We start from the raw sequence: 60,948 nt of genomic DNA on the forward strand, positions 1-60,948 counted from the left end.
TGCCTCCTTCAGTCAAATCATGTCCTAGGAGATGGACCTTCTTTTTTGAAAATCAGAGAGTTTCCTTGGACGCCTTATGGCCTTTACAAGTCTAATAGCTATAATAGATAAATCACATCTACTTCTGAGTCCTGCCCTGGAGGGGAACATAGAAATCAGTCACCTACATATTGAATGAATATAGAGTCCTTAGGGAACTATAAGTTTCCCAAGTCTTGATGTAAAGAATCTGTGGAAATAGGATAGGGCTTCAGTGAACCCTTGTGGCATTGGAGTCCAGGTATATTATTGGTTTTTTCAAGTGAAAGCAAATAAATACTGATTTTCCTTGTCAACTGGAATGCTATAGAAAGCAAAGATCCACTGCTGTGAGTTGTTTTGAGTGTGTAGATGCATCAGATAGCCAAGTATTGGGATTTGGACCTACATAAACTTAGTATCACAATTTTCTTTTTTTTACTTTTATTTTCTTTGGCCCCACCGCATGGCTTGTAGGATCTTTGTTCCCCAATCAAGGATCGAACTTCTGCCCCCTGCAGTGGAAAAGCAGTCTTAACAGCAGTGCTGGGAAAGTCCCAGTATCACAATTTTCTTTTCTTTTTTTTTTTTTTAGGTCTGTTATGATTTTTATTTCCCAACAATGACCAGGCTAATATAACATAATTTGCAAATATATTAGTTACAATTATAACTTCTAATATTCTGGGTATAACCTTTTTACATTTTATTTAACATTGCTCCACTTATTAGCTTTTTTCCTTGTTTTTTTTTAATTATCAAAGATTATAACTGTACAATATTGAGAAGAATTCTTAATTGCCCTTAGATCATGAACAAATCGACAACCTTATCCATTTGGTTTGATCATGGGTAAGATCAGAGTGTTACCGGGACTAGTGCATGGAATTTCAAGTCCTTGTTTGTTAAGTCTTCTGCACTTGGCAGCCTCTGGATAGCTGAATTGGTAACTTCTGGTGCAGCTTCTCAGAGAAGGCAATGGCACCCCACTCTGGTACTCTTGCCTGGCAACTCCCGTGGACAGAGGAGCTTGGTAGGCTGCAGTCCATGGGGTCAGGAAGAGTCAGACACGACTGAGCGACTTCACTTTCACTTTTCACTTTCACGCATTGGAGAAGGAAATGGCAACCCACTCCAGTGTTCTTGCCTGGAGAATCCCAGGGACAGGGGAGCCTGGTAGGCTGCCGTCTATGGCGTTGCACAGAGTCGGACACGACCGAAGCGACTTAGCAGAAGCAGCCGCAGCAGTGCAGCTTCTGGCTTTAGCGGATGCTGAGGCCATTAGGCTAGTGTTTGAAATGATCTATTTGAATTCTTATGCATTCAGCACTCTTAATTCTGCCCATATCTGTTGAGGAAGAAATCCATAGGCATTCAGGAACCTTGGAAAGATTGAGCTTTCATGCATTAGAGCCTCAATTTCATCCATTCCTGCTTGCAGAGAGCAGAGCAGCTCAGGTTCAGGAAGGTCAGGAAATTCTACGACCATTTTCCCTCTGAGCTAAATTTTATATGACTCCTCAATTTAGAAAGCAAATCTCATCCTCACAGGTTTACTGGTGCAGAACCACATAGAGGGAAAGTATAGTTTTCCCAAAAATGGCCCTTGTGTTGTCCTGACTGGTTTAGACATGAATACACTAAATTTCATTAGAAACTCCCACTATAGAAAACCCCCATTCTCCGAACTCTGAGAGATCTGCCATTTTATGAAAATGGGGTTTAACATAGATAAAGTGGCTCCAATATTCATAGTATTGTATAGGATTCCCCTTTTATTTTAAATCTTATTTTCCCTTTGCTATTTTAGAGATATCATGAGGAGGATCCCTCAGAGTCCAATCAATGTTACTTTTATTTCAGTAATCAAAATTTTTAAGACTCCCCCCAGGGAAAACCAGTCTGGATTAGTAGGTGGAGGTCTATTAAAGGGTGAGTTCAGTGGGGGAAATTCCCTTTCCCAGGACTCTGGTTGTTTACAGTGAAGGCAGACACTTCAGGCTACACGTTTTCTGAATGGAAGACCTCTGGGTCCTGGCTTGAAAAGTGTAGTGAAGGTCTCTCAGCCCTTGCAGCTGGTATAACTGCAGGATCATTTATGTTTATCAGCTTTTTGAATTTTACCTTGCTCCAGAGTTTTTTCAACATTCTCAGCTAGGATTATTCGTTCAGAAAGAGGGAGGGCTTCCCAGTCCAGCTCGTGTCTCTTTATAAGGCTCCCTAGTGTATTTTGGACAGGAGCCCACTCATGAATAAGGACATCAGGGCATTTGCTGTGCCTGCATTTAATAAAGAAAGCTTAGAATATTTCACACAAAAAAAGGTTTCCTGTCTGGTCTCACAGTCTAAGACTGGTTCATTCTTTTTTTTTTTGTTTGCAAGATTGAATGATAGACCAGTCAGTCTTCTGAGGAAATACTTTATCCATGCTCTCAATTAGGTGTTGGGTTATCTTTCTAGTGAATTTTGGGTCGTCCTTGGTAGAGTGGTTATTATGTGGGTCTTTAATGTCACTCCTGAGACCTTCCCACTTGGCTTCAGCCCTCCATTTTCAGGCCTCACCAGATTCTAATGCCACATGAATACATTGGGAGAGATCCAGGAGTCCCGGATCATAAACTCCAATTAGAATTCTAAACTCCTCATAAAATCTTTGAGGATTCTCTTTAGAGTTTGAAAAATCTTTGATGATGGACCTAAGTTCAGCCTTTGACCATGGAGAAAAGATGCTTACATCTGATTTTCCACACTTATTGAAAGACTTCACTTTTAAAAGCATTTGTTTAACCTCTGGCTCATCTTCAGTACGAAAGACAATTGAGTTAAGGGGATAATATAGTTCTGAATATTTAGGGGAAGGGAAAGGGAAAGAGCAGTCAGAGTGAAGTCAGTCAATGCACATGTCTTTTTAGATTCACCATTAAGCTTTTGCAAAGAATCTTTCAAGAGCCATTTTTTTTTGTTTTGATTCATTTGGTTTCTTAAAGTTTTTGCGTACCACTAAAAAATGCATCCCATTGTTTTGGGGAAAATCAGAGCCCTGTTTTTTTTCTAGCAGTGAAGTGAAGTGAAAGTCGCTTGGTCATGTCCAACTGTTTTTGACCCCATGGACTATACAGTCCATGGAATTCTCCAGGCTGGAATACTAGAATGAGTAGCCTTTCCCTTCTCCAGGGGATCTTCCCAACCTAGGGATTTAACCCAGGTCTCTCGAATTACAGGCACATTCTTAATAGCTGAGCCACAAGGGAAGCCCAAGAAAATTGGAGTGGGTAGCCTGTCCCTTCTCCAGTGGATCTTCCTGACCCAGGAATCAAATCGAGGTCACCTGCATTACAGGAGGATTCTTTACCAACTGAGCTATCAACATCTCATAAATGGATAAGCTTATCTAGGTTAAAAGTGCCCCCACTATGACCATTGTAATTCTTGTATTAAAAATATTTATTTATTTGGCTGCAATGGGTCTTAGTTGTGGCATGCAGTATCTTTGATCTTCGTTTTGGCATGCAAGCTCTTAGTTGTGGCATGTGGGATCTAGTTCCCTGACCAGGGATTGAATTTGGGTCCCCTGCATTGGGAGCACAGAGTCCTAGCCACTGGACCACCAGGGACTTTCCAAGCCACTGTAATTCAAGGTTATCCTTGGTGAGGGTAGGGGCAGGAGAAAACAGAAGAATAAAAAGAAAAGAGGGATGGAAAATGGAGGAAAGACAGGAGATCCCTGGGTCCCAGGTATTTGCTAAGCTCCAGAAGTTGGTGATGGACAGGGAAGCTTGGCATGCTGCTGACCATGGGGTCGCAAAGAGTTGTACACGACTGAGCGACTGATCTGAACTGAACTGAACTGAACTTGAAAGGCAGCAGCTCTATTTGGTCAGTGACCTAGAGCCTTTGATTGTGTGGATCACAACAAACTGGAAAATTCTTCAAGAGATGAGAATACCAGACCACCTTACCTGCCTCCTGTGAGACCTGTACGCAGGTCAAGATGCAACAGTTAAAACCAGACATGGAACAACAGACTGATTCTAAATTGGGAAAGGAGTATATCAAGGCTGTATATTGTCACCCTGTTTATTTAACTTATATGCAGAGTACATTATGTGAAATGCCAGGATGGATGAAGCACAAGCTGGAATCAAGATTGCCAGAAGACATATCAATAACCTCAGATATGCAGATGACACCACCCTTATGGCAGAAAGTGAAGAGGAACTGAAGAGCCTCTTGATGAAAGTGAAAAGGAGAGTGTAGAAGCTGGCTTAAAACTCAATATTCAAAAAAACAAAGATCATGGCATCTGGTCCCATCACTTCATGGTAAATAGATGGGGAAACAATGGAAACAGTGACAGAGTTTATTTTCTTGGGCTCCAAAATCACTGCAGATGGTGACTACAGCCATGAAATAAAAAGATGCTTGTTCCTTGAAAGAAAAGCTATGACTAACCTAGACAGCATATTAAAAAGCAGAGATATTAATTTGCCAACAAAGGTCCATCTAGTCAAAGCTATGGTTTTTCCAGGAGTCATGTATGGATGTGAGAGTTGGACCATAAAGAAGGCTGAGTGCTGAAGAATTGGTGCTTTTGAACTGCAGTGTTGGAGAAGACTTTTGAGAGTCCCATGAATTACAAGGAGATCAAACCAGTCAATCCTAAAGAAATCAATCCTGAATCTTAATTGGAAGGACTGATGCTGAAGCTGAAGCTCCAACACTTTGGCCACCTAGTGCGAAGAGCCAACTCATTAGAAAAGACCCTGATGCTGGGAAAGATTGAAAGCAGGAAGAGAAGGGGACGACAGGGGATGTCTCATCTTGGTTGGATGGCATCATTGACTCAACAGACATGAGTTTGAGCAAGCTCCAGGAGATGGTGAAGGACAGGGAGGCCTGGCATGCTGCAGTCCATGGGGTTGCAAAGAGTTGGACATGACTGAGCTCAGTTCAGTTCAGTCGCTCAGTCATGTCCAACTCTTTGTGAACCCATGAACCGCAGCATGCCAGGCCTCCCTGTCCATCACCAACTTCCAGAGTCCATGAAAACCCATGTCCATCGAGTCGATGATGCCATCCAACCATCTCATCTTCTGTCGTCCCCTTCTCCTCCTGTCCTCATTCTTTCCCATTCTTTCAGGGTCTTTTCCAATGAGTCAGTTTTTCCCATCAGGTGGCCAAAGTATTGGAGCTTCAGCCTCAACATCAGCTGAACAAAAATAACTAGAGATCAGACATCAGAGATTGACCCCGGCTGTGCAAACCCTCAATAGACTGATGAATACGTCAGAATATCATAAGTTCATTAGTTCCAGAGAAAAGCATGACTTCTGAGAAAACCAGAATCTCATGTTCATGGGTGGGAGGCCAAGGTACAAGAGAAATGAATTATTTTCATCAGCAGCCTGCCTAGTAAGCACGGAATTCATGCCAGAGAGGAGCAGGATGATCTTAATGGCTCATGTCGGTGAGTTATGATTGCCTGATGCTCCCGGTGTCTCTCGGGCCTGCCTGTCAAGCGGAGCGGATGTTTCTGTCAGCCAGAAGGGCCCCCTTGCTCTGAACAGTGCTGGAAAAAACACTGACAAATCGCTGTTCCTTGGGGTCCCCTTCCTCGAAACGATGCACAGACCACCCCCCTTTAGCTATCACATTTGTTTCCCAGACCAGGCATGTTGTGATCGATAGTATTTCACAATTGATTAGGTTTCCCCATCAGAGATGCTAAACTCCATTATGCATGGATTCATCTTACTAGTTTTTCTCTCAGAGGACAACCAAGTTCTGAAAAAAGGAAGAAAAAACAGAAACACTACTCTGACCTTTAAATTGATTATATCTTATTCTCAGGCATGTCACTGCTTTTGGTTCCCAAGTTGGTCATGACGCCCCATCCCAGGAAAAGATCCCATTTGTGTCCTCACAGTGTGAACATACCAGGACTGGTTGGAAGAGGAGTGTCATGGGATGGGATTGAAACCATGCCTGGAGTGAGCAGGCAAATGTTGATTCCAGTGCAAAGGAATAAATTGTAATTAAAATTAAAAACAAACCAAGTTGAGTTATTAGTAGAGATATGGATGGACCTAGAGTCTGACATACAGAGTGAAGTAAGTCAGAAAGAGAAAAACAAATATTGTGTATTAATGTATATATGTGGAATCTAGAAAAACGATACAGATGAACCTATGTGCAAAGCAGAACTAGAGACCCAGATGTAGAGAACAGATATGTGATCATGGGGCGGAAGGACAGGGGTATGGGATGAATTGGGAGATTGAGATTGACATACATACACTCCCATGTGGAACATGGGCTTCCCTGGAGGCTCAGCTGGTAAAGAATCTGCCTGCAGTGCAGGAGATCTGAGTTCAGTTCCTGGGTCAGGAAGATCCCCTGGAGCAGGAAATGGCAACCCATCCCAGTATGCTTGCCTGAGAAATCCCATAAACAGAGGAGCCTCCAGTCCATGGAGTCACAAGAGTCAGACACGACTTAGTAACTAAACTACCGTGTGTAAAACAAATAGCTAGTGGGAAGCTGCTTGAAAGCTCAGGAAGTTCAGCCCAGTGCTCTGTGATGACCTAGATGGGTAGGACAGAGGAGGGTGGGAGGGAGGGCCAAGGGGGAGGGGATGTATGTAAACATATGGCTGATTCACTCCATTGTACTGCAGAAACTAACACAAAGTTGTAAAGCAACTATATCCCAATTAAAATACACATAAATATATGACTTCACTTAAGCAAGTCTGCTTTAATCCTGGCTGCTCATGAAGGCCTTTGATAGGCTGCCTAGCTTTCTACGTATAGGATAAGACCCCCTTATCCACGGCAGAATTTTCCAATACCACTGCTAAGAGCATTATTTAAATTTACTGAACATCTTCTAAATTCTAGAGGCTGTGTCAAGCTGTTGCATGCATGTATTAGTTACTCATTTCTGAGACGAATTACCCCAAGACTTAGCAACACACGTATTGTCTCACAGTTTCTGTCGGTCCAAGCGCAATTTAGCTGGGTCCACTAGCTCTCATAAGCCCACGGTCTCATCTCAAGGCTTGACTGGGTGAATTCACTTCTGATCTCACTCACGTGGTGGCTGTCAAGACTTAGTTCTTCTTTAGCTGTTGGATCCTACTGCTCCTGGAGTCTCAAGTGAGAGGCCTCCACAGTTCCTTACCATGTGGACCTCTCCATAGAGTATCTCATAACGCGGCAGCTTGCTTCATCAGAGCAAGCAAGAGAGAGGGCAGGAGAGAGTACCAGCAAGGTAGACGTCATAGCCTTTTATATCTAATCATGGAAGTGGCGCTCATATTCTCCTGATTAGAATCACATCACTAGGTCCACACACACTCAAAGGGACGGGATACACAGGAGGAAATACCAAGAGGTGGGGATAATTGGGAGCCATGCCAGAGGCACGTGATCTCTGACACACATGGTCTCAGTGCCTGGTCTCCTCAAGGTAACCTTATGAGATAGATGCTGTTCTTATCCTCTGTATTTCACAGATGGTGGAAGCTGAAACTCAGAGAGGTTCAGTAAGTTGTCCAGAGTCACACAGCTTATGGATGGTGGAAGCAGAACTCAAACACAAATACACTTCCATAACCATTCATTGGAATTCAGTGTGATCAGGGAGGTTTCTGGAATGACAGTGGTCCCAAGATCCTGCCCCTCTAAAAGACCAGCTATTCTATCATTGGGTAAAGCTGGCTACCTCTAATTTGAAGGGAACACAAATAGTGGCTTTAGTGTCAAGACCAAAACCTGAATTTTCCCGTTCTAGGCTTTTAATCCCAGACTTGCTGCAGAGATGCAGACTTGTTCACGGTCCTTCACCCCAGCTGTGCCTGCACAAGGCGGCACACTCTTGGTCACTGCCTGCTTTCCCTAACCTGTCATTACTGCTTGTGATTGTTCGTCAACTTATTGTCCTTGGCAACCTGCCTAATGACCTGACTTAGCTCAATAATATTTCATAAACATTTATTAACCGCTACTCTGTGCCAAGAACTGAGTGATGCAGAGAGAAATCAGACACCATGCATATTCTCCAGAAGTCCGCAGAATCTCTTGAATCTAGAGCTGTCTGTCCAGGACAGTAGCTACTGGCCACATATGGCTAGTGAGCCCTTGAAATGTGGTTGGTCTGAAATAAGATGTGCTATTACTGTAAAATAAAAGTGGGTTTCAAAGACTTACATGAAAAAAGTTTAAATAGTTCATTCAGTTCAGTTCAGTTCAGTCGCTCAGTCGTGTTCAACTCTTTGCGACCCCGTGAATCGCAGCATGCCAGGCCTCCCTGTCCATCACCAACTCCCGGAGTTCACTCAGACTAACGTCCATCGAGTCGGTGATGCCATCCAGCCATCTCATCCTCTGTCATCCCCTTCTCCTCCTGCCCCCAATTCCTCCCAGCATCAGAGTTTTTCCCAGTGAGTCAACTTTTCACATGAGGTGGCCAAAGTACTGGAGTTTCAGCTTTAGCATCATTCCTTCCAAAGAAATCCCAGGGTTGATCTCCTTCAGAATGGACTGGTTGGATCTCCTTGCAGTCCAAGAGACTCTCAAGAGTCTTCTCCAACACCACAGTTCAAAAGCATCAATTCTTCGGCGCTCAGCTTTCTTCACAGTCCAACCCTCACATCCATACATGACCACTGGAAAAACCATAGCCTTGACTAGACGGACCTTTGTTGGCAAAGTAATGTCTCTGCTTTTCAATATGCTATCTAGGTTGGTCATAACTTTCCTTCCAAGGAGTAAGCGTCTTTTAATTTCATGGCTGCAGTCACCATCTGCAGTGATTTTGGAGCCCAAAAAAATAAAGTCTGACACTGTTTTCACTGTTTCCCCATCTATTTCCCACGAAGTGATGGGACCAGATGCCATGATCTTCAGTTTCTGAATGTTGAGCTTTAAGCCTACTTTTTCACTCTCCTCTTTCATCAAGAGGCTTTTTAGTTCCTCTTCACTTTCTGCCATAAGGGTGGTGTCATCTGCATATCTGAGATTATTGATATTTCTCCCAGCAATCTTGATTCCAGCTTGTGCTTCTTCCAGCCCAGCGTTTCTCATGATGTACTCTGCATATAAGTTAAATAAGTAGGGTGACAATATACAGCCTTGACGTCCTCCTTTTCCTATTTGGAACCAGTCTGTTGTTCAATGTCCAGTCCTAACTGCTGCTGCCTGACCTGCATATAGGTTTCTCAAGAGACAGGTCAGGTGCTCTGGTATTCCCATCTCTTTCAGAACTTTCTACAGTTGTGATCCACACAGTCAAAGCTTCGGCATAGTCAGTAAAGTAGAAATAGATGTTTTTCTTGTACTCTCTTGCCTTTTTGATGATCCAGCGGATGTTGGCAATTTGTTCTCTGGTTCCTCTGCCTTTTCTAAAACCAGCTTGAATATCTGGAAGTTCATGGTTCATGTATTGCTGAAGCCTGGCTTGGAGAATTTTGAGCATTACTTTACTAGTGTGTGAGATGAGTGCAATTGTGCAGTAGTTTGAGCATTCTTTGGCATTGCCTTTCTTTGGGATGGGAATGAAAACTGACCTTTTCCAGTCCTGTGGCCACTGCTGAGTTTTCCAACTTTGCTGGCATATTGAGTGCAGCACTTTCACAGCACCATCTTTCAGGATTTGAAGTGGCTCAACTGGAATTCCATCACCTCCACTAGCTTTGTTCGTAGTGATGCTTTCTAAGGCCCACTTGACTTCACATTCCAGGATGTCTGGCTCTAGGTCAGTGATCAGACCATCGTGATTATCTTGGTCGTGAAGATCTTTTTTGTACAGTTCTTCTGTGTATTCTTGCCACCTCTTCTTAATACCTTCTGCTTCTGTTAGGTCCATACCATTTCTGTTCTTTATCGAGCCCATCTTTGCATGAAATGTTCCCTTGGTATCTCTAATTTTCTTGAAGAGATCTCTAGTCTTTCCCATTCTGTTGTTTTCCTCTATTTCTTTGTATTGGTCGTTGAGGAAGGCTTTCTTATCTCTTCTTGCTATTCTTTGGAACTCTGCATTCAGATGTGTATATCTTTCCTTTTCTCCTTTGCTTTTCGCTTCTCTTCTTTTCACAGCTATTTGTAAGGCCTCCCCAGACAGCCATTTTGCTTTTTTGCACTTCTTTTCCATGGGGATTGCCTTGATCCCTGTCTCCTGTACAATGTCACGAACCTCTGTCCATAGTTCACCAGGCACTCTATCTATCAGATCTAGTCCCTTAAATCTATATGTCACTTCCACTGTATAGCTCATTAATCATGCTTATAGTGATTAAATATAGATGACATTCTGAGTATATTGAATTAAATAGAACATACTACTGGAATCAGAGAAGGCAATGGCAACCCACTCCAGTACTCTTGCCTGGAAAATCCCATGGACAGAGGAGCCTGGTGGGCTGCAGTCCATGGGGTCACTAAGAGTCAGACACGACTGAGCAACTTCACTTTCACTTTTCACTTTCATGCATTGGAGAAGGAAATGGCAACCCACTCCAGTGTTCTTGCCTGGAGAATCCCAGGGACAGGGGAGCCTGGTGGGCTGCCGTCTATGGGGTTGCACAGAGTCGGACATGACTGAAGCAACTTAGCACTACTGAAATTAACTTCACTTTTTATCTATTTAATGTGGCTACAATGAAATTAAAAATTGCCTATGTGGCTCATATCTGTGGCTTCTGTTTTATTTCCAGTGGGTGGTGCTGGTCTAAGAGGTAAGGAGCCAGATAATAACAATCACGTGTGTAGCATGCTCTACCCATGCTCTACACCGGACCCAAGTCATTTTATTCAACCCTCATAGTAAACTCATGCAGTGGGGGTCATTATCCCTATTACAGATAAGGCAGTGACCCACGAGTGAAACCACCGGCCCAAAGTCTCAAAGTGAACAAAGTCCCCCTTGGTGATGAGGGCTGTAATGGCGGAACATGAACAGGTGGGGGCGCTCAAGAGAAAGCGGTCACGCCGCCCCATAAGGCGAAGCAAACCGTCCAGATGGAGATGACTGATGCTTAGGCTGAGTGAGCCTGGAATAAAGACATCCACGTAGCCAACAAGCAGAAGGGGTTTCCTGAGCAGAGGAAGAGCAGGTGTGAAGTCTCAGAAGCATGAAACTGCATGAAGTGTCCAGGGAATGGCCGAGGAGGAGACAGCTTGAGCTCCAGGAGCAAGTGGAGAGAGATGAGTCGGCAGAGATAAGCAGGAGCTTTGCAGGGAGAGGCCTGCATGCCACACACAGAAGTTTGAACTTTATCATTTGGGTCAGCAGTCTCAAGAGCATTGTAAAGATACCAATGTTTCCCTGGGTCCAGAAGGAGAGTTCAAACAAATGGTTCTCTCTCTCTCTCTCTCTTTTTTTTCCTTCCTTCTTTTTCCTTTTTTGTCTGTACCACAGGGCATGCGGAACTTCCTCAACCAGAGATCAAACCTGGGACCCCTGCAGACCACCCAGGGAAGTTCCCCCATTGCTTCTTAATCTCAACCCTCTGTTCACCCTACACAAGCTGCCTCTGACTTCCTTCCCTGTACTTTCCCTGGGCAGTCTACACAGTCTTCGTGTTCCCTGGCCTCTGTGGTTTTCTCCACCCTGTTTTTTGTTTTTGCCCCTCTGTCCTTTTCCCTCACACTCCTCGCTGGGCCTGGAATGTACTCTTCCAGCCCACTCTTCTCCTGGGGAAATCCTGTCCCTCCCACGGGCAGGGGCTCTGTAGGAGTCACTCCCAGATGGACACACCCTTCATCTCTACCCAGCCTCCAAGGGTTGTGAACCTCTCTTCCAGTTCTCATCTTTCCAGCCATCTGTTACCCTTCTCCCAGGCTTGTCTGATCCCTGCTACTAGAAGCGAGGACCACATGGGATTCCCTTTGGTCTCCCTTTCAGACCCGAGGCCTGTTACCTGCTCTGTAACTAGCATGATGGTTTCCCCCCCAAATGTGTTTTAACACCATGGCTGCTTTTTCCAGACTAAGGCAAATGAGCTGGCCCTGCTGTGAACTGCACCATCACCTAGCTGTTCTATTCTGCTGCTCCCTTAGACGCCAGAAGAAGAATGAGGTTTTCCTGTCACTGGAATGAATGTCGTTCGTTGAGTCAGCCAAAGGGCAAACCGGCACCACACAACTCTATCGGGAAAACGTGTTTAATTGGGAGGGTGCAAAATCCTGTAGTCATTTGCGGAGCCTCCACAACCGAGTTCTGAGAATGGATTTCAACTCTGCCTGGATACCTCAGACCTGGGGTGTTTAAGCGGGGCCTGGATCAGGCTGGAGTTCTCGACCCTAATGGGCAGTACAAATATCATTTTCTGTGTATTCATGAAAAGAAGAGGCTGAAATGCCCCCTTTGGGGATGTCAAATTCCTAGACCCCTAGGGCCGAATGTCGTCAGTTTGATCCTATAAAAGCTTAGACTGTCATAGGGATAAGCACCAAATAAAGGGATTTGTAAGCAAAATGAGAGAGGATAATAAGAAGGAGTCCAGATATGAATGCGCTGGTTGAAAATTGTGATGAAGGGTTGCTCTGGGTTCAGACTCGGTGACATAGATGAGAGGGGCTGAGCACGGAGACAGGTCAGATCCACATGAACTGTGGCGAGAACAGGGGGCGATGGGATAGAGAGGAGGTGGATGGGCTTCTTACATGCTGAGAATGGGATGGATACGGTAGGGAAGCCAGGCTTTTTCCAAAAGCCCAAGTGGGGCTTCCTCAGTGTTTCCTTTCCTCCATCCTCCCAGAATCCTGACAGGTAGCCAAGCACAGATGAGCCTTATTCCAGGTCAATGTCCAAATGATGTGACAAAATCAGTCCTGCCTGGTTGACTCTATGTAAGGCCATGTTTGTGATGGATCCAGCTCTGGAAAAGCCCATTTATCATGAAGATTCAATGCTTAATGGCCCACTCTCTCTATATATATATATATATTTTTTTTTGCTTTATTCCCCAACACTAAATATGACTCCAGCCTCCCTCTACTTTTAAATGCCCAGTGTCCTGTCATATTTCCATGCTGAGTTTTGTCCCTGCTCTCTCAGCCTTCCTGGGCTGCAAACAGCCACATGGATCTTTTTGCCAGTTCTTTTTTTGTTCCTGTTACCATGGGCCCTTCTGCCCTCCCATCTCCTCTCTCAGCAGCTCAATGTCCTTTCCAATTTAAGCTGAAATCAGACTCCCTCTCCCTTGCTTTTGCTTCCCCACCTCCCGTGGCCTCTCTTGTCATTTATTATTTAACTCAGTCACCTCATTATATATGCACAGGAACCATTTCTGAATATGGCTGCAGTGAAAAAAAAAAAATTAGGATCCAAACCAGAAGCAAACTCACCTCTTCTCAACCTGCCTCCAAAACTCACTGTCATTCTGCTCCAGGCCTGAGCCAAGGCCCCCAGAAGGGCCAACCAGTGAGCACAGATCCGCTAGACAAACCCTCAAGCCCAGTTAACAACTACTTAGGTTGGACATAATGGAAAATTTCCAGACGACTACTTGCAGTTATCCTTCAGTTTATGTAAGTGATGTCTTCCAGAAGGTGGATGTTTGAAAGAAATTTCGTACTTAATTCCAAATATTATAATAAGGGAGGTGGACAACACACAAGATGATTGGTTCAGGGGTCCAGGTTCTATTCCTTAATGTCCACCATTACATCGCTCCTGGATCTTTAGCCTCTCTAAACCTCAGTTTCCCCATCTGTAAAACAAGAGAGTTAGACCAAGTTTCCTCAAGTTTCCAGCAGGGTGAAAATTCTCACATCATTTCTACCCAATGATCCACATGATTCGATTGGAGATCCATCCCTATAGTTGAAATTCAGTTCACTCGGAGTCAGTAGGTAATAAGGACACTGGCTATGCTGCTGCTCTTCAGGAAGAGGGACTTTAGATTAACCCGTGAACCTCTTCCTGTGTACAGATGAAGAAGCCGGAGCCCTGAGAGGAGAAGCAGCTAACCCAAGGTCATACAGCATGAGAAGAGTCAGACAAGAAGTCAGGACTCCTGGCTGCTTGGATGGTGATTTCAGCATGACTGCAAAGATTTTGCCCTCTTTCCATTGAGTGGGGTCTATGTTCCCACTCTTCATCCTGACGCATAGGGTGTATGGAAGTGATGCTACGTGATTTCCAAAGTGAGGATTAAAATGGCCATGCAGCTTCTGCCTTGCCTTCAGAGATCTCTCACTTGCTCTTTGATCCCTGAGCCTCCAGTTCAGCAATCCTGACAACTCCATGCCCAAGAGGCCACGTGGAGACATTAGCCAGCCCATCCCGAATGCCAGATGTGTGCATGAAGAAACTAGATTTGAAGTGGTCCAGCCCCTCCAGTTGAAGGTGCCCTCACCATTTAAGTCCTCTTCCAAGACTCCAGACCCCACAGAGCAAAGAAGAGCCTCCCCCTGCCCTCTTCTGACTCCTGACCCACAGAGTCCAAGAGCACGATAAAACGGTGCTGTTTGCTACCCCTAAGCTTTGGAGTGGGTTTTTTACATAGCCATAGAGAATGCCAAGAACTGCTCAACTCTCACACTGGTTAACGACCGAGCTTGGGGCTCCCTGCCCCAAGTGACCGATCCTGTCTCCAACATAATCACTCGCACAGGCTTTCACCCCACTCGCCAGGCCAGGTTCTCTTCTGTCCTCCAGGAGTCCTTGTTCATGTGCATGTCAGACCAAACACACCGGACAGTAAGTGATTTATTAATGTCTCTTCTCTACACTGTGAGCTCTACAGGGCACGGCTGTGTTCTGCACATTTCCCCAGCCGGTGCCTCACACATACTGGGCAGGAAATCAAAGGCGTGTGGAGTGAAACTGGCAAGGACCACCACCAATCACGCTCCGGACCTCCGCCTCGTCCTCCTCCAGGGAGGGCGCAGTCCTTTCCTCTTCAGGGGGGCTCCCTCTGCTTCACATCAACCCTGCAGCAGAGAAGGGGGAAAGCCTTGTGCTGGAGCAGAGGACAAAGAGAACTCGGTCAGCTGGGACTGGGACCAGGGGAGAGCCAGCCATTCCAGAGAGCCAGACGCGTTTTGTCAGTTGTTGCCTTTATGAATGCACATGCCCTGAAACCCTGGTTAATTTTCTTGTTCAAACATTGGTTTAAAATTGTTGGCTCTGGGAGAGATACTGTCCTTCAGTAGGTTCTCTTATAAAGTTTGCCACTCCAAGGTCTGATTCAGCAGCAAACTGGAAAAGTTCCTGGTTGCTAAGAGACCAGAGAGCAAATTACCAGCTCACAAAAGACGTAGCTAAGGCCGGTAAGACAAAACAAAACAGAATAGGAAATAGGCCACCTCAAAATCAAAAATAAGGTAAATATACCGGCTGGGAAAATGTCTGATTGGAAAAGACAATTATAAATATTCTTCACGCTGAAAGGTAATGATGCGCTGTTGGTAGCTATGCGCTTTGTGGTTTGTCACTTCAAGGAAGCAGCAGGGGAGCCCCTTTCTGGCCCTGAAATTCTGAATCCTTGAGTCAGAGGGAAAAACAAACTGTCCCAGTTGATAAGGAGGCAGAAAAAAAAAAAAAAAACATGAATAAGGCTGCCTTTTTCATGAGCTCTGCTTGCCAGGTGGGTGAACCAGATGCCTGTGGCTGTGGCCCAGAAACATCCCTGCAAGAAAATAAAAACCTCCCTCCAGGAAAGGTTTCTGATCACTGCTGGTAAGGTGTCCCAGAACCACAACACAGGGTGCTGGCCCCCCAGGAGTAGGACAGACACTTGGGGATCCAACCTGGGCATATGACCAGGGCGAGCATTAGCTGGGACTGGCTCAAAGAAAAAAATACCCAATGGGTCCCAGGTATTTCTTTCCTTAAAGTGCTGTTCTAGCTATAGTTTTTTTAGTCATTGCTTTTCTAGCCAAATGATTTAATAAAATATTAAAATGTCTTGGTAATGGTGAAAAGAAAATAGCATGCTAATCTCTCAGTGAACCTAGCAATGGCAGAAATTCAGCTCCTCAGGCAGAAAGACTTCCTAAGACCCCACTGTTCGGCTGGACAAATAGTAGAAAAATCTTATAAGTGGAAATTACCAGCCTTTTGAGAGAGGAGCTTGAAAATCTTAGATGACCATAGAAGAGTCACAGTCACCTGGGTTTTGGAACTGAGAGAAGAAATAAAGTGGGCAAAAAAAGGTAGGGGATCAGAGAAACAAGAATTAAGAGAAAACTAAGCCAGCCAGTAGGTATATGTCAGGGAGTTCTGGAGTGATGTGGCTAACAGCTATGTGACCATACAGTTTCTACTCATCAATACTTGTTGAGCAGCAAAAGGATTTCAAACTATGATGGATCCAACAAGCATGAAATAATCTTTAGGGGAGAAAATACAATTCTCCACATGGCAGCCTCCTTCAGATCTTTTCTGACAATCTTTTTTGCCAGATTTCAAACGGCAGGCAACTGCTGTTTCAGGCAGAATTGGTAGCCACCCATGAAAGACTGTATTATTATCCCAAATATTGTGTCCCTCCCTGTGGGAGAAACACACACCTCCACTAGTTGCTAAGTCATGTCCGACTGTTTGTGACCCCATGAACTATAGCCACCAGGCTCCCCTGTCCACAAGATGATCCAGGCAAGAATACTGGAGTGGGTTACCATTTCCTTCTCCAAGGGATCGTCCCAGCTGGGAGATCAAACCTGCATCTTCCACATTGGCAGGCAGATTCTTCACCGCTGAGCCACCAGGGAAACCTGCCTGTTCACAGACGTGACCATGTGACTTGTAGCCCATGAAATGTGAGCGTAAGTCCCACATGTCACTTCTGGGTAAATTTTAAGAGCTAGCACGGGCTTTCTGGCTTTCCTTTCCCCTGCTGTCATAATGACCATTAATGTTCTAGAAAGTGCCTTATCCAACAGCAGCGGTCCCCAAGAGGAGAATGCATGGAACACAGCTGCAACTGGATTGCAATGGACATGTAGCCCAGGTGAAAAATAAGGCTCTGTCATAGCCGCAGAGATTTGTGGTTATCTGTGCTGTGATTCCAGCAAAACCTAGCCTATCTGACTAATGGGCCACCCCTGGGACTGAAATGTGCCAAAATCATCCTCACCCAGACTTTCTCACCTACCTGGCCACAGTCCACCAGGAGGGGAAAGTCATTGGGAATTCCCAGAGGTCCAGTGGTTAAGACTCCACGTCTTCAGCAGGTTCAATCCCTGGTCAGGGAACTAAGATCAGTGTGGCCAAAAAAATAGTCATTATGTTCCCAATAGCCCACTTAGAATTCACATGTGGTGCCCAGCTGATTCTATGTTCTGGGGAAATAGGGCTGAAGGCTCTGAGGCCCTGCTACTTAGCGTAGCTCAGAAACCACACAGAGCCCAAAAACAGTGTGTGGAGCCGAGTGGGAAGAACATAACTTCATGTATCCGAAACGCAGATGGGAGCAGGCTCGCCAGTTCTGGTTTAACACAAAACTAAACAAAACAACAAAATTACACCTTCTTGTTTGTCAACCTTTAGAACTCTAGAGGTTTTTGATTAAAAAAAAAAAGTCTGGCTCCCAAAGTCATAGGAAATAACATGACATTTTTACTATATAGCACAGGGAACTCTGCTCAGTGTTATGTGGCAGCCTGGATGGGAGGGGAGTTTGGGGCAGAATGTATACATGTGTATGTGTGACTGAGTCCCTTTGCCGTCCACCTGAAAGCATCACATCATTATTAATTGTCTATACTCCTATACAAAATGAAAAAAAATTTTTACAAGGAAATAACATAAGGTTTTATTGAAGAAACTTGGATTTTCCCCTCAAAGCTTGTTCACCCCTCCAAAGCCCACAACACCCCACCCATCAGTGCTACTCTTTGCCCCAAGCTCTCTCTTCTCCCTCTTTCCCCCAAACTCCAGCCTGTGTCTCAAACCCCCAGCATCTATTTTCCCAACTCCTTTCTGCCATTCTCTTCCACATGTTATTAGATAAACATTCTTCCCATCTTCCTCACTCATTATCCCAATCTGCAGGTGAGGTCGCAGAAACCGGGCTTGTCCAACATACATGCCCCTCAGAGAGCTCCAGAGAGGAAAAGCTCTGAATTCTTCTCCTATTTTGTTTATAACAAACTTTTGCTTCCCACAGGGAAACCCAGGTAAGAAATTAACCTTAATAGCAACAGAGAGGGAGTGACAAGAGATACTTGCTGGGAAACCGTGGAAAGGCAGGGGGCAAGCATGGCCACAGCTCTTCATATGGTTCCTGTGGCCACTTTAGGGAGCTGTACTGAGCCACCAGTTGGATGTGTCTTGACAGACAGGTCCTGGGAAGGGGTCCTGGCCAAAGAGAAGGCTCGAACACTTCATGGAGTTTTGTATGGGACTTTTTGAGCAACTCAGAATTTCTGTTAACACCCCCAAAGTGGCAGACAGGAGGCAAAAGTGGTCCCACATTCTGAAGAGGAAGTGATCTGGGCGAACCTGCAGGATTTATTCAAAGCTGCATCACACAGTCTTGCCACCCCCACTTCCGGCACCCCAAGAGAAAGACGAGGAGTGTAGTCCCCTGAACTAGGGGCATTTCTAAGAGTAGGGAGTCATAGCCGAGTAGTGAGAAAGGCTGGGATGTTTCCCCATCCCACCCCTCCCCAGGGAGGGGCTTCTGCCAGCCTTCAGGGGAGGCAAGGGGGTCCGAGATCAGTTCAGAAGGTGGGAGGCCTTCAAATCAGAGAGTGAGTCCAACACCCAGCTGGCTGAGCCACAGAAACCAGTAGACTGACACAGTGTTCCCATAGGACAGGACTTGGGAGCCTGCTCGGCCTTGCCCTCCAAGCCCTAGAACAGGGAGGCTGGCAGCTGCTGCTTTCCCAGAGAACTATTAATATAAAGTGATGGCCTGAGATGGCAGAGATGCAGAAAGGACATGGGGGCAGCTTTCCCCTGATCAGCTGTAGTGACACCTGGGCCACAGGAGTGTGATAAGTCCTCCACCCAAAGGGGAAGCCCAGAAGTTGGGGGCCGGTAAAAAGTAGGTTATTCCTCCTCCCCAAGGCAGGTCTCCAGCTCAGGAACAAGCTGAGGGGTGGGGAGAGGAGAAGCCTTGAGTTGGGTGTGAGATCAAAATTTTAATGTAGGCTGGGTTGGACCCTTCAATGCCTGAAAGAGATGAAACAGCCAAAATAAGGATAGTTATTAGAATTGATAAAGAATCCACCTGCCAGTGAAGGAGACTCAAGAGATGCAGGTTCAATCCCTGCATTAGGATGATCCCCTGGAGAAGGAAATGGCAGCCCACTCCAGTATTTATACCTGGGAAACTCCATGGACAGAGGAGCCTGGCAGGCTGCAGTCCATGGGGTCGCAAAGTGTTGAACATGACTATGGCACATTAGAGCTGAAAGTGCCCCCAAACTGTAACTTTTGCCTGAGACATCAAGGAAAGAGGAAGGAAACTGCAACAGAAAGCTTGAAAATGGGAGATGGAGAAAAAAATAAAGAAATAAAGCCATTTCCTGATTGTGAGTCCACAGTGAGTCAAATTGGTAAAAACAACAATAACACCAGGAGGGGAAGTTCACCAAACAACGAAATGTTCTCCTTGAGCAATTATTGTTGAGAAGAACTGCCATAGAACATGCCATCCTCCATCCCATTAAAGCCTGCATTCTCAGGAACAGTAGGGCCCCCCAAGGGGGTGAAAATTGGCTCTTAGAGGGGAAGACCAAAAAACCAGATATTTCAAAGTTTTATGATTCTCCAAGGGTCAACTCTAGCCAGTAAATACTATCAGTTTGTCTTGTTGTCGTTCAGTTGTGTTCTCTTTGCGACCCCATGTACCACAGCACAGCAGGCTTCCCTGTCCTTCACTATCTCCTGGAGTTTGCTCAAACTCATGTCCATTGAGTCAGAGAAGCCATCCAACCGTCTCATCCTCTGTCGCTCCCTCCTCCTCCTGCCCTCAATCTTTTCCAGCATCAGGGTCTTTCCCAATGAGTCGGCTCTTCAAACCAGGTGGTCAAAATATTGGAGCTTCAGCTTTAGTATCAGTCCTTCCAATAAATATTCAGGACTGATTTCCTTTAGGATTGACTGGTTCGATCTCTTTGCTATCCAAGGGAGCCTAATGAACTGAAATAGGGTGGAATTGTGTACTTATGAGAGCGATAATGAGGAAAAGTTTTAGAAACATTGCGTTCTAGAGAAGAGCCATGTTCTACCCCAATTTAGAGTTGGTGCTTAGATGTTTTTCAGACCCCAAATAGAATTGTTTTCACTGACTTTGCTTTGATATTTCATTTTGAGGACTTCATCTCCTGCCTCATAAGCCTCCAAAGGAGAACTTTCTTTCAGGTCTCACTCTAAAGAAAAGCAGTGCTCCTACTGGATAAGTGGTTTGTCTTTTATGTATACTAAAAAAGCAAACTCAAATTAGGTCAAGTTTCCCTCTTTGCTTCAGCCACAAGGGAGCTCAGGGCAGCTCTTGCAAGATTTACAGAACTGGGTGATCTGCATGTCTGGGACTTCATCTTAACTGTGCTGTTAGCATTTTTCTACTTGTAATTCTGCCACAATTCTATCAGCTGTGTTTTAACTCTTTTCCACTTCACGTTTTTTTATAAGCCCCTTAAAATCCTTTGTGGAGGAAGTGAAGTACAAATACAGAAAGAGGAATACTTCTTCGCTCTTCTTCCAAAGCATTTTCTCCACCCATTGACATTATTTTCTTAACTCAGGGTAGAACTGATACGTATTCCAGTAAGTTTGATTTTCATCCTAGTTTTCCAGATATCAAGGTCCTCTTGGAATCTGATTCTGTGACCTGATGCATTCTCCACTCTTTCAGCTTTGTGTTTTCCACAACGTCAAGCACACCTTCTTTGTTTTCATCCAAGTCATTGATAACAATGTTGAGTGGACAGAGCCAATGCAGACCCCTGTGGAATGCCACTAGAGACCTCTTTCCAGTCACTTCCACATATTAGTTACTGTTTTCCTTTGATGTGGTTGAATCAACCGTTAGTCCATCACATTCCTGTGATACCTGTGCATTGGAACAGCCAAGAGACTTAATCAAATGCCTCTCTGGACTCCAAAGAACCTCTGCCCACACGGTCACCTATAATGCCTTCCAACAAAAGGAAGTAGATGAGGGGATTCCAGGGTGGTCCAGTGGCTAACACTCAGTGCTCCCAACGTGGCAGGCCTGGGTTTGATCTCTGGTCAGTAAACTAGATGCCACATACCTCAACTGAAAATCCCGTGTGCAGCAACTAAGCCCCACACAGCCAAATAAATTAAATAAATAAATATTTTTTAAAAAACTAAGGAAGTAGATGGGCACTGGATGCTAGGGACTCAACTCTCTTGCAAGTGTGCTTGTTTCCACCTCTGCCTTAAGTATTTGATATCATATCCCCAAAGCCAGAAGACTAGGCTGCCAGCAGCACCAGTGAAACAATACCTGGTCCAGGGCTTTGCATTTGCTACTGAGTGGATGCCTCATGTAGGTTCTCCTGACTGGTGCAGCCCGAGTCACACACCTGGCCCCAGGCACAAAGGGAACTAAAAACCCCTGTTCTCTGGGTTCTGCCATGGGAACTCCGACAAGCCTTAGAACAGTATTCAACAGGCACCAAGCTATCAGACAACCTGACAAATGTACCTGGAGCTCCAATCCTGGAGTATGGCTGCTGTCCAGAGCCCAGGCTCCACCCTGCACTTCTGCTGCACGTTCCCAGGAGGGGAACCTGATTGGCTGACCTTGGATGGGACGCTTTGCCCAGGCTCGACCTCCCCGGCCGAGGCTGCGGGGTCAGGCTGTGCTCCTGGGGTGCAGCCCCCTGAGTCCGCCAGTGTCTGAGCCTCTGCCAGGGGCTGATCTCAGACTCCCTCCTGGGGCATCTCTTAATCACTGAGTGACCATACGAGGAGTAGACATCCTGCTGCCCCTCCCCCAATAAAGACAGTTCCAAAGTGAGACCTACACGGTGCACGGTGACCTTGGGACTTGCGCTAAACTCCCTTCTCTTCCCCATCCACTTCCTCGTGCCCTTACTGATTTTTTTTCCTGGGGACACTTCTTAACCCTTTCCTAACACTTTTACACAAACCCTCATCTCAGGGTCTGCTTCTGGGGAGCCCAGACTGAGACAGACAGACATGGCTGCCAGAGGTCAACAGTGGTAAAGAAGGAGGAATGAGAAAACCCTGAAGTGTCCACCTTCCCCCTGGTTTGACCTTTTCCAGACAGTCCTGGTTCTGCTCTCTCTCCTCTTCCCAGTTTTGTGCATAGTTTGCTGGATGTTAGTTCCCCAACCAGGGATTGTACCTGCACCCTCAGCAGTGAAAGCACGGAGTTCTAACCACTGGACCACCAGGGAATTCCCCCATCCTGGTTCTGAAAGTGAGAACATCTGCCAAACATCTGCCCCAGCCCTGCCCTAGTCAAGGACCAGAGCTGGGACTCAAAACCAACTCTCTTGAAGACACACACATCTTCTCGTAATCCTGGGGTGAGAACATCCCAGCCCATGTGCTGTGACTTCCAGAATTCTCTTTCCCACTTTTTGAATGTCAAGAGCACATATGCCCATCTCTTGTCTTTGAGTACAAATCTCCTCCTCTATAATTTATCAAAGATGAATGAAAGTGGCTCTGAAATCGCTTGTCAAGTCCCTCCAGGACGACAGGACATAACTCACCAGGCTCAGAGCCCCGAGTTCATTACAGCTGCTGTGCCTGGCTCTCCTGCCTCCTCACCTGCCCTTGACTTCAATCACCTCTTTGCAATGCTTTTCCCACCCTCTCCAGTGAAAGACCACTTCCCCCTCTGGAGAAGAAGGAGGTAAAACAGTAATTGAGTAGCAATGCTCTCACTTTGTCTTCAGCCCCGAACATTAAATCATTTTCTCTAAGCAATGCCTGCCCTTAATCTTTGCATGCTCCACAAAGATAAATAGGATTCTTCCCTAGAGTTCATAACTCTTAGCTATTTCAAGGCATCAGACTTCCTACCTTGGTTCTTACAGATGGGGACACACTGGTGAACTCCGCTTAGCTTGTGTCATTCATTCAGGGCCCTTTTGCACAAACCTAACCTCCATGTCTGAATCCCAGGCCAACTGTTTGGGAACCCAGCCTGCTGCTTGTTTTGCTGACAGCTGTTGCTCCTTCTTTATTCTTTCTCATCTCCCTCCTTAAGAGCCTGACTAAAAGGTTCTCAGTCATCTTCCTTGGCCCATACTTTCAATCTTCCTTGCTTTTTTTCCTGAGGGCAGAGTTCATGAAATCACCCTCTTCTTTCACTTTGAGAGGGGACCCACGTGATCCGTCCCCAGGAAACACTCTTTCCTGCAAGTGTGGCCTGCAGGCAGTTGTCTTTAGGGTCCTCTGAATGCTTGAGATGCTCTAGCCCTAGTGACCCCCTGGTTCCCAGCTTCTGCCTTATATGTCCCCCTGTTTCCTTTCCGTTTTTGTTGTTTTGTTTTGTTTTTTGCCATACCAAGTCTTAGTTGCAGCACGTGGAAACTTAGCTCCCCAACCAAGGATCGAACCTGTGCTCCCTCCGATGGAAGTGCAGAACCTTAACCACTGCACCACCAGGGAAGTATTTTTCTTTCCATTTTTGTACTATTCTCTTTTAAACCTACACCCTAAGAGATTGGGGGCTTCCCAGCTGGCTCAGTGGTAAAGAATTCACCTGCAAACGTAAGAGATGCAGGAGACTAGAGTTCAATCCCTGGGTTGGTGAGTTTGATCCCTGGGTCAGGTAGGTCCCCTGGACTAGAGTAAGGAATGGCCCGTATTCTTGCCTGGAAGAGTCAGTGGACAGAGGAGCCTGGCAGGCTTCAGTCCATGGGTTGCAAACAGTCATGACTAAGCAACTGAGACACACAAACACTAAGAGATTCACCTCCTTCTTTGGCTAAAGTCCCTTTTTCCTCTTCAGCTAGATCAATGCTGTTTTAAAACAACGATGCCAGGAAGAGTAAATGAGAATCTAATGAAAATAGTTAGTGTCAGGAAGTGGGTAGAAATGCAGTGGAAGCGGTAATGATGAGACAGCCACATTTATACCTTTTTATGCATTTTTTATTTTATAATCATTTAGACGTTTTACTTGTTTCAAAAATTAAATCAACAGCTAGCTCTGTATTAAGACATATAGGAAAAACAATTATTTTGGACACTATTTCCTGACTATACATATATAGTGGACATAATCTAAAGAAAAAGAACTACACAGAAGCCTGAGACCTGATTTGATAGGTCTACTGTTAGCAGGATTTCAGCTGTAGTAATTCTAAAATGACTTGCTTGTATTTTAGGATCGAGAAAATTAGTAAATATATTGACATTGCTTAGAAGCGGCTCTCACTGTGAAAGAAAGGAAGCATCAGTATGGAATGTGGGGAGGGGAGGAAGAGCCTGTGGTGTTGGATTTGATTGGAAATATCAAAGTGAATTCAAGACTTGTTTTATTTGAAAAGAGGATTTCTTAGCTCTGTCCACTGAAAACGGCTAGAAACAACAATACTCCTACAATAATGAGCATACCAAGTCACCAGATTTTGGTTATCAAATACCATTCTCCATTAAAAGGAACCAGGCAGGGCCCCTTGGAGAAATGACTAATTCAATTCTGCAGCAGAGAAAGTGCAAGGTGAGCCCAGGGTATCAGGTTATACTAAAAATCAAGAAAGTGCTTAAATTCTAATTTAAGACGTGTCACAGGAACACAAGAACCAATCTGAAGGGGCTCCCACTGGCCAAATTTGGGACAATTTGAGCTTTAATATTTGTAATGAATTATGACACATTGAATCTTTTTTTAAAGTCCTTGAGTTCATGGTGATATTCAAAAGAGTAGAGAAACTCTACAGAAGAAAGTCTGTTAATGAAGTAGAAGGAATGATAGAATTAGGAAAATTACCATGTACCATATTATAACGGTACTAATCCCCTCCGCTAAGGATCATCAGTGCACTCTGACAATTAGGTAAGAATTGGTAGGATATTCAGACAATCCAAGTTTAATCCCCCCAGATTACTTATTAATTAGACAAGTACAGTGGAGAAATATGGTGGCCACCACTTGACCAAAGGATCATCTAAGCATGATGAAGAGCAGGTTCAACTGACATGAAACGGCCCCCAGTGTGCGACAGTGGGGAGCACACCTCACCAGTGCAGTGTTCTTACCCAAATTTTTGCCTGAATTCAATCAGAGGCAACAACTGCAGAGACCCAGACTGTGGGAAACTCCACAATAGAAATTACATGGATTCTTCAAAAGTGTCCACGTCAAGAAGGACCAGAAAGTTGAAGGAAACTATTTCTCTATTAGAAAAAGTGCATGATCTTAAAGAAAGGATTTCCGTTTGAGCAGAAAAGCCTAGAGCCAAAAGATCAAAGAAGAGAGGGAAAGGGGGAAGGAAGACAGTCTTTTACAGAGAGCTGGGTCACTCTCACTCACACGGAGCCTTTTTAGGTACAGATGCTACAGCTGTGCTGTACACACCATATCTCATGAAGTCCACCCAACAGCCCCCACCACACATAAGGCAGGTACTACTCTCCTCATTTTATGCCATGAAATATGAGGCTCAGAAAAGTTAATTAACTTGTCCAACATCACACAGCTTCACCCCTAGTAATCTGGGACCAAAGTCCACAGCCTTAACCACTGTGCTGTCCCTTACTGCCTACATGGGGGCTTGAAGGGAAGGGACACAAGAACTGATATTTATCAAGCAGCTGCAAACTCGTTATCTTGTCAAGTTCTCTCTGCAGCCCCATGAAGTAGGTCTCATCTCCTTCTATTGAGGAAGCTCAGCAAATGGACTCTGAGATAAAGCTAATTGTGTTCCCTCATGTTGTTCAAGACTAAAAGGTGCCAGCGTCTGCATTGGGTTCTCTGAGTGAATAACACCCAGAATCTGCTGAGGCCCAGACACCTCCTCCCTGGGAGCTGTGCAATTCAGGACTGGAAGTGATGTGTCGAGGGTTACACGGCCAGGATTTGAAACCAAGGACTCTCAGACCCGAGCCCCCTTCCACTGCACTGCCTCCCTGGGAAAGTCCTGCTGCCCCTCAGCCTCCAAGGTAGTCAGACATCTCCTGCCAAGGATCAGAGCCCCCCTTTGTGCTGGGAGAGCGTTGTCAGAGGCTAGAGCTCTTCCACGCAGGTCTCTGCTGCAGAGGCAGAGGCTTCCAGAACTAACATCTGGCCTTGTCAGCGGCCCCTCAGCCAAGCTTCTCATGGTGGCGGCTGCTCAGTGTGATTTCAGAGGATGGGGAAACACACACACAATCTCAAAATGACCTCTTCCCCCACTGGCTCACCTCAGCCCCGGAAATTCCCCTGGCTTTGGTCCAGTGGAGATTTATGTAGTTGCTATTGTTTATTAGTATACACATGGCCCCTCTGGAAAGCTGGGAGTTTACCACTGGGGGTCTGGGACAAAGAGATCAGTTGCGCTGGGGGAGGGAGAGGGAGGCGGGAAGCTGAGTCTTGTCAGAGAAGAGGCAGCCTCGGTGGAGGATTGAGGGAGGGCAGGGGAGTTGTCTCTTGAAAAGGCGAAACAAACTAATCACAAACAGGGAAGGACTCAGAAAGGCCACCCTCTGCTCTCCCACACTGTGGTCTGGCGCAGTGATTGAGTGTGAAAGCAAGCAGCCAGGGCTCAAACCACAGCGGTGTCATTGCTGACTATGTGGTCTCGGGAAACTTACTCAATGCCACTGTCTTCATCTGCTGTGTGCTCTGCTGTGCTCAATCACGTCTGACTCTTTTGCAACCCCACAAGGCTCTTCTGTCCATGGAATTTTCCAGTCAAGAACACTGAAATGGGTTGCTATTTCCTACTCCAGGGGATCTTCCTGACCCAGGGATCGAACTTGTGTCTCTTGAGTCTCCTGCATTGGCAGGTGAGTCCTTTACCAGTGCACCACCAGGGAAGCCCACGCCAACTTTGGAGATGTTTGGAAATCCAGGGAACAAACCCAGAACCTCACACGCCCCAGTCATTATCTCCATTTGTTATCCTTAAACAAGGACAATGACAGTTCCATCTTACAGGGTTTTCTGGAGGCTTCAGTGAAGCAATCCCTATGAAGTATTTAACCAGAGTTCCCAGCCCTGAATAAAGGCACAGTAAATGTTTAATATTATTATTAATGTTTAAGCCTGTAGCCTATCTCCACCACCAGTATCTCCAGCCGTGAGCTTCCTTTGGAGTCCGCCAAAGGTCCTAGGGTTCACTGATGCTCTGGAAGTGAATTGCTTGTAAACTGCAACTGTAGAAAAATAAGAAATGTCTATAAATTGATTGTGAAAAGATCTCAAGATCCATTGTCAAGTGAAAAAAAATAGCAGAGCACAAAAGAATACGGGGAAAGTGAAAAAAGTAATATACTCCCCTATGTAGTTAATATGCTTAGAATTAACTCTGAAAGAAAACTCAAGAAATGGCAATATTTTCTCTAAGGAAGCAAAACCAAGGGGCCAAAAGACAAGACAGTCACCGAGTTGCCTTTTATACATTTTGAATTTTAAACTGTTAAAAATATATAGACTTTTGTTTAAGAGCATTGGACTTGGAATTGAATAGACCTGTGTTCAAAACCCAAAGCCAATGGTTGTGATGTTGGGCAGGTCACTTCAATCTCTGAGCCTTGGTTTCCCCATATGTAAAACAAGGATAGGAATCACACCTGTATGGCAGAGTTATTGTGAAAACTCACTGAGACTGTGCCAAAAAAAAACAAACAAAAACATGTGGAAGTAGCTATAACTAAGATGGCTTTTGATCACGTAAGCTGAATCTGAATGTATTTCCTCCTATGTGCCTAGGAGAGCATTGTAGGCTAGGTTAAGGACAGTAGATGGAATAAAAGATGTAAAAGTGTAGGAAGTGTCTTTCCTACAAGTTCTGGAGGACAGCAGGTCCCTTCACACATGCGTGCTGTTCACAGCAGTGGACTATCTCCAACACTGGTCACTGGATCCTAAGGGTCCTGTGACATAAACAAGACAAAGATGCATAGCACCATTTTACAAGCTCCACTATCCCATGGACCTGCATAGGGAGTTTCATGTTATTAATCAAGCAGACACGGAGAGAGGCAGCCTGTCAAAATTGAGAGTGCGTTCGTTCTAGGGAACAAAACAGAAAAAGTTCTGGCTGGTCATCTAATCATGCTGAGCCTCAGTTTCTGCATCCACAGAATGGAAATTATCCCAATACCTACTTTGCAGAATGTTAAATGAATTAGATACAAAATGCTGGGCTGGATGAAGCACAAGCTGGAATCAAGATTGCCGAAATCAACTGTTGAGAAATATCAACAACTTCAGATATACAGATGATACCACTCTAATGGCAAAGAAGTGAAGAGGAATGTAAGAGACCCTTGATAAAGGTGAAAGAGGAGAGTTGAAAAGCTAACTTAAAACTCAACATTCAAAAAACTAAGATCATGGCATCCAGTCCCATGATTTCATGGCAAATCAATGGGGAAAAAGTGGAAACAGTGACAGATTTTATTTTCTTGGGCTCCAAAATCACTGCAGATGGTGACTGTAGCCATAAAATTAAAAGACAGTTACTCCTTGAAAGGAAAGCTTTGACAAACCTAGACAGCATATTAAAAATCAGAGACATCACTTTGCCAACAAAGGTTTGTATAGTCAAAGCTATGGTTTTCCAGTAGTCATGTATGGATGTGAGCGTTGGACCATGAAGAAGGCTGAGCACCAAAGAATTGATGCTTTTGAACTGTGGTGCTGGAGAAGACTCTTGAGAGTCCCTTGGACTGCAAGGAGATCAAGCCAGTCAATCCTAAAGGAAATCAATGCTGAGTGTTCATTGGAAGGACTGATGCTGAAGCTCCAATACTTTGGCTACCTGTTGCAAAAAGCTGACTCACTTGCTCACTAGAAAAAAGCCTGATGCTGGGAAAGATTGAAGGCAAAAGGAGAAAGCGGTGGCAGAGGATGAGATGATTGGATAGTATCACTGACTCAATATACATGAACTTGAGCAAACTCCCGGAGATGGTGAAGGACAGGAGAGCCTCACGTGCTGCAGTCCATGGGGTCGCAAAGATTTGGACACAACCTAGAGACTGAAAAACAAAGTGAATTAGAGATTTAAGCACCATGACAAAAACGTGGTTGCAGTTCAATGAGTAAAGTGAAAGTGAAAGTTGCATCCAACTCTGCGACCCCATGGACTGTACATGGACTATACTCCAAGCCAGGATACTAGAGTGGGTAGCCTTCCCCTTTGCCAAGGGACCTTCCCAACCAGGGATTGAACCCAGGTCTCCTGCATTGCAGGTGGATTCTTTACCTGCTGAGCCACAAGGGAAGCCCAAGAATACTGAAGTGAGTAGCCTATCCCTTCTCCAGCCAACCCAGGGATCTTGCCAACCCAGGGATCAAACCAGGGTCTCCTGCATTGCAGGCAGATTCTTTACCAACTGAACTATCAGGGAAGCCCTGAAATCCCACCATTATTTGTGTGGGATTTTTTAACTTTTTATTTTATGTTGGAGTATAGCCGATTAACAATGTTGTGACAGTTTCAGGTGGACAGCAAAGGGACTCAGCCATACATATGCATGTTTCCATTCTCCCTCAAACTTTTCTGCCATCCTGGTTGCCACATAACATTGAACAAAGTTCCTTGTGCTATACACTAGGTCCTGTTGGTTATTCATTTTAAATATAGTGGTGTTACCTGTCAATTCCAAACTCCCTAACTACCCTTCTCCCCTTCCTTCCCCCACCCCCCGGCAACCATAAGTTCATTCTCTAAGTGTGAGTCTTTTCGTAAATAAGTTCATTTGTACCATTTCTTTTTAAAGTGAGCAAATGAGGGATTTGTGTGGGATTATTATGAGGAAGGTTTGTGTTCATAGGCACCAGAAATGGGCCTGAGCAACTCAAAGAATCTCTGCCTTCCAAGAGCTCACAGTCTAATGAGAATAAGAGAGAGAGAAAAGAAGAAATAGGTGTCAATATGGGTATAGTCATCTCTCTCCATCCAAGTTCCCCTTAAATAAAGTCCTAGTTTGCACGTGTGTATTCCTATATGTGATGGTCTCGTAAGTGCCATGTAAGTTGCTCCCACTGGCCATGATTTTGAAATAAGAAGGTGAGGGTAAGAAGTAGGAGAAGGTGGTAAGGCAAGTGCAAAACAGACAAGAGGTTTTGCAAAGATACTTGGAAAGATAAAGGAAGGTCAGGATGAGTCAAACAGGGCTTCTGAGGAGCTACCCTTATAGGGCATCTGTGAGGAGAAGGTACAACGGGGTGGGTGATCAGGGACCCTGGCATAGGCTTGTCACAGGGCATCGCCTTGGGAAGGGGAGCTGACAAGTGTAGCCCCAGCAGGCTGAGTATGTCACATGCAAGTTCTCCTTTTTTTTTTTTTCTTTCGTATGAACCTTGATTATTCTAGAAGCTGAGTCAACAACCCTGAGTCATAAAGTCAAAAGGCAGTAACAGTAGGGTACTGATAATACAGAACACCATGCACGTGCTCTGGTGGGAATGATCTCATTTCATCTTTGAGACAATCCAGAGAGCACGTGCTATTTCTATCATCCCCATCCTACAGATGGGGAAACAGGCTCGGGAAAACTGAGTTACCTTCCCTATCCAAGGTCCCACAGGTGCCCAGTGGAGAAGCCAGGATTCAGAGCCACGTCTGTCTGTTGACAACACTCCTGCTCTTCCTCCCTGCACTGTAGGTTTTTAACATACTTATTCCTGCTCTGAAGAAAAAGGTATTTAGATGTGGCAGTGGTGGTCTAGAAATCTATACATGTGATAAATGAGCCTAGAATTATGCCCAAAGACAAACCCCATAAATGAGCACCTGCAAAAGCCTGTGAAATCTGAGTAAGGTCTGTTATCTAATCCACCTGTTGACTGTATTGTGCCAATGGTACTTTTCTAATTTTCATGATTCCTGATAATTAGTAACATGCCACCACTGTGAGGATTGGGTGATGAGTTTATTATAGTTTCTGGATTCTTTATGCAATTTCAGATAAGTCTATGATTTGTTAACAGTGAAAATCTGGAAAAAAAAATGTGTATATGAACATCCTGGGACTTCCCTGGTGGTCCAGTGGTTAAGACTTCTCCTTCCAATGGAGGGAGTTTGGGTTCAACCCTGGTCAAGAAGCTAAGATCCCACATGCTTGAGGCCACAAAACCAAAACACAAAACAGAAGCAATATTGTAACAAAGTCAATGAAGACCTTTTAAAAATGGTCCACATCAGAAAAAAAAAATCTTTAAAAAAAGAAAGGAAAGAAACACCCTGTTGAAAATATAGGGCCAAGATAGGGGTGGGGAGATTCTAAATAGTTACAAGCAAGGAAAGAACAGCCCAAGAATTTTAAGGGTGCAGTAATGACCCTGAGATATGGCATCTGGTCCCATCACTTCATGGGAAATAGATGGGGAAACAGTGGAAACAGTGTCAGACTTTATTTTGGGGGGCTCCAAAATCACTGCAGATGGTGACTGCAGCCATGAAATTAAAAGACGCTTACCCCTTGGAAGGAAAGTTATGGCCAACCTAGATAGCATATTAAAAAGCAGAGACATTACTTTGCCAACAAAGGTCCGTCTAGTCAAGGCTATGGTTTTTCCAGTGGTCATGTAGGGATGTGAGAGTTGGACTGTGAAGAAAGCTGAGCACCGAAGAATTGATGCTTTTGAACTGTGGTGTTGGAGAAGACTCTTGAGAGTCCCTTGGACTGCAAGGAGATCCAACCAGTCCATCCTAAAGGAGATCAGTCCTGGGTGTTCATTGGAAGGACTGATGCTAAAGCTGAAACTCCAATACTTTGGTCACCTCATGTGAAGAGTTGACTCATTGGAAAAGACCCTGATGCTCGGAGGGATTGAGGGCAGGAGGAGAAGGGGATGACAGAGGATGAGATGACTGGATGGCATCACCGACTCGACGGACATGGGTTTGAGTGAACTCTGGGAGTTGGTGATGGACAGGGAGGCCTGGCGTGCTGCGATTCACGGGGTCGCAAAGAGTCGGACATGACTGAGCGACTGAACTGAACTGAACTGAACAGAAGTGGCCCTGATTCTAAACACAAGTATAAAACATGACAGCTCTCCCTTGACTGAGCAGACTCTTTTATTTTAGGGTAACTTTATTTTAGGGTAATCTAAGTTTGCCCATCTTACCTGTCTACACAGGGGCTCACATTTACATATGTCACCCATGTTTCACCAGCTTTTGCCCCTACCTGCTCTTTCAGAACTTCTGCTCCAGCCCACATCTCACCCGGTTATCACTGGGGACTTCTGAAGGTTCTGCCACGAGCCCGCAGGTCTTGCACTGTCTTCTGCCGCTCTCATCCCATCTGCAGGTGCCTTCTGCCCTCAGACACTCCAGAGAAGAGCCTCATCAGGGCCCCTCTCGCAGGTGGAGGTCACCAGGGCCAAGTTTCAAAAAGCTGCCTCCTGGGCTTCTCTGGTGTGGAAAGAATCCGCCTGCCAGTGCAGGAGACACATGTTCGAATCCTGATCTGGGAAGATCCCACATGCCGTGGTGCGACTAAGCCCGTGCACCACCACTGATGAGCCTGTGCTCACGTGCCACAACTGCTGAAGCCCGCACACCCTAGCGTCCGTGCTCCACAAGAAGAGGAGCCAAGGCAATGAGAAGCCTGGGAGCCACAGCTACAGAGTAGCCTCCGCTCACCACAACTAGAGAAAAGCCCATGCAGCAGTGAAGACCCAGCATGGCCAAAAATAAAAATAAACAAAATTATTAAAAAAAAAAAAAAAAGAAGAAGAAGAAGAAAAGAAGTTACCTCCTGATACCGACAAACCCAACTAAGTCCACTGGTCTCCTCTGGCCTAAAGCCTCTCAGTGGTCCATGTGGCAGGCAGGCAGATGCCCGCTCCAGGCCAGGCTTGGTCACCTGGGCACTAGCACAGGCCAGCCCAGGTCCAACAGCGCCCTTTCGAAAAACTGCTCCTGAATTCTCCACTGAGAGCTGCTGCTGCTGCTGCTAAGTCACTTCAGTCGTGTCCGACTCTGTGCGACCCCATAGATGGCAGCCCACCAGGCTCCCCCGTCCCTGGGATTCTCTAGGCAAGAACACTGGAGTGGGTTGCCATTTCCTTCTCCAATGCATGAAAGTGAAAAGTGAAAGTGAAGTCGCTCAGTCGTGTCCGACTCTTTTAGCGGCCCCATGGACTGCAGCCTACCAGGCTCCTCCGTCCATGGGATTTTCCAGGCAAGAGTACTGGAGTGGGGTGCCATCACCTTCTCCACTTCACTGAGAAACTTGGCGATAAATGCAAAGATCTGACCCTCAAATAGTGTCAAAGAGCTAACATTTACTGCGTTCCAGGCCCCGTGCCAACCAGTTCATGTGGTAAACATTTAATTCTGACAGATAGGTAGGCTGCTGTGACAAAGACATTCAACAATAACTCAGTGGCTTAAAAACGTTAGAAGTTTATTTCTCTTTCACGTAACATCTGAGGGAGTCTTCCTGGTCAGCGGGATGCTCTATTTCAGGCAGAGAGTCAGTGACCCTGGCTCTTTCCATCTTGTTTCTCTGTCGTCCCCCAAGATAGGGTCCTTGTCCTCCCAGGGGAAGCTGGGTCACTGTCAGGTCTGTCTGCAGCCAGCAGGGAAGAGAAAGGGGGTGTGGGGGAGCCATGCTGATTGCCCAAAGGCCCCAGGCCTGGGAGTCTCCTGCCACACCCCCTACTCACAGTCTGCTGGTGAGAACTTTGTCACCTGGCCTCACCTAACTGCAGGGAGGCCAAGAAGTGTATGCCCAGTGCAATTCCTTTACCTCGAAGAAGTGAGAAATGTGTTCTAAGAGACAACTGTCAACCACCTCATCTCAGTTATGCTCAGAGATGCTCATGTGGAGAAATGTTTGCCCCAGGTAACAGCCATCCCTCTGACAAACTAATTTTAGCCATTGAGGTAGAGCTGGATCCCCTTCAGAGAATATGTGTGTTTTGTATGTTTTATTAACAAATATCTAATGGCAACACAAGACTTAACCCAGAAGTACAGTCCTAACAGGAGGTGGGGATTTGGGCAGACCTTTTTGAGCAGTGTTATAATCCAGGTTTTAGAATGAAGAGGCTTGGGTTTGAGTCCAGGACCTTCACTGAGGAAAATCACTGGGAACTTCCCTGGCGGTCATGCGGTTAAGACTCTGCACTTCCACTGCCGGGGGCATGGGTTCGATCCCTGGTCAGGGAACTAAGATCTCACATGCCACTTGGCATGGCCAAATAAGTAATAAACACATTTTTAAAAAAAGAAAAGAAAATCACTGAACCTCTCAGCCATCTGTTCTCTATAGAAGACAATCCAGGAATACAACAGATGTCGCATGGCTATTACACTCAAAAGTGCTGTCACACGTTTGGGATTATTTTTGGTTGGAGGGGACCTGTGCATTCTACCACCAAAGCTGCCCTTGGGAAACCCTGTCCAAGCTCTGGGCTTCAGATGAGTAGATTTCCAAAGGTGAGCCTGGAGAAATGTGGCAGGAACGCCTGTGCTTCGGTGTGTGTGTGTGTGTGTGTGTGTGAATGCGTGTGTGTGTGTGTGTGTGTGTGCACGCACATGCATGCACGCTGCTTCAGCCACCTGGGCAGCTAGTCGTTTATCCACATGGATGACTTCATTTTTGATTGAGTTAACAAGTACTTATTGAACACAGTTTCCTGAAAGCCTGCTGTAAATTGGATGTTATACAGGAACCCTATAAATTTTTACAACCCCGCATTCTTCAAGAATTGGAATAGTACAAGCGATAACTGAGGAAGAAGGGGAGGACAGAGCAAACACTAGAGAAGCAAGAGGCTTCTTGCTTCCAAGTGCCAATGAGTGTGTTCACAATGAGACAAACCAATCCACTGTACAAATTTCTAAAATATATCATCTGTTTAGTCAGAGCTGATGCTCATTACAACAGCTCATATTTGGTGAGAGCTTACTGAGTGCCAGATACGAAGCTAAGTGTTTTCAAGACACTATCTCATTTAACCTTGACAACCTTGCAGACTGGTGTTCTTACTGTGGCACTGCCCTTAGTCCCATTTCCCAGATGCAGAAATAGAGGCAGACAGACATTAATCACCTCACTCAAGATCACACAACTTGTAAACAGCAGGCTCAGGTCATATTGCCAGTCTTCCAAGATTGGGCCTCAAGGGAATGGAACCACATTCTGCTTTGATAAAATTTAATAAATGTAAAGGCTCATCAAGGGAGCGAAATAAGGCTGCACTAAAGAGGTCACCCGATCTGCTCCCAAGGATGGAATGTACCTTAGTCATCTCTACCTATCTTGGCCCAGAAAGAAGAGGGCACTTTGGAAGAAAGGACAATATAGGCACACAAAGAAGGAGAGCTTCCAGAAACTGAAACTTCCCAAGGGCTCAGGCTGTGGCACCGAAAGTGGTCTGCTTCTGCCATCTAGCCACACATGGCCTCTTCAGCCAGAACTCAAGAGGACCCAAGCAAGACATGGAGGTTTTCCTGGCAGATCTTCAGGATGACCAATGCCACTGGGTGCCCTTCTCTGTCACACACTCTCCTTACATTTTTCTTGAATTCCCAGGGGCAGGATGGCCAGCTACCCACCCTGGATCAAGTGTTAGACTCTTTGCAATTTCCATCTCCCTGTCTACCTAACTAAGGAATTTTCTTACAATCCCATCGATACTCACTTCAGCATTTCCTACAGATTATTGTAATTTTCAGATGGCATCTTTCCGAGTAAATAAAGGAGATGTTTTCCAAATAAGGAAAGCAAATCTATTCCCACTTGAGGGTTGAAGCTTGTGTAAAGTACATTCCTGTCCTCAGGCTAACGTCTTTATGACTTTACAACACTAACCAGTTAGTATTGATGACAGACTTTTTCTGGTCAACAGCCATAACAGTCTACCTACAAGAAACTGGCATAGATTAGAACAAAGCCAGTGTGAGAATGATTACCTGAAGATAAGAAAATAAATGAAGGATTCTAAGCAAATAATAAGTAGTCAAATATGTGCTGAGTAGATGAATAAACATACCTGTGCAAGGCTTTAAAAAGGATGAACGAGGATGACAGTTCTCATAAAAGAATGTTCCCCGGCTTTTGAATATCAAAGATCAATAAATTTATTTGTTTTGTTTTTTTAAATTGGGAAGGGGAAGATCAACATAGAATCACTACCTTTTTATTTTGCCAGGTAAGGACATTTTAATAAAACTATCATCTCCACTATTATCCTTTCATGAGATAATAGGCCCTTTGACACCAGCAAAGTAAAAAGGGTATGAACACAGAATAAAAGGCAGTCTTTACAGAGAAAAAATCATGGGCATTTTGGATAGGGGTCCTAGTTGTACATGATAGAGTCTCCCTCGAGCTAGTTTAAGTGGAAAGCAATAGATTATGGAGTCTAGAGAGTCCATGGAATCATTGGAAGGGCTGAAGGAATAGATAAGTAGGACTTCTAGTCCTGAGTCCCCGAACCCCATCTCAGCATCAGGCCACTGAGAGAGCTGCCAAGTCAGGAAGGTGCAGCCACAGCTGCTGGTTCCTGGACCACTTCCACTCCTCAAAATAATCACCACCCTCTTGCCCCATTCAACACCCTACATTACATTATTCAACACCAAGTCAAAGCCCCACCTGAGTTCAGCTGATCGGCAGAACTTAAGCACATCTAAAGGACTTCCCTTTTGCTCAAACAGTAATGAATCTGCCTACAATGCAGGAGACCTGGGTTCAATCCCTGGGTCAGGAAGATCCCCTGGAGAAGGGAATGGCAACCCACTCCAGCATTCTTGCCTGGAGAATTCCATGGACAGAGGAGCCTAGCTGGTTACAGTCCATGGAGTTGCAAAGAGTGGAACACGGCTGAGCAACTAACATACACATACAAGCACATCTAGATCCCTATTTGCAGCAAGTCTGGGAAGCGTAAGTTTAGTTTTCAGCCTCTGCATTACAGGAAGGCAAGAGGGGCTGGAGAAGTCGTTGAGTAGATCAGTTCACTATTGCTGGCAAGCTTTTGCTGCATGCTCATAAACCGTGTCCAGTCTGATCCTGGATTGTGCAGGGATCAGAGAGATGCCCCGAGGGATGTGTGCAGTCATGCTTTATTGAGAAGATTCTGCAAGTCAGGGAATAAGGCTAACACCTGCTGAGGGCATGACTCTTTTCAGGAGGAGAGTTTGCTCCCTGGAGCCACAGCATTAACCACACCCTGGCTATTGTGGACACCTGCCAGATTCACATTTTCCATCAACTTTGAGTAGCTTTTTCCATATTTGGGGATATCTGCATACAAGGAGTCCCTTCTTCCCAAAAGTAAAGTCAGAATTCAAATTTCCAAAGTCCTTTGTAGCTAAGATTCACCATGAGATCTGGGCTCTGACTCCCTGATGGCCCCCCTACACACACACATACAGACACACACACACCTGAGATCTGATTCAGAAATGGTTAGCAAGAAAAGGTGGGAAATGCATGGAGCTTCTGTTTTTGCTGACATGGATGGCAGCAGAGGCCTCAGCTTTCAGAGGTGATGGTAAGATCTGGTTCCTGACTCAGAAGTAGCAGAAGTGGTGGCAGAAGAGGTTGCACAAAGTTGAAATTCTGCTCTCTAGTGCTCAGTAGCAGCAGCCACAGTAACATCAGTTTCCTCCTCTTTGGCTGACGCTTCCACACCATTTAGGGCAACAGTCTGGAAGCTTAACTTCAATTATATTTCTCAGCCCTTCAAATGATCGTTTATTCTTCAGGGTAATGCCCCATCTGTAATCCCCAGTAAGAGTGGATTTTGTTGTCGGCAACTGAGAACCAATCTGATGTGTTGGAGCTGGTGAGCCAGGAATACCTGACTCTGAATCCATCCCTCAGTACCACACTGCCATCTGAGCCATTCTTACAACACAGTGTCTGCCTGGACCTAACTCTTACGTCCCTCTTGAGTCAGGTGCAGAGAGAGATAGAAGGCAAGTGCTCATCTCTGACTCCCACCATCCCAGGAGCTTCTAACAAACAAAAAGTGCTCTTCTTCATTGATTTTTTTATAACCAACACTTTGTACAGGGCAGGTGTCAACAAATGTTTGATGAATTAATGAATAGGCAAGTATACTATAAAGTTATTCCCAGCTGGATCCATAATCCAGATCTTCACTGTCCATCATGGTTCCCACTAGCCAGACATGCCTACCAAGCCCTTAAAATCTGGATAGTTATCAGAGAAATGCAAATCAAAACCACTATGAGATACCATTTCACACCAGTCAGAATGGCTGCGACCCAAAAGTCTACAAATAATAAATGCTGGAGAGGGTGTGGAGAAAAGGGAACCCTCTTACACTGTTGGTGGGAATGCAAACTAGTACAGCCACTATGGAGAACAGTGTGGAGATTCCTTAAAAAACTGGAAATAGAACTGCCTTATGATCCAGCAATCCCACTGCTGGGCATACACACTGAGGAAACCAGAAGGGAAAGAGACACATGTACCCCAATGTTCATCGCAGCACTGTTTATAATAGCCAGGACATGGAAGCAACCTAGATGTCCATCAGCAGATGAATGGATAAGAAAGCTATGGTACATATACACAATGGAGTATTACTCAGCCATTAAAAAGAATTCATTTGAATCAGTTCTAATGAGGTGGATGAAACTGGAGCCTATTATACAGAGTGAAGTAAGCCAGAAGGAAAAACACCAATACAGTATACTAACGCATATATATGGAATTTAGAAAGATGGTAACAATAACCCTGTGTACGAGACAGCAAAAGAGACACTGATGTATAGAAGTCTTATGAACTCTATGGGAGAGGGAGAGGGTGGGAAGATTTGGGAGAACGGCATTGAAACATGTAAAATATCATGTATGAAACGAGTTGCCAGTCCAGGTTCAATGCACGATACTGGATGCTTGGGGCTAGAGCACTGGGACAACCCAGAGGGATGGTATGGGGAGGGAGGAGGGAGGAGGGTTCAGGATGGGGAACACATGTATACTGGTGGCAGATTCATTTTGATATTTGGCAAAACTAATACAATTATGTAAAGTTTAAAAATAAAATAAAATTTAAAAAAAAATCTGGATAGTGCCCCTGAGGAACTGAATTTTCATTTTATTTTAATTGTTTAAAAATTTTTAGTTCACACTTCATTTCATTTTTGGAAAACTTTCAGCTCACTTAACCTGCGTATGTAAATGTACTTTTTCAGCTGCAATTTTATGAAAGCTAAATACAGACCTGCCTCTTGAGAAACCTATATGCAGGTCAGGAAGCAACAGTTAGAACTGGACAAGGAACAACAGACTGGTTCCAAACAGGAAAAGGAGTACGTCAAGGCTGTATATTGTCACCCTGCTTATTTAACTTATATGCAGAGTACATCATGAGAAACGCTGGGCTGGAGGAAGCACAAGCTGGAATCAAGATTGCCGGGAGAAATATCAATAACCTCAGATATGCAGATGACACCACCCTTATGGCAGAAAGTGAAGAGGAACTCAAAAGCCTCTTGATGAAAGTGAAAGTGGAGAGTGAAAAAGTTGGCTTAAAGCTCAACATTCAGAAAACTAACATCATGACATCTAGTCCCATCACTTCATGGGAAATAGATGGGGAAACAGTGGAAACAGTGTCAGACTTTATTTTGGGGGGCTCCAAAATCACTGCAGATGGTGATTGCAGCCATGAAGTTAAAAGACACTTACTCCTTGGAAGGAAAGTTATGACCAACCTAGATAGCATATTAAAAAGCAGAGACATTACTTTGCCAACAAAGGTCCATCTAGTCAAGGTTATGGTTTTTCCAGTGGTCATGTATGGATGTGAGAGTTGGACTGTGAAGAAAGCTGAGTGCCGAAGAATTGATGCTTTTGAACTGTGGTGTTGGAGAAGACTCTTGAGAGTCCCTTGGACTGCAAGGAGATTCAACCAGTCCATTCTAAAGGAGATCAGTCCTGGGTGTTCATCAGAAGGACTGATGCTAAAGCTGAAACTCCAATACTTTGGCCACCTCATGCGAAGAGTTGACTCATTGGAAAAGACTCTGATTCTGGGAGGGATTGAGGGCAAGAGGAGAAGGAGACAACAGAAGATGAGACGGTTAGATGGCATCACTGACTTGATGGACATGAGTTTGGGTGAACTCTGGGAGTTGGTGATGGACAGGGAGGCCTGGCGTGCTTCCAATTCATGGGGTCGCAAAGAGTTGGACACGACTGAGCAACTGAACTGAACTGAAATACAGATCATATATTTCCAATGAAAATTTAGCACATTTTATATAAAATACATACCAGTTTCCAAATACTTTGTGAAACAAAAATGTAAAATATTCTATTAATAATTTTTATATTGATTACACATGGAAATTATACTATCCTAGATATATTAGGTTAAATGAAGTGAAGTGAAAGTCACTCAGTTGTGTCTGACTCTTTGTGACCCCATGGACTATAGCCCACCAGGTTCCTCTGCCCATAGGATTCTCCAGGCAAGAATACTGAAGTAGTTGCCATTCCCTTTTCCCGGTGATCTTCCCAACCCAGGGATTGAATCCAGGTGTCCTGCATTGCAGTCATATTCTTTATCTGAGCTACCAGGGAAGCCCAGGTTTAACAAAATATATTATTCAAACCTGACTTCATCAGTTTCTTTTTACCTTTTTTGATATGACTACTAGGAAATGTAGGCTTCACAGTATGTGGCTTTCACAGTATTCTGAGGGGCATCTTGAATCTGACCTTCGCATGAATGTCATTCTGCAGGCAGACAGGGAGCCAACGATGCGTGTTACTTCTGGGCACTGCAACCTCTAACCCTGCAGATGTGGACGTGACCTTTAGTTCATTCCCCTCCTGACTCTTAACCCAACAGGTGAAAGTTCAGGCATGGGCTTCTACAACATGCATAAGAGAAGTCACAAATTTGGTATTTTTAGAGACCAGAGAGGTAACCTACCGGGAAAGGGCCGGAGGTAAGTCCACAAGTAGTGACCAATTGCTCTACTTAAAGGCAATACACAAAGAAAAATCCCCAAGTGGATATTCCCTGGGTCTCCAGTGTGCCATCTCTGCACAGGACCATAAAACCCAAAGAGGCCCTTGGAGAGCCTTGAATATGGTTGCTTCATCCCAGTGCAGAGACTGAAGCCAGAGAGGGAAGAGCCAAGCTAATTAGCACTAGAATTGCTAAGTGTCCCAGTGCCATCGGAACATGCCTTCTCTTGGCTTTAGGTATTGGTAAATATGTGCCAACTGGGTTTGATTTGAGAAAGGAAAGATCCACCCTACAGGCATCAGGCAGCTTGCCACCTACTTCAAGATTTCCAAGACTCCATTTCCCAGCACTGTGAGCCCATCCTGAAGGATTAAGGCTGAGGCCAGAAGGCAGTCTCCCCCATCCTAGAACCACCCTCCCCCACATCCCCCATGGCCTTTATTCACAATTCCACAAGACCTACAACCCCTAAAGTGATTTGTTCCAGGGTAGGGAGTAACACAAGACAAAGATGCCTTCGGCTGGTGTAGAAAACTAGGAAGAAACGAAAGGAGATGAGGGGGAAAGGGCACCAGACTCCATGTGAGAAAGACGCTCTTAGTCAATCCTGAGCCAAATGAAGACAGAGAAGGCCAAGGCACCAGCCTAGAGTAGCTGGCATCCCCCAATGGGGTAGGAGGACTAACCGGATGGATGGGGTTAGGGGAGGAGGGAGGCGGTGGGGTGGTAGGCAGTGGGAGGGTCCCAACCTGAAGGCATCTTCTAACAGAACGGAAAGCGAACCTCCCTATCTACCATTCCAGACCCAGATGACATTCATACTAGCAGTACAATCTACAAAACACTTCTCTCCAGTCTGCTCCCATTGGTACAGCTTTACCATGTAAAATCATTTCTATCCACATCTGAATTTACCAATCTAAGCAAAATACAGTTAGTAACAAAGAAAGGCAATTTTCATATTTTATTATACAATATTGTTCATCATAGAAAAAGCTGTAATATTTTTTAATTAAATACAGAAGCAAATTGTTAGTGTTGCCAGAGAGATCATTTGCCTGCTTTTGAAAAATTTAACAGCACCTATTTGCCAACCAAAGAATTGCTTGAATAGAGTCAAATCCTTTGTTCTCCTTTCAGGACCCAGCCTACTGATTTATTTTCTATACAGTGTCTAACACACAGTAGGTGCTGAATAAATAGTTTACTAAATGGGATGTTCTTTAATCCCTATCCTCTCTCTCCTGGCCCTAAACTGGATCCTGACTCACACAATAAATGACTTCCCTGGTGGCTCAGACAGTGACAAATCCAGCTGCAATGTGGAAGACCTGGGTTTGATCCCTGCGTCTGGAAGATCCCCTGGAGAAGAGAATGGCAACCCATTCCAGTATTCTGGTGTGGAGAGTTCCATGGACAGAGGAGCCTGGGGAGCTACAGTCCATAGGGTTTCAAAGAGCCAGATACAACCGAGTGACTAACGCTTTCTTCTTTCGCAAGATAAAACCCCCACCCATCCATTCCTAGGGCAGTCTGGTGTTAGGGGCCTTTCAGTAGCCTTGATACTTAACCATGGTCTCGAGACACTTGCCTGAGAGGAATGACTGAGGGTTTCAGAGAGAAAAAGAAACACACAAGGGCAAGCGCAGTAACTAGGCAGAAACAAAAAGATGCTCAGACAAGCAGTGACCAAGAGATTCAGGGATGGAGCCACTGCAGGGGCCAGCAACAGCAAAATGAGGTCAGAGAGACTTAAAATGCACACAGTTCGAGATAAAGAGATTAAAAGGTTGGGCAACAATAATAATCTTGAAAGTTTCTTTCCAGCTTTAATGTTTCATGGCAGAGATGATGGCAGAGAGAGAGGAAGACGAGGCAAGAATGAGAGGGTAGAGACAAAGGAAGTCAGGGGAGACAGGTGGATCAGCTGCTGTGACTGCCCATCTCTAGATGTGGCCTTGAACTCTGGTCCTGCCCTCACCTCACACTCACCAGGCTGGGCTCTTTGATGCCTCAGCACCCCACGTGCATTAGGCTAGGCTCCTACTGTAAGTCCAGTCACATCCCTGCCTTTCTCCACCTGAAGGTCTCTGAGCCACTCTGCAAACCATCTCTGCAACATCCTCCACAAGGCTTTCTCACTGCTCCAGCCCATACTGGCCCCCTCCCTTCCCAACTCCTTATGCTGGTACAGTTCATATGACATTCATATCCCTAACCACAGGGCAAGCGCTGGGAGTTTGCCCTCAGCTCCTACGAGGGCATCTTGGTTCCCCCAAGAGGGGTTTCAGTTCAGTTCAGTTCAGTTCAGCTGCTCAGTCGTGTCCGACTCTTTGCGACCTCATGGACTGTAATATGCCAGGCCTCCCTCTCCATCACCAGCTCCCGGAGTTTACCCAAACTCATGTCCATTGAGTGGGTGATGCCATCCAACTATCTCATCCTCTGTCGTCCCCTTCTCCTGGTCTTCAATCTTTCCCAGAGGGGTTTTGCAAGGGTCCAAACCCGACTTCATTTATTCCAGGAGTTCCCATGATACCCAGTCCAATGCTGAGTATCACGTAAATGCTCGGCGAATACTCTGCGGACTAACCAGTCCCCAAGGAGTGCCAACAGGGCAGTCTTAACAGCGCACTGGTCTATTAAACAGCTTCCCTGAGGCCGGCCAAGCTGGGGCCATCTCCTGGGCTCCTGCGCCCCCTGCCGGCCAGGAAGGGCTCTGCACACAGGACGAAGCGGGCCGGAAGGGCGGTCCCGAAAGGCGCGGGCTCACAGTGGCGTCCGGCCTCGCTGTGGCCCCGGGGGACCCACCCGAGGGTCCTGATGAGGTCGGTGGGTCCAGCCAGGAAGAGCAGCTGTTTTTCTTCCTGGGTGTCGGGGCACATCATCCACGGCCTCCCGGGGGACAGAGCCGCACCCTGCGCCGTAGCGGGCGCTCAGAGCTTCTCGTCCAGCTCCAGGCCCTGGTTCTCCTGGGCGCCAGCGCGCAGCCGGGGTGGGCTGCCGCTTTGCGTCCCGTTCAGGTAGTTCTGGATAACGGAGGCGCAGTCCAGCCGCTCCATGAGGGTCATGAGGTAGTGCAGCTCCTGGAGGCTGCCATTCTGCTCCTCAAATAGCTCCAGGATGGCTGCCGCGGGGCTGCGCTGACAGGACATGAACCTGGCCGGGAGCGGGGCCAGGGTGAGAGGAGGGAGGGGGCCCTGCGTTGAGATCACCACCCACCTCCCCCCAGCTCTGGCCCTCATCATGCCTTCTTTCAGGGCACTCTAGATGGTGAGAGGACCCAGGACTTTGAAATCAGAGATTGCCTGGGTCACATCTGAGATTGCACTGGCTCAAAGTCTGCTCCTCTCTAGGCTTCAGCCTCCTCTTTTCTCACACCAGGGCTTGGATGAGAAGACCTCTGAGAATATCCAGCTGCAATGTTCTGTGTTTGCCTTCTCTGCGCCCTACCCCCACCGCGAACACTCCCCACCCTCCATCTCTCCCAGGCCACATCCTGCCCACCACCAGGCAAATAGTTCTTCCTACCCATGGCCCTCCCCTGCTCAAAACCCCTCCAGAGTCTCTTTCACCGGCTAACCAAGCCCACTCTCCTGACTTCCCTGCCCACCCACCATTTGGCCTTGCCCTGTTTTTCTGACCTTTTCTCCGGCTCCCATCCTGAACCTTCCTTCCCACCTTAAGCATATCAGGTCTGCAGTTGACCGTCTGCCCCCCTCCCCAAGTTGATCCCCAACTTCCCTACCACCTGAAGCCCTTGTTCCCACCTCAGGTGGAGGAGACCATTCTGCACCCCTTAGTCCAGACTCCCATTAGACTTTATTATTCTTTTTTATGTAATTGAGATATTTAGTTGACTCTCGAACATCACCGCTTTGAGCTGTGTGAGTCCACTTACATGCAGATTTTTTCCAACAGTAAATATTACAGTACTACGTGGTCCCTGGTTGGATCTGTGGAGGCTGAACTGTGGACGTGGAGGGGACCTGTAAGTTACACTAGGATTTCAACTGCATGGAGGGTCACCCCTCTAACCTCTACATTGTGCAGGTCAACTGTAATTGACCTAAGTCTTCATTATTCTCACTTTAGCCATTTCATACCTGTTTTCAACTTGCCTCACAATATTGGGTACATAAAAATAATGTCAAAGGAACACATACCTTGATTTTTTTAAGCTCTCTGTATCCCTTAGTATAGAGTGACCTCCCTGGTGTTGGGACCATATTTTATTCATTCTGTATCCCAATGCTTAGTATAGCTTTTCCAGGACTTAGTAGGTACTTGATAAATGTTTAATAAAAGAGTGGTTTTATTTTTTTGCTTTTGAGGGAGAATTTTTATTTATTTATTTATGCCACACCCTATGGCATGCAGAATCTTAATTCCCTAGCCAGGGGTTGAACCCACACCCCCTGCAGTGGAAGCACAGAGTCTTAACCACTGAACCACCAGGGAAGTCTTTTAAGTGGGTGATTTTTAAATCTACCTTGTTTTAAGGATCCAGCTCTCATCCCATCTCCTGGGTGCGGTCTTTGACCACTGTTATCATCTGAGTGCTGGACTCAGCTCAGAATTGGTCTACTCATCTCTCTTCACAGAGACCATAGCTGCACCGCCTGTTTTGCCGATGTTTATTAAATTAACGTGTGCCATGCACTCAGCTACAGGCTTTACACACATTATCCTGTAGTCTTCCATTCTGCCCCGCAGGGCACAGCATGTCAAGCACTCAGTATGTACCAGTGACTTACATGTGAACTGATTCATTGTTAAATATTTACTGAGCCAATATTTATGTACTGAACACTGGCCATGATCCAGGCATCGCTCTAGGTACCAATAATACAGTGATAAACAGAAAGATGTCCAGAACCTTCGTATGGAGTCCCTTTGACTTCCCCTGGTCCTCTCCCCTGGCTTTTTCCTCTCTCACCTGTCATGTCCTCTTCTCTTTGAAGCCATGACAACGAGGAGTGCGGGACCCAAACCAGTGAGATCACTGCCAATGAAATCGATTCTCTTCTGGGAAGTAGGGTGGGGCACAGCCATTCTCTGACTTTTAAGTCACTCTCCTGTGAATGGTCCAGTCTCCAAGGGGTCCTGAGAACCCCCACCAGTCCACCCTCCGCTCCCACGTGCAGACCTTATCCCTCTTACCGGATTTTCATACCGCAGAGCCCCAGGTGGGAGGCCAGTCGCCGCCAGTCATTGCCAGTGATGCTGTTTGGCTCCAATAACATCTGCAGCTGCTCAAAGAGCTCTGGGGGCAGCCTGAGGTAGAGGAAAGGGTGTCCTTGAAGCGGAGAATCAAAAGGCCCAGCCTGGCTCCACAGACACCTCAATGCCGTGCTCACCCTGCAAGCCCAGGAACAGCAATCCCAAACATCCTGCACCCCCTACAGCAACCCAAGCAATCCCCACCTCACCTATTGCAGGCAGGTGGCTGGGTGACTGGGGGTGGGGCTGTCCAGGATTCCTCCTCCGATGCCTGGAACCTGAGGATTTCCATGTACTTGGTCTCCAAGCCCTGAGCCAACAGAGGGGCAGGGAACACACTTAGGGATCATGAGATGTCCCTTGAGCAAAAAGCCAGGGCACCCACCTCCATTCCTCCCATCTCTGCTTCAGCCAGGAGACACAGCCCCACCCTAACCAACACCCTCTACCCTCTGCTTCCCCGACCCCAGAGCCTTCGGCCTTGAGTTTGCTGACTTAGCTCTTTGGGACCTGGGACATGAAGACCAAACGAGGTACATCCTAGGGCACCAGGAGAAGTGCTAAGTGGGGTCAAGGGCAGGGGAGGTCATCTAACAATAGAAATGCTGAACTCAGGCATATGTGCCCCCTTCCTCCATTGTTCTTCTCCTTGGTTCCTCCTTCCCGAAGGATACCTTGAGGGGTATCTGCCTAGTCTCCAATAAGATGCCACATGGTTTCCCAAAGATTCCCCTGATTTCTTCGTGTCTTCCCGCAGGAGGCCGGGATCTCTAATTTCCATCCCACCTACTCAAGCCCCTCTTCCTCCTGGGTCACTCTCCACCTGAAGATACACAGCACTGTCTCCCAGATGCAGACAATCTGTCCAGAAAGAAAGCACTTCTCTCTGATGCCCAAGTTCCTCCAGGTTGGAAGAAACCCCTACAGGGTTCATGTAGGGTCTGGTTCTTTTACCCTCTGGCAGGATTCACCCATGGATGGACAGGAGAGTCAAAGATGGAGCGTCACTTGGAGGCCAGACAGTCTCTGCCCCTGGAAGAATGCCCTCTTTACCTCTTGACTGTGTGATCACAGCCATACTTGCTGCACACCAGACCCTGGTCTACCTCGTCCGCCACTCCCCCAGCCCTGCCCTTCCTCAGTCCCTCCGCTCCAACCCACATCCTGGAAGGTGTGCATCGTGACGATGATCTCATTGGTCAGCGCAGAGCAGTCCTCGTTGTCTTTGGCTACAAAAAAGGAGACGTAGCAGGTGAGGGAGGAACAGGCCCAGAAGAGGAGAGCAGGACAGCAAAATAGACTTCCACAGCAAGACTTTGGAACTCAGAAGCAGCTATGCCGGCCACCCCATCTTTCTCTCTGCAAAGATCTGCTGTGGCCCTATCTCTGCACGCGTGGCCGAATGAAGCGCTGCAGGGCTCCAGGGTGACCAGGAGGGGAGAGGGGAGGGAAGGAGGGGGACACAGGGCTCCCGGGCTACCTGCTTTTCTGCGGAAGCAGAAGGAGCGGAAGGGGCACTTCCCGTGCCAGATGTGCAGATGTGGCACGAGCTGACAGCTGCTGTCATCCACGTTCTCCCAACCTGCAGAGAGGAAAGGGCCTCAGAAGGGTGACCTTCATTTAAGAGGAGGTAAGGGCAGGAGCCGAGGGGACGGGCAGGGCAGGAGCAAAGGCTGGAGGGTGACTCAGTCGGTGGTGGGTCCCAGGGCCTGGGCGGGGACCCTGTGAGTGGTCTTCCTTCTACCAGCACACAGACCCACCCCTCCGCCCCTCCACCTTCCCATCCAACCCACACCCTCCCATCCTCTAGAAGCAGCACCATTGCGCACCCTGTCCACACCCACACAACCACACCCTTGGCCCCATGGACAATTCCTGCAGCCAACGCACAAAGGAACGAAGGTGGAAAGGACTGGGCCTCCTCCTGTGACGTGGGCTTCAACCAGGCAGGACCATAGAAGCCTTCTCACCCCTCCCTGCCCCTGTGGAGGCAACACATCTTCTCCCGCTGCCCACTAGCATCATCTGCCCTCCCACGGAGGACCAGGGCTGAGTGCCGCAGAGGGAGGTATTGAGCAAAGCCTGGGGCTCCAGGAGGCAGCAGGAGGAGCCAGAAGCAAACCCCACTCCGGCCCCCCAAGGCTGCTGCATGCCCAGAAGTCTCAAAAAGAAACTTGAGGCACCCAGATTTCCACCTCAGAGAAGGCCCAGACCCCTCCCTCCATGGGGCTCCCAGATGCCCTGTCCCCCGGCCCGGCGTCCCTCACCCTCTGAGATGTATTTGAGTTTCAGGCACTGGTCCCCTCGGGCCCCAGTGAAGTCAAAGAGCTGGCAGGGCCCGCGCAGGCGTCCACCGTGTGGCTGCTCGTTGGTCACGGCCCACTGCAGGGCACAGGGCGTGTTGTTGAGGAAGTAGACACGCAGCTGCAGGTGGGACTGCCCCGGGGCCAGCGGCGAGCAGAACAGGGCCAGCTGCAGCCACTTTCGGGCTTCCCGGCCCACCGGCGCCTCCAGCACACAGGTGTAGAGGCTGCAGAGAGAGACGGTGGCAGGGACCACGTGCGATGGGACTGGGGAGGCTGGGACACCAGGCCACCTGCCACCCGGCTCCCACCACACCAGGGGCCTCTGTGGGGGGCCTCCGGAGAGGAAAGGAGAACATTCCAGGCCATGTAGGGAAGAACTAGGGTGGAGGGGTTGGCTAGAGGGACGGAATGTGAGTCATGTCAGTGACTGTCACTGTGTCAGTGTAGGAAAGATGGAAGCTGAGCTTCGGGCCACCATGCATGGCCCTGCTCTGGTCATGGGTGGCAAGGAGACTGGGAGGCAGAGGATCTAAGATCCTAGAAGGACAGAGCTAAGGACAGACATGACATGGGGTGGAGTCTTAAAGAACTGGAGGGGGGCAACGTGTCCTAGACAGCGGGGAGACAGTCCTGAGCCAGGGCACAGGGAAGGGACAGACAATATTAGAGACAGAGGTGGAGATGGGACAGGCCCCTCTAGACAGACGACCAGGGCTGAGCCAGACCTTTCTAGACAGACAGAGGGACCATGGGGGGATGCACAGTCCGAATGGGGTGGGAGCAAGATAAGCAGCCATAGGCACTGGAACAGAGGGAGTGGGGAAGGATGGGGGATATGGGCTTTGCAGGCCAGCTTGGACAGAATAAGAGGCAGTCCCCGCAGAGAGGTGAGGACGAGGCAGGCAGAGACAGGGGGCGGGAAGTCCAGGCCCACAGGTGGGTGCCCACCTGAAGTGGGAAAGGTGGATGCGACATTCATCCCGGGAGGTGTGGTCCCCCGGCCGCCCCAGCGGCTTCCAGGCCTTGGTGTCCAGCAGGGCAGTGTTGCTGCTGTAGGCGCGGGCCTGGCTGGGCTGCTGGGCACAGTGCTTGAAGGTGAGGGTGCAGGGCTTCAGGAAGGAGGCCCCGTGGGGGCCACACGCCACCACGGGGCTCACCAGCCCCTGAGCCCGGGACAGCGAGGGGGCATCCGTCAGGTCCCACACCAGGGTCAACGACACCCGCTCCTGGCGGCCCATGGACACAGCACCTGGGGAGGACGGAGAGCTGAGGGGGGCCTGGCAGGCAGGCACACCCCTGCTGCAAAGGAGGCCCAGCCAGAAAGGGAGAGGAGGTGGGCCGGGAGCCCAGGAGAGGGGGCACCGCAGGGCACATGGGGCGGGGGGCAGTGTGGAGGAGAACAAGAGGGTGGTGACTGACTTGGGATGGAACTGCGAGCAAGTCGTCCCCCTCCTCTGAGGGATGCTGCGAGCTCACTCAGGCCTTTGTGTGAATTTGCAAGTGTCTGGAGGCTCTTCCTCCAGACACTTTACTTCCCTTTTGGGGAGAACTGTCGTAACAGACTGTTCATTAGAACAAGGCCCTTTGCCTCCACCTGCCATGAAACTGTCATAAAAATGTGTCGTTTATCCATCTTTGGAGTCAAGAAAGACGTACACGAAACATACAATTTTCAAAATTATGAAGGTGTATCTGAATGGCGCTCTCTCGGGGTTGGCGCCCCTGTCTAATACGTAACATGAACAGCTGTAGGCTGAGAAGGGAGCTGGGTGCTGTTACCTGGCGGGATGAGCAGGGAAATGCCCGTATCCTGGAGCATCAGGCAGCCGCCGCGGTGGTCCACCTCTCGAGCGGAAAACACCAACAGTTTGTGCATCAGCTGCCGGATGACAGTCTGGCCTTGGGTGGGTGTGTGCAGTTCCTGATAGAAGGTGGCCACCTCCTGCAGCGTGGCTGGCAGGCCTGCCCTGGAGGACTCATCTTCCGGTAGGGGAGTGGGAGGGGGCGCTGGCTCCTCTTGGCTCTCCAGCTTCCAGCAGGAACCCAGCAGCCGGCGAGGACAGCGCCATCGAAGGCACTGGACCAGGAGCACTGCGCTCGCCAGCGGAACCCCCACCAGCAGTAGGAACTGGGCGGGCTGGAAGGAACTCTCATAGGAGCACATCCGCCTGGTCGCTTGATGCTGCCGGTTGCCCTGCACCCGAGGCCAAGGGCCTGGGGGAGAGAGTCAGTGTCAGGTGAGCCGTTGGAGGCTAAGACCTGGCTTCTAAGTGACTGCAGTGAGGAGGGAGCAAACTGTCTTCATCCCAGCATACCCCACGCACCCCGGTCAGATCAATTTCCTAAACAGAACTTCACCTATCTCTCCCTCCCTCCCTCCGTCTCTCTCTTTCCCTCTCTCTCCCTCAAGAACCTGCCGTGACTCCCCATGACCTAATTAATTTCACCTCTCACTAGACAGAAAGACCTTGGGTTTGGAGTTAGGAGTTGTGAGTTCACATGCCACCTTGGTCACTGCCTGAGTGAGCTTGTCCTATTGTTTAATGTACCTCAGTTTCTACCTCTGTCTAAATAGAGCCCTTGATCTCCATGGGCCGACAGAAAGTGAAAGAAAGAAAGTGAAGTTGCTCAGTCATGTCCGACTCTTTGGAATCCCATGGACTGTAGTCGACCAGGCTTATCTGTCCATGAGATTTTCCAGGCAAGAGTGCTGGAGTAGGGTGCCATTTCCTTCTCCAGGGGATCTTCCTGACTCAGGGATCAAACCCAGGTATCCTGCATTGCAGGCAGACGCTTTACCCTCTGAGCCACCAGAGAAGCCCATGGGCCGATGGAGGAAGGTCTTAAAATAGAAAAGCAAGGACTTTGCTGGTGGCACAGTGGGTAAGAATCTGCCTGCCAATGCAGGGGACATGAGTTTGATCCCTGATCCAAGAAGATCCTGAGCTCAAGCTCTAGAGCCCTCAGCTGCAACGAATGAGCCCTTGCACCACAACCACTGAAGCCCGTGCACCTACAGCCTGTGCTCAGAAACCAGAGAAGCCACTGCAATGAGAAGCCTGTGCACAGCAGCTGGAGTATCTCCCGGGCTCCACAACTAGCGAAAGCCCAAGCACAGCAATGAAGACCCAGCACAGCCAGAAATAAATACATGAATAAATAAAAAATAAATAGAGCAGTGTATACATGTCAAAAAAGACATATACATGCAAAAAGGATTTTTTTAATAGAAAATGAAGTCACAAAGGGCTACACATCCTCTGATCTCATTAATGTAGATAGCAAAACTAGATGAAGTGTAGGTATATATTTATGAGTGTGCATATGTAAGTTAGGAGAAGGCAATGGCACCCCACTCCGGTACTCTTGCCTGGAAAATCCCATGGACGGAGGAGCCTGGTAGGCTGCAGTCCATGGGGTCGCAAAGAGTCAGACACAACTGAGCGACTTCCCTTTCACTTTTCACTTTCATGCATTGGAGAAGGAAATGGCAACCGACTCCAGTATTCTTGCCTGGAGAATCCCAGAGACGGGGGAGCCTGGTGGGCTGCCATGGACACGACTGAAGTGACTTAGCAGCAGCAGCAGCATATGTAAGTGATGGGCTTCCCAGGTGGTAAAGAACCTGCCTGCCAATGCAAGAGACGTAAGAGACACAAGTTCGATCCCTGGGTTGGGAAGATCCCCTGGAAGAGGGCATGGAAACCCACTCCAGTGTTCTTGCCTGAAGAATCCCATGGACAGAAGAGTGTAGCAGGCTATAGGCTATAGGGTCGCACAGAGTCGGACACAACTGAAGTGACTTAACAGCATGCATGCATGCATATAAGTGATAGAGAAAGGTCTGGAGCAGAACTGTGTAATAAAAAATATAATGTGAGCCACAGATGTGCTTTTACACTTTCTACAATCTACATTTAAATAAAGTAAAAAGAGCCAGGAGAAATTAATTTTTGATATATTTTATGTAACCCAATATATTCAAAATAATATCATGTTGACAGGTAATCAATGTAAATTTATTGCAATATTTTACATTCTTTTTTCATTACAAGTCTTTGAAGTCCGTGTGTATTTTACACTCACAGCACACTGCAACTGATATTCTGTCTACTTCAAGGACTCAGCAGCAACATGTTCTAGTGATTCCTGCCTTGGACATACAAGTCTGGGAGGACACACTCCAAACTATTCCTATTGGTTGTTACTGAAAGAGATGAGAAATTGGGGGAGCTGGAAGATGTGAAAGAGGACTTTCTATTTTCTTAAACCCTTTTTTCTGTAGTCTTTGAATTTTTCACATTCAAGCATGTCTTTCTATTAATCTTGTAATTCTTTTTAAAAACTATTAAAAGTGAAAAAAAGGCTCTCAGACTGATGATGAGGATGGCATGAGATCATGTGAAAATCACTTATAGATGATAAACCCTGTCCAAATATGTGTGTTTTATTTATGCCCCTCCTTCTGCTAGAAAGGTCAGAGGGTAACTCGCAAGGATATATTATATATATATATTTTTTCTACAAGAGTAACAAAAGTTAAAAGTGGAAGCAGAAAGAAAAAAGAAAACCCAAAGTGAGGGTCTCCAGGTGAGGTCCACCAGGTTCCCGGAGTCAGATGGGGGCCTGCTCTGTCTGGCAGCGTCCCCCTAAAGATACCAGCTCTTGGGATTTCCCTCGTGGTCCAGTGGTTAAGAATCTGCCTTGCACTGCAGGGGCTTGGGTTCGATCCCTGGTTGGGGAAACTAAAATCCCACATGCCACTGAGCCCACTAGGCCTGCGTGCCCCAACTGGAGAGCGTGAGTGCCCCAACTACAGAGGCACATGCTGCAGCTAAGACCTGATGCAGCCAAATAAACAAACAGATAATTTTTTTAAAAGATGCCAGCTCTTCCCCAGGTCTTCTCCTCCGACTTATCCTCTTCCTCCCTTAATTTCCACCTTTGGCAAGACTGGGCTCTGCACACCTGGTGAAGTCTAAGCTTCGGCCTTTGTTCCTGCTATCCTCTGCTTCACGCTGTCCCCCTCTGCTCCTTCTCTCACCTGGACCACTCTTGCTTAATAGTGCCCCCTGCCAGCCCCCACTCACCAGCCCTTGACTGTTTCGCCCTCCCTGACCACCATCCTCCCACCATACTAAGTAACTGTTTATTTTTAATTTTTCTTGGCCATTCCGCATAGCATGTGGTATCTTAGTTCCCTGTCCCAGGGATCGAATACGCGTCCCCTGCATTGAAAGCTCGGAGACTTAACCGCTAGACCACCAGGGAAGTCCATACTGAGTAATTCTTGATCACATGCTCTCCGTGTGGATTTCCACTCAAATGAGCAATTTCTGAGCACCCACTGTGGCCCAGGCATTGTCCTGACACAATGACATCTTACTCGGCTCTCAAGGAGCTTCTGAGAGCATGGGATTCATTTACTCCAAGGTTGAGTTCTGTGAGACACCACATCCTCCTTCTGAGTCCCCAGGGTCCCTGTGGTTGATCCACTAGGATCTGCACTGGTGAATTATTCCCTCACTCACACCTCATGGCTCAGCTGGTAAAGAACCACCTATAATGTGGGAGACCTGGGTTCAATCTCTGGATTAGGAAGATCCCCTGGAAAAGGCAAAGGCTACCCACTCCAGTATTCTGGCCTGGAGAATTCCATGGACTGTATAGTTCATGGGGTTGCAAAGAGTTGGACACGACTGAGCAACTTTCACTTTCACTTCACATCCCTAACCCCGACCTGAGGCTGTGCCCCTAAGCGCCTGCTCCACCCTTACCCACCTTCTTTCTTCCTTCTCAAGACCCGTGAAACCTAAGCCCCCTTCCCAGCTCCCCCTGGCCATGGGCTGAAGGATGAAGCCCTGGGGTAGGATCTATTTCCCCCATGTTTTCATTGAAATTATAGACAAGAAGGGAAGGCATGACGTTGCTCCCTCGGCCTTAACATCTAACCTGCAGACGGTGGCCCTGGCAGGGCACATGAGTGGAGTAAGTGAGCTGGCGATGCCTGAATCTGGCAGAGATGCGGATCAGAGCCACAGGCTTCCCTTTACGTCCCGTTCAATCCTTGCAGTCCTTCCGCAGTAAAGATAATTGGAATTATAACTGTAATAATAATAGCTAACATCCACAGAGCCAGGGTATTACGGCGCTCTACGTGGCCCAGCTCATTTGATCCTCACAGCAGCTTTATGAGCTAGCTGTTATTTTTATCTCATTTCCCAGATAAGGAAGCCAAGTTTCCTCCCCCAGTGAGGGCAGAGGATGGATTATTAAGCTACAACTGAAGGCAGAAGGGAAGAATGAGCAAGGATGACAAGAGCTTCCAGAAATACTCCCTTTCTCTCCCTGCCCCTTCTTTTTCCCCGAGGTCTCTTCCTTTTCACTTCTAGAGGAGTTGAAGTTGAAAGAGAAAGAAATGAAAATAAATAGAAGGAAAAACAAACATAAGGAACTAAAGGCACATCCTTGGTGCCGCAGCAAGTGATGCTCTCGCCTACCCCCTGCTCACCGAGGCACCAGCAGTAGGAGATGGGCCAGCTGTAGGGAAAGAAAGGAGGGGCTCACTCTGTTTCTATAGCAACAGCTTTTCCAGGGCCTCCAAAGACCAGAGTCCAAATCCCCTCCACTCCATTGGGTGGTGCAGCAGAGTCCCCTTGTCCTACCTTCTAACCTAGAGGGCCTCTCACAGGAGCCAATTCATTACCTGGCCTGGAGCAGGTAACTCCTCCCTCCTCTCAGCCCCCTTTCTGCCAGGCTGACAGCTCTCCAGGCTGCGTTGGTCCTCACCCCATCCTTCTCTTTGCCCCCAGGAAGGGAAAGGGTCCCGAATATATAGCATAACAGCCTGGTACCTGCAGACTGGACCCTCTCAACCCCATGGCTGACCCTTTGGTACCCAGATCTCCAGTATGTCCTGCCCCAGACTCTGAATCATCCTGGGTAGCACTTTCCCAAGATGAGAGTCTTTTAGGATGCACCATCACCTGTCCCCAGGGAGTTGCTTCCTCCAGCACAAGGATCCAGGCTCCTGCTGCAAAGTTCTGCTCATATTCTTTAAGGAAACTCTCAACCCTTCTCCCACATCACTGCTTCTTATTGGGTCTACTGCTGAAAGATCTCCAATTATACATAAACCATGTACCAGGATAGTGAGTCCCAGACTAAGTCATGGGCTGCATTCACCAAGTGCCTCCCCCGGTCCTCACACCCACTGGGCTGTGGCCCTCTGCCAAGCCCCTTCCTTCTCCCTCCTCCAGCACCAGGTGTCCACACCTGCCAGCCTCACCTGAGCTGGCCTGGCCCCTCCCCAGGGCCCCAGGTAGCCCCATCTTAATGCTCAGCCCACCCCCAGCTGCCCCAGGGGGTGCTCACCTTACCGTGTAGGTGACCCCAGAGGCTGCTGGCTTGTCCAGGAACAGCAGTTCCTTCTCTGAGAAACAGAGAAGTCAGCCAGACTCAGTCACCAAGCCAGCAGACAAGTGCAGGTGGGCGGGGAATTCAGGCAGGAGTGGCCTGGCGCTTCCCACTTCCTGGCAGTCCTGCCTCCCGGCCGCCCCAAAGAGGGGTGGGGAGTCTGTCCTGTATGCTGGCAAAGTCCAGACGAGGTGAGGGAGGATCCTAGAAGTCCGTGAACTTACCGTCTAGATCTGGAAGGGAGGGACAGAGGGAGACAACCTGGGTACAAGGTGAGGCTTCTCTAGACTGCCCTCTGCTGGTCAGTGGCTGCTGCAACAGTGCAAGGTAGGAGGAACCCTAACCAGGGCTTCTCAAATTGTAATGTGTACATGAACCGTCTGAGGGACCTTGTTAGAATGCAGGTTCTGATCCCATTGGTCTAAGGTGGGGCCTGGGATTCTCTATCTTAGAAGCCCCCAGGTGATGGCACTGTGGGCCTGCCCAGGGTGCTTCGTAGTGTCTTAGTTGCTGAGTCGTGCCCAACTCTTGTGACCCCATGGACTGTAGCCCACCAGGCTCCTCTGTCCATGGGATTTCCCAGGCAAGAATACTGGAGTGGGTTGCCATTTCCTTCTCCAGGGGGGTCTTACCAACCCGGGGATCAAACTCACATCTGCTTTGCAGGTGGATTCTTTACTGCTGAGCTTAGACAATGCCTAGTTCTAACCACTTCCTGCACAGATATGACAGTTGCTGGTGGCATTGGGGCACAACCGTATCTGCTCCCTAGCGAGGGCTCTTTCTACTGCCTACAGGGTTGCTGCCACTCTGGATGTTTGCCAGCCTGGTCCTTCCTTTGTCACTCTGCCACTGGGATGAAAGCTCCCTTCACAGAAGGAGGTTTTTCCAGCCATCTGCTCCATATCTTCAGCTCTAGGTAGAGCCCAATCAGTCCAAAGTACGTGTTTAATAAAGACCTGGGCGAAAGAGTGGGCCACCTGAGAGGAAAGAGGAAGCATTTTTGGATCCAGACTGCCAACACTGAACCCGGTGACCCACTTGCTGACTGTGTAATCACAGGTCAGTTGTTCAACCTTTCTGAGCCTCACTTCCTGGCCCGTCAAAAGCACATGATAATATTTACCTTGAGAGGGATAAAGATGGTCATTATTAAGCTAATAAATATAAAGCACACACCACGGCATGGTTACTCAGAAGTGGTAACCTGTCGCCATAGTCTGGCCTCCTGCAGCGGAGGTCTCTCCCAGCCCCACATTGATCATCGCCCGTAGAAAATGAGTAACTCCTGCCGCTTTCATCTTAGCTAATGATTCTCTAGCTTCTTGTCCCAAACTGCAACCCCCACCCCTGCGCCGCCTTCCCTGGGAGGAGGGGATAGATACCTCCCAGGGGTGCCCAGGTCCCCAGGGTGGAGAGATGGGGCAAAGGAAGGGTGGAGAGTAGCCAACCTGGGGAGAGGACCGCCTGTCTAAAGCACAAGCAAGAAAGAGGTGCTCGGGACTTTGGGGGATGAAGAGGGGAGCGGTTGGTCTTTGCTGAACAAAGCTCTGAGACACACAGGTGGCTGCCTTTTTCTCTGAGTCATGAGATTCCAGGGGCTTGTGAAACATCTGTCAAGTTCAATTCCAAGTCAGAATGGGCCATGCGAGCTAGCAGTCAATAACGAGGGGCTATGTCTTATGAGATCATTTCCAAAGCTGGGGCTTGTTTCACTGGGGACAGCCCCAGTTACATCTGAGGGTCCCTGCTACCCCTACGGACACAAAGCTGGTTCGTGCAAGGCAGAGACCACGATGCCAGGCATCAGAAGCCTGGCAGCCTGGGGCTCAGCTGTCTCAGGAGGTTCGGGTTGCACAGCACCAACGCCTCAATAGTTCCATCAAGGGGGCGGGCCCCTCCAGAGACTGGGTCTAGGAGACCAGGGGACCCTCTGCTGAGAGGAGGGTCCATGCAGGCAGCAACCTGGACTCCCCAGCTAACGTCATCACCCTTGTCACTGGAGAAGGGAGCCCCGCTCCACCCTTCTCCCTGTCCCCACCCTCCTCTGCCTTCCTCACATCACACATCACTGGCACTCAGTCTGGGAGGTGTGCTGCCTGAGGTAAGGGGAAACACAGGCCTGGGAATAAATAAGGAGGCACCAGCAGTTGGAGGAGAACTGGAAAAAAGCATTGGGGGTGGTGGGAGCGGGGAGACCTCCAACACTGGATAGAAAACTGGAAATGATAGAGAGACAGGAGGCAGAAGGTGAAGAAACAGACAGTGAGAAGCAGAGAATAAATAGAAAGACGCACAGGCCAGCAGGCTGGTCAGCCCTGTCCCCAGAACCTCCAGGACATGTTCATGGGCCCTTGACAGGAGAGGGTGGTGTAGACTGTCACTCCACACACTGAGAAAAATCACCTTTTTTCCCCTTCAAATTCTGTCAATCATGGGGACGAAGTTGAAATATCACAGGCAAATGAGAAGCATGATATTGGGTGGGGGATCTTGGTTGGAGGGACTACCCAGGTGGCTCAGAAGTAAAGAATCCACCTGCGATGCAGGAGACTCGGATTCCAACGCTGGGTTGGGAAGATCCCCTGGATAAGAGCGTGGCTACCCACGCTGGCACTCTTGCCTAGGAAATCCCATGGACAGAGGAGCCTGGTGGGCTACAGTCTGTGGGTTTACAAGAGTAAGGCACGACTTAGCAACTAAACAATAACTTCCGTTGGAGGACGGTCTGTGCCTCACCCTGCTTGCAAAGGAAGACGCGGAACAAAATACAAGTGAGCACGGCAGTGTTTTAATCAGAGACCAAGCGGTTGTTCCCGTGAGAGGTCAGGTGCCCCTTGTGTGGCCCCGACCCTCTGGAAGTGGCGAGATGGAGGGGGAACCTCCCCCAGCCCCTCGGGGTAGATGAGAACTTCAGAGAAAGGAATCCATAGTGTTATTCAGCTGAGTCTGAATTTGGGTGGGAGCTCCGGCAGAGTGGACCCCTGGGGTTTTCCCAGTCTGGTATAGTGAGATAAGCCTGGGGCAGATGCACTGGTTGGTTCTGGACTGGAAAGGAAGCCCAGGGTTCTCTGGCTCCTGTCTTCCAAACGTGGTTCTTCCAAGTTGGCTTGGTTGAGTTTGATCTTAGACCCTGCCCTCCATCAAGGGCCTGCTATGTACCTGGCCAAGTGCCATCCATTGTGGGAGGCAGAAAAGATGGGCGATCCTGGACCTGAGATCCAGGAGTCAGACACACACTGGGGGAGAGGAGTCTTTCACTAAGAAGCAGTTGTCAGTCCTAGACGGGACACTCTTGAGTGCCACATGAGTGGTGTGGAGAAAGTAAGTCCATGGAATGTGGAAAAGGGCGAAGGCAGCGTTGGCTCAGAGGAGGGGGCTGGGAGAAGACCCCAGGGGGTGTCCAGGACTAGACCTCCTATGGGAGGCTCAGGCCGGGGAAGAGTGTCAGGTAGGAGGAGACAGACAGGCAGATGCGGGGAACGCTACCATCAGCGTGTTCTCTGCCTCCCCAGATCGCACCTCCTCCAGGAGAATGTGGCCTCAAGGGGCCATCTTTGTGGCCCTGCCCCTCCTGGGGCCCACCCTTGTCTGGCTGCTCATCCATCACTCAATGTCTGACTGGTGTGACAGCCTGAGAAAGCTGCCCTGGTGCCCACCTCACAGAGTCTTGCTGCTGGTGTGGACAACCATCTACTCCATCACAGGGTGAGCACCCACTTCTCATGCCTGGGCTGGGAGCAAGTCTCCCATCCCTGAATTGCTGCCACACGCTGGTCTCTAAAGGGATGGGACCTCATCTTGCCTCTTTCAGGATGTCTCCTCTGTACCCTCTGTACCTCCTCCCTGCCCTCAAAGGATATCTAGACCCACTTACCCCGTTTCAGCCCACAAAGGATTTTTTTTTTGGCAACCACAAGGCCCCATTTACCATGAATCAGCCTCCTCTGAGCATTTCTGCCACCGTCTATCCACAGGTATGCTGCCTCCGAAGCAGGGAGCGAGGCACGGCCATCAGGTGCCGGCAGGTAGCGGTGGGGAGGGCTGCCCTGAGCTTCCACGGTGTGCGCAGAGCACCCAGAACTTGGCTCGCTGGCTCCAGGGTGCTGCAGAAAGGTCAAGGGCAATTCCCAGGGCAGCCTGCCTAACCGCCCTGCCCCCGCCCAGGCCCTGCTGCACCTGCTGCTGCTCTTTGGGCTGGTGATGAGCACGGCCCTGATCTGGCACCCCATCAACAAGCTGGCCACCCTGCTGCTGCTGGCCTACCTGGCCTGGCTGCCCATGGGCGTTTCCATCACCTGTCACTTGTGGAGGGACAGCCTTTGTCCCGAGGACAGGCCCCCAAGGGGAGAGTAGGAGGCCAGGATCAGGGGAGAGGAGGGAGGCGGGGGTAGGGGCAGAGGAGACCACAGGCAGGGCTGTGGAGGGGAGGGTGGTGGCCAGAGGTTGCTGAGTCCCTGAAGGTGACTTGACCCAATGTGGCCACTGTCCTGGGTCCCCTGGTGTCACTTTCCACTGGGATTCAGAGACATGGGAGAGGGGGAAACAGTTCACATTTAATGTAAGGTAATAAATCCTGTACTAATAAGAATTAATTTAGTAGTGATAGCATCAGTGAATAAAATCCTAACTAACTTTCTGGGTATGATGTGAAGTGTGTGAGGTTCAGGACAGCTGGGTGGGAATGGACATGTGTGTGTGTGTGTGTGTGTGTGTGTGTGTGTGTGCGCGCGCGCGCACGCGCACGCACGCGCGTGAGCACACATGAATGAAGGTGTGAATGCCCTGCCAAGCCTCACTCAAAATTTGGGACTTAGATTTTTAATTACTTGAAAGACAAAGTTTTTGAAAAGCCACAGAAAGATAAAGTAAGAAAGGATACCAATTATCTTGTCAAACAATATATTTATTGCTTATTTTATATTATGTATCATA

The 60,948-nt window shown here is 47.7% G+C and overlaps 2 protein-coding genes across 4 annotated transcripts; one reads left to right on the forward strand and one right to left on the reverse strand.

The window, feature by feature from the left end:
- Positions 1-44,004: 44,004 nt before the first annotated feature.
- Positions 44,005-57,095, reverse strand: UNC5CL (unc-5 family C-terminal like). 3 transcript variants are annotated; one of them, XM_024983974.2, is made up of 9 exons: positions 55,977-57,095; positions 50,377-50,811; positions 49,546-49,846; positions 48,559-48,821; positions 47,772-47,873; positions 47,453-47,520; positions 46,501-46,601; positions 46,232-46,345; positions 44,005-44,227 (listed from the first exon to the last, which is right to left on the reverse strand). In XM_024983974.2, the coding sequence occupies exons 2-9, from the start codon at positions 50,759-50,761 to the stop codon at positions 44,005-44,007; spliced, it is 1,557 nt and encodes a 518-aa protein (XP_024839742.1). In that variant the 5' UTR covers positions 50,762-50,811; positions 55,977-57,095. The 3 variants fall into 3 exon arrangements, with proteins under 3 accessions (XP_024839742.1, XP_005223573.1, XP_015315316.1); XM_005223516.5 differs by having other exon boundaries at positions 55,972-57,095; XM_015459830.3 differs by lacking the exon at positions 55,977-57,095 and adding an exon at positions 54,550-55,963.
- A 1,846-nt stretch (positions 57,096-58,941) lies between these two features.
- On the forward strand, positions 58,942-60,369 carry TSPO2 (translocator protein 2). The gene is made up of 3 exons (XM_024984160.2): positions 58,942-59,721; positions 59,991-60,031; positions 60,086-60,369. The coding sequence occupies exons 1-3, from the start codon at positions 59,351-59,353 to the stop codon at positions 60,367-60,369; spliced, it is 696 nt and encodes a 231-aa protein (XP_024839928.1). The 5' UTR covers positions 58,942-59,350.
- Positions 60,370-60,948: the final 579 nt, after the last annotated feature.

Source organism: Bos taurus, chromosome 23, assembly GCF_002263795.3.
Source record: "Bos taurus isolate L1 Dominette 01449 registration number 42190680 breed Hereford chromosome 23, ARS-UCD2.0, whole genome shotgun sequence".
Taxonomy (NCBI): domain Eukaryota; kingdom Metazoa; phylum Chordata; class Mammalia; order Artiodactyla; family Bovidae; genus Bos; species Bos taurus.

Excerpts from the sequence above, each read along its gene's own strand:
- UNC5CL (XM_024983974.2), bottom strand. The coding sequence starts at position 50,761 with ATGTGCTCCTATGAGAGTTCCTTCCAGCCCGCCCAGTTCCTACTGCTG. Across the intron at positions 47,521-47,771 it reads CTGCTTCCGCAGAAAAGCAG|CCAAAGACAACGAGGACTGC; the intron begins GTAGCCCGGGAG and ends CCTTTTTTGTAG. Across the intron at positions 46,602-47,452 it reads CGATGCACACCTTCCAGGAT|GGCTTGGAGACCAAGTACAT; the intron begins GTGGGTTGGAGC and ends CTGTTGGCTCAG.
- TSPO2 (XM_024984160.2), top strand. The coding sequence starts at position 59,351 with ATGTGGAAAAGGGCGAAGGCAGCGTTGGCTCAGAGGAGGGGGCTGGGA. Across the intron at positions 59,722-59,990 it reads ACCATCTACTCCATCACAGG|GTATGCTGCCTCCGAAGCAG; the intron begins GTGAGCACCCAC and ends GTCTATCCACAG. Across the intron at positions 60,032-60,085 it reads GAGCGAGGCACGGCCATCAG|AGCACCCAGAACTTGGCTCG; the intron begins GTGCCGGCAGGT and ends CGGTGTGCGCAG.